Source organism: Nicotiana sylvestris, chromosome 4, assembly GCF_000393655.2.
Source record: "Nicotiana sylvestris chromosome 4, ASM39365v2, whole genome shotgun sequence".
NCBI lineage: Eukaryota > Viridiplantae > Streptophyta > Magnoliopsida > Solanales > Solanaceae > Nicotiana > Nicotiana sylvestris.
The window spans coordinates 150,682,025-150,754,113 of NC_091060.1; the positions used below are offsets into that span (position 1 = coordinate 150,682,025).

Here is a 72,089-nt window from a genome sequence, read left to right on the forward strand (position 1 = left end):
TGGTGGATAAGTCCGACGATTAGAGTTTGAATAAAAAGTTAAAAACTACTTAGTTGGACCAAACTCGTAACTTATATTCTAGCTTTGCCCCTTCATCTAAAACAAACTATTCAATTTGAGCAAAAGGATGAAAGAAAGCCTAATCGCCATATAGGGTGGGACTTCAGCCAAGTGGGCTAAGTATCCAAGAGTTCAACATTGGACAGAAAGTGGTGGTTTGGACAGCTTATTAGCTGTCCGCAGCTCTTTATCTCATGAGTTAATTTTTGATATCGAAGTTAATCATATGACTGAGTGGTACCAAAGCCAGTCTCGTCTTATTTTGTCTTGTCTTGTTTCCAAACCAGTGCCATAGTTGGTCCGCAATCAGTCACCTCGTGACCTAACTTTTGGGTCGAAGTTAGGCGAATCCGTAATAAGAAACTCCAATTTTGAGTGAGAGATATTGGGAGACTTCTTGACCTGGACCTAGTCTTTTATCCAATTACTCCAAGTTCAAATAAGAGCAAGAAGTCAACTTCATTATCACAAGTAAAAAATTGGAAGTATGCTCTATGATAATTGATATACAAAGCTAAAAGAATGGTAGTTTACACCTTTTTCAAACATTACACTGACTTTTAACCAGGAAAGAGTGATGATACAAGTTATGGGCAATGCAGCAAAAAAGATTTGGCTTTGGCAATCCTATGTGGTCCCTTGAAAAGAATAAGGTTAAGATTTGTCACTCACTTGCAAAATTTTCAAACTCTCCTTTGTAAGAGTGAGAGTCGCACTCTCACAAGTCACAACAAGACAATAATTTAACATCTTTTTTCAATCGTGACCCCAAAAAGCCAGCTAAAGACAAACATCCAAGTCCACATCTATGGAGTCAAATCTTCCATACCTTATTATGGAATGGGAAAGTCCCCTTTACTACAGAAATAAGAATATTCATATGTTAACCTTCATATCTAAAACTGGTTTAGCGAAGATCTTTAACTTCTTCAATATACATATTTCGCATAATTTGAATAACTAGGATATTGCAGATTAAGTGTAACCAAATGTTTTCTCGACACTAGGGGACAAGATTAATTGTTAACAATATAAAAAAAGGAAAAAATAAATAAAAAATAGCCAGATTTACAATTGATAATTGAAAAATAGCCACGGTTTCAAAAATAATCGAAATTTAATCACTTTTTCATGTAAAGATAAAATCTGAACAAAAACACCCTTAAAAATTCGGAAAAATTACAGCATAATATGCTGGAGTTCGAATTTTTTACATATGAGATTTCAGCATAATGTGCTGGAGTTCCAATATAATATGCTGGAAGTTTATACTCAGGAGCTCCATAATCCCGCATATTATGCTGGAACTTTCTATTTGCTGAAATTCCAATATAATATACTGGAAGTTTATACGCAGGAACTCCATAATCCAGCATATTTTGCTGGAACTTTTTGTGTTTAAACAAAACAGTGGCTATTGTTCAATAACTTTGCAAACACTGACTATTTTTTAATTACCAGTTCGAAAACTAGCTAGCCCGTACTATTTTGACTATAAAAAACTGCTCAAAAGTTTTAGAAAAAGATAAGTACATATTTAGCCGGAGAGTAGTAGAACAAGAGGGTACAATTCTTTTTAAGTAACAACAAACAATAAACCTCTTAATTCAAAAGGCACTATATATTTTGTAATTACTTCTTCTTAATTTATGTAGAAAAAGAAAAGTAATTTATAATGCATAATTGTACTACCATTTGTGTGTCTAAATCATGAAGGGTATATAGGCATCTGAATAATAAATGTGGAAATAGACCTAACAAGAAGGTGGGACTATAGTTCTCAGAGTGACAGCAAAAATTCACCATTTACGCACAAAACAATCTCGTTATGTCCTTTGGGAAAAACTGAATATGGGCAAAAGATTTTCAGAAAATTGTTTCTACCAATACTATTTCTCAGTTAGTTTCAATCTGACATGTCACAAACATTGCCAAAATGTTCTAAGTTTGTAGTACTACCACTTATTAGCCCCCCCCCCCCCCCTATCTACTGCATATATACAACCTTCTTTTTTCCTATAGTTACTGTTTTGTTTGTAAAAGTGTAAAAATGCTTTATCATTTCTTCTTGTGGTTGAACTTTACCATGTTACTGTTTCAAATTATTGTGCTACAAACAACAGTCACAATTTGACATCAGATTGATGTGTGTCTAATGTTGAGGGACGTTTGGTATCTGTCGAAATTCAGGTCAAGATTAGTCGCCGCGTTTAAATATCCACATTTTGTTATGAACTAGTAATTGATAACTTGAAGATTTTTACCTTTCTATTTTATCAGATTTAATTTTATCGTACTGCTAACAGCTAAATCTCTGATTACGGGACCAAAATCCGTTGTCTTGTCACTTGGTCATGCACATGGCTAAAACTCTAGTGTCGGAATTTTGAATAGCGGGGACCAACAAGCGATAGCGGAAGCAGAATTTTTATTAATGAGATTTAAAAAATAAAAAAGGTAAACACGCGAAAAAGCTAATAGGATTCAACATCTAATATACACGATATAATTTTCAACAAAAGAAGTCCGGTTGAACTTTCTTTCGCCCACCTAGCTTCGCCCCTGCCAACAAAGAATAGTTCAAATCGAAGTATATGTACCTTTATTGACCGTTGGAGTAGCTCTCTTATGACACGCATTTTGTAATACACAAAAGTGTCTCCTAACATTTCACAATATATTTTTTGTCAATTCTTACTTTTCCTCTATTTTCAACTTAACGATGTCATTTTGTTATATTTTAGTTTTGCTATTGAAGTATAGAAAAAGAAAAAAGAATATTCGGAAAGTAGAGTCCAAAAAAAGAAGAAGAGTAAAGTGGACCAGCATCGTACTGGATACTGACTTGGCTTAGTCCACGGACACACGTGTGCTGTTCCAAAGCCATGTGCTTCAGTATCTTGTGTCAATCAAAGGTTTCCTTTTTAGCTCTTTCTGCATATACTAATTTCAATATTAAATCCCAAAATTCTTTGAAGAGATTAATATGACCCGAATTAATAATTGGATACGTACTCTTTCGGCCCTGATATCCGGAATCCAGATTCATTATTTAATTCACTGTCCCCATGAAAAAAAAATTTCTCCATTATTTAATGTTGCAAATAAATTTACCTAAGAGGGGGATTTGATTTGGCTTTGGTTTATTTTACAAAAAATTAGGTTTTGGAAAAGCTCCTCAAGACTATTTTGGGAAAAAGTTTGTGTTACTACTGCAAATTACTCTTTCATAAAATGATTTTGGAGAATAGTTATGGAGTACTAGTTTTTGCAGAAACTACATTTCGATTTTCTTTTGTTTCTGTAAGATATTTTAGTTTGACTTCAAGAAACAAAGCAATATGTTTTTACTCGTGGTTTGATTTTGTTTTCATTTTTTCTTTTATTGAAAACTTGGTTTTGGAAAATAATGTGGTAAAAAACTAAATAAAATCTGCTTTTTAAAACATACATGGTTACTGGTTGTTTTCAGCACTAAATTTAGTTTCAGACATAAATGAACATTAACATCAATTGGTCATTCTCTATAAACTAGAATTCATATATTCAAATATATATATGGAACCTCAATCTTTGAATGAAGCAACAACACATGAAAAAGACTTATTATGATTGATATTAGCTTTAGACAAAGTTTTTGCTATAATAATACAATTAATCATCTTTGATAGACACATTTGGGGAACAGACTGACATATAGTTTGATGATGAAGGAAAGGAACAAAAAAAAGGGATGCATTCAATTGATGAAATTTTTCACAGGGAGAAAGAATACAGTTTATGAAGGAAACAACCAAACAAAACTGTGAAGGCATTTCTTTGACTAATAAGGTGGGAAGAACCTATTAAGTTGGCAAGGTAATTTATAGAGCTCAACACTTCTAACATCTTTAGTATATACCACAAACTTGTCCCACCAATGCGAACCATTATCTTTTCGAGCTTCATCGTTACTAAATGGAAGAGTCCTATCCAAAAATACAGCAACCATATCAGCTACTCTAACGTGTGACATGAAAATGACAGACATTATGTCATTAAGCTGCAGTTCAACAAGAATAACATTAGTACGAGATTGTTTTGTAACAAAAATTCTTAAAAGTAATAGCGTGAAATTAGTGGATGAAGGTTGTGATTACCCATCTTGAATGTGTGTGAAGAGGACCACATCCAGAACAAAGGTGATGGTCTCTCAAGTACTGTGGTAAGGAAAATCCCAATATGAACTTTGTCCTAAAGCTGTTAAGGTTACAGAATTGGAGAAATCCGACGCCAGCAGATGCTGCATTGAACCAATGGGTCAAATGACATTTGTCATTGGAGAAAGTTGCATTAACAAAATGGTAATTCCTAGTAAAAGAAAAAAGAAAAAAAAACAGGTCACTAATTACATTAATACATTAGCATTAGCATATAGAGAAAAAGAGTCTAATTTTGATAGAAATACAACTAGTCACTCCTTTTTCACAACCAATAGGATCTTTGAATCAATACATTAGTACTAGCAGAGCTAAGATGGAGAAGAAAATCATATAACCAGCAGATATTTCGTCGACTCTTCAGCTTCCAACTCTTGTCATTGCCATGAGACCAGCATTTTCCCTTTAAAACTAGCTAAAGCTTAACCTGAGCTGTTTAGTTCTATGTCAACCATATTTAACTGATGGTATGACATGAAAATTCAAGCACGGCCGAGAGTGTTTGCTGCCATCTGTGCCCAAGTCATTAGTAGGAGGAAATTCAGATTGAGAAAACATTATAGTGATCAGTGACAACAAAAGCAGCATTTAGCAAAGTCTCTATCCCCTGCCAAGAATTGAAGTTCACAAAGGTAAACAAAACTCGATACACAGAGGATATATAGAAGAGAACATCTTATTTCACCAGCCAGCCAACACCCTGGCTAATGACAGAAGGTGGCACTGGTGTAGCGCTTCCATATCTTGCTGATGCAAGATATACACCAGTTCACTGCACAAAAAAGGACTCAAATTGAATACAAGACTAGATTTCACTATGAAAATGGAAGACCAGTGTACTGGAAATCGGGGAATCTCTCAAATTCTCTTTGAAGACAAGTGCGGAAATGGTTCTTCTTTACTTCACGCAACTTGCTTACATAATATAGTAATGGTGCCTAGGTATTTATAGGACTTCTCTAGCATGTACCTAGACTAGTACATGTACCTTAACTTAATACTACTGAACTTTTTCCTCTTCCTTAGTTCATGAACAGAACAATAAATGTACCCTTAAAATAATTTCCTAATACACGAACTAAGATAATTCATGTATCACAAAAAACAAGAACAAAAACTTTTCTTCCAACACAAGGTTCAATTTTTCAACAGGGTACCAAAAACAATTAAGAAGTTATTTCTTGCAGCCAACTTTTTTAGCAACATTAACTATGAAGACTGTGCTACATACCAATAGAAAACAGATAAGTAAAGGATCAGAGACAGACCTCCACAGAAGCAACAAAAGAAGCGAACACCTTGGTAAAAGCATCCCCAACTTTGAAGGTAGGAACCCCCCATTAGAATGGATATTATGTTGATCCTGCATAAAGCAATCGGAGTTGCAGCATGAGAAACGATTCCAGAGGCATGATGAAAATTTCCTGAGAGATATAGGCCTTGATGACAGTACAGCCTAACTAGGACCAAACTTGTTCAATTCAGTGTTCAGTTGTTCAATAGACCAAAGTTTCTTCTATCCAAATCCAATAAGGTTTCAAGCAAATAATCAAAGAAATGGGACTTGCACGCACCTTATTAATGTGAAAATAAGTGAAAGAACATGTCTCAGCCAGTTAAATCAATTAGATTTCATTCTACATATTCTACTTCTGAAAAGAAATTTCTTGGAAAATTTTGGTGCTCAAGAGAATTCTCACCAAGGAGATCCGGCAACGAGTCCAAGAGTACCAGTGCAACAATTTGCATTCTTGTATGCGCCACTCCAGGTAAATATTTCTGCATAAAACCATACAATTGCAATAGAGAAGAGATTGCAAACCAATCACATACGGGCCCCTCAATTTGAGATATATGTTGATAGATACTGCAAGAACATTAGTACATTCAAAAAATCAATTATAGAAAGAGAAAAAACTTGTTTTTGTGCAAATACAAAAATAAAATTGCATGGTCATGCTTAATGTCCCAACATGACATATGAAAAAGCTATACTTCAACAACATTTTTTTTCTTAATCCTCCTCTGCACATGATTAAATAAAAAACAAATCACACACAATTGAAACAGTCTATCCTGTGACATGACAACCATGTCTAATACAGTGAATCACAAGGTCACAAATAACAACAAACTTGTGAATCATAAGGTAAACTTTTAACTTAATACTTGGTTATATTTTAAGAATTAGGATATTCAATATGGATTAGATTAGTAGAAAATTATAAACTTGGTGTCACGATCCAACAATTGAACCAAATGAACAATACTCAAAACATAAATCTCCAATCAAGCAAATCCATTGGTAAATTTATCGTCTGCTCCTAACATGATACATTATGGTCTTAGTCAACTACATTTTTCACGTCATCCAGAACCAGACATTATTGTCTTTTATATAATTCATACATTTATACTACAATTTCTATAATTTGATTTTTAAAAAATATAATTTAGATTCGCTCTGAAAACTGAACCAGTTGCCTTGCACAATTGAATAAGCATACCAATTTAGGACCGATGAAGCATTAAATTAATAATAAACAGAATAAAACAAAAGGAAAATAAGGATGGGTATTGACTCATCTCAAAAGCTTCAGACATACAACATGTTCCTAACTAGTTAATTTGGGAACCGATAATAGTACTCCCTTCGCCTTTGATTACTCCCATGTACTGCAACATGTTCCATTCGTTCTGGAATTTTCTTCAGCTGCGGACAGTGAAATATACTCAAACTTTTAATCAGACTCATAGCAGTTGTGGCAAGATGCCAGCTTTCTAGATTTTCAAGATTAGCAAGTTGAAGGGTCTCCAGCTGACCAAAACTGTAGTCCTTGCAAGTAAGTTTCTTTCCGCTGTAAGTCCATGATAACTCGAGATGCTTTAAGTTTGGAAACTTTCCCAGAATTGGCATTGGATCTTCCTTGAGTCCTGCAGACCGTAGGACTCACAGTGTGATGGACTTCGGCAGCTTGTTTAAATCAGCTAGTTCTATTCCCCCTGATAACCACAATCTGTGAAGGTTTTCACAAGAAGAAAGAGGTTTAAGGGCAGGAAATTTTTGATGATATTGGCAAGATAGCCACAAGGTGGTGAGGCTTTTCAGGATGCCAATGGATTTTAGGGAGTAAGATGTCCTAATTTGGTCCATGCCCAATTCTTGAAGGTTGACCAAACCTGCAGCATCAGTATCTTTCCACTGATCACAACGAATATATTTAAGAGTTCGTAGATTCGTGAGTTTGTCAACTTGCAAGGGAACATGATATCGAGCAACTAAATTTCTCAAATTTGTGAGCTGGGCTACCTGAGGAGGTAGTTCGCATGAGCAATTGTCAAGTGACAATGCTTCCAGCGTTTGTAGGCTTTTTAGTTTGCCAATGGAAGGTGGGAGTTTGAAAATATTGGAGTTAGACAAGCCTAAGAACTTGAGGTGTACCAAATTGCCTATAGCATCAGGTAGTTCATTCCCAGCAAAATGGATGTTCTCCAAGTCCAGCACATATAGATGTTGGAACGTTGTGCAGAACGTCATAAATTTTTTATCCTCCAAGTTCTTAAATTCTTTATCAAAGAACAATATTGACCGTACCTTTAATTTCGAAAGATCAAGTGAAAGATACCTTTGAGTTTGTGTATGAATAGCATGTCGGTGACGAAAGGGGGTGACCAAGTTTACTCTTGGATCATAAATGTCAAACAAGTTAACCTTCGTGGCCTTTTGTACAGCAAGATCTCGAAGTAGGTCGTGTATCCTACATGTAAGAATTTTATCGAAGAATGTCTCCTCCACTTGAATCAAGCTTCGACTAATTAGCTCATGTAGGAAGTTTTCAGCAATATCCTCCATATGTTCTTCTCTAATTCTTGGTATGAATCCCTCGGCCAGCCACAAATACATCAACTTTTCAGTGTCGATCACTTCATCTTCTCGGAAAATGCCAAAGTACAGAAAACATTGCTTGAGCTCAAATGACAAATCATTGTAGCTCAATGATAGAATGTGATTGATCTCAATAGAGTCATTCTTCATATGCTGCCAAATGTGTGTCTTCACCTTTTGCCATTCGTCAACCCCCTTTCTGTGGGAAAGCAGCCCACCTAGTACCACAATTGCAAGTGGTAAGCCTCTGCACTTCTCCACCATGTCCTTAGCTAGATTTTCCATTAACGGGGAGAACAAGTAAGTTGAACCCATCTTATTCTCCGGACAGAGTTTCTTGCAAAAGAGGTCCCAACTTTCTTCTTTATTCAGAAAACGAAGTTTATGGGAGAAACCTTTGTCATCGACTCTTTCAGCCACGTCCTCCTTTCGTGTTGTAAGGATAACTCTACTGCCATTGTTGTTATCTGGTAAGGCTCTTTTCAGACTCTCCCAAGCTTCTCGATGCCATACATCATCAACCACCACAAGGTATTTGCGCTCTTTCAATTGATCACGGAGGTGAGTTTCTAGATCTCTCTCTGTCATCTCCTTCAGCAATTTTAATGTTTCTTCATCACAACCTTGTATAGATTTTATGATACTCTGAAGGAGATCTGGGGTACTATACTGTTGAGAGACGCATATCCAGGCACGAGTGTGAAAGCTAGTGAGTAAACTTGGGGAATTATATAGGTTTCTTGCAAGAGTGGTCTTGCCCAGCCCACCCATTCCATAAATTGAAAGGACATTTCGGCGAGATTCCTTTTTGAGAAGTTCATTAAGTAATCTTTGAAAGACCTCTTGAAAGCCAACAAAAAGTTGATCTTCATCTGCATAGGACGCTGCTCTCCTCAATGATCTTATTAACGTGGAAGACGGATCATTTGTCCTATAATTACTTGGTCCTTCTCCAGCATTATTACTGATGTGAGTAATACCATACGTATCTCTTTTTCGAGAGATATCCATGATTCTTTGCTTGAGAGATTGGATGTTCGTCCCAATGTTGTGAAACTTGGCCTCATTCTGACAGATGCAAGCACAAGCCTTAAGACGATCAACAAATCCAGCATTGCCATCATTAATTCCCTCATCCAAACTGTATGTTTCTAAGATGGCCACTGCTTCATTAGCAACAGAGGTGATTTCAAATATCCATTGTTGCACCAGGTGATCTTCTGCTTGCTTCTTTTCGGCATCTTTGAGGAATGCCTGCATGAAAGACAGTTCATTTCTCAGCCAAAGCACGTTCTCTCTCAAACTTTGGCGCAGGGAAACTTCCTCTATGAGGAAATCTCCCAGTTTTTGAACTGCATAGGACACAACTGCATCGACCATCTTGATCTTGACGCTAGTTTTTTCCCTGTAAAGATAAATGATAGGCTAACAGTAGTAGTATTATAGAAATGTCTCTTGCAGTGTAGTGATTGCTCAATATATGGCTTCACCTTTCGTTTATATACAAAATTAAACCTTGAAGAAGACTGGGAAATTTCCAGCTGGCTATGAAAGTCATAGCTATCACCTCTCAAGTTGTTCTCTTCATAATCATTCTTCGCGTGTAAGAATCTAGACTAAGTCACTGTTTCACATTTTGCCCGAATTAATTAGTGCTGAAAATAAAAAAAGTCAGCAGTATTAGAAAGATGTCTGAAGACTTCCTACGCATTTCGTTGTTTTCTCAAATTCTTTAGAGACAACTTGGGATATTATTATGGAAGTTTTAATTAGTTTATGCCCATAACCTATTATTATTAATTTGAGCCAAGTAGAAAAAGGGAAAGTAGGAGATTTTAAACATTGAAGGAAAACAAGTTGCTGGCCACAATCTGCCATAAACACAACTCGTATATCTTGCTAATTATTGGTGTCTATAAGTTAGTTAAACGTCCCAAATTCCCAATATAATAATAATAAAACAAAATTCAAAATTTATTGAAAAATGTTCATATAAAACAAAAAACAGCCTTTCGCCATTTTCTTCACTTAAAAAAAAAGCGAAATTATTCACGCTAGCTCTGTAAAAATCAAAAGACTCGCCTTTTTCAGACTCCGCCATATTGGAGGAGTTGGCCCGGGCTAGAAGAGCTGATCTTCACATGATGCACAAATTCAACAAAATATGGCTAACAAATTTGAGCATTTTGACTCCCAGAATGGAAAAGAAATTGAAACCCAAAGAACTGGCCATATTAATACTAGCTTTTGCGAAAACCTAATTTTCGATTTTTGTTTGTGTTTCTGTGAATATTTGCAGAGGACATAGTACTGATGAGACGCGAGACTGAAGGTTTGAAAATAGACTCTGGAGCGCTAGTGTTTGGCTATTGATTTTTTTTTTTTGTCGGAAAGATAACATATAGGAGTATTAGTAATTAGTAACCGCGTACTGTGGGTTGGGCCTAACCGGCTCCCTATCACAAATCGTTGTTCTATTATAAAGCAGTAAGTTACCGTTAGTATTTTCAGTTGTCATGGTCATCATATTGGAATTATTATCGTGATAACTAATTACACACGATGTCCCGGCCTGATTGAGTTCCTTCCAAACAAGCCTTGTCCTTTCCAAAAATGTGTGCAACAAAAATGGGAACAGTTTCAAAACTCTTGGTGAATATTCGTTTCCAAAATTGTGGCCTGCTTTTGCTAGTTGATCTGTTACCATGTTTTGCTCTTTGCACGCATATTGAACTACAGGATTACCTAGCTGGCCCAGATAGTACCTGTAATCAGCAATTATATTACAAATGCAATATTTTCAGTATGTAATAGTATGATAATATCCTTTGCATCCACCTCCAGAGGTGTGATGTTATTTTCATATGCTAATTCCAAACCCTGTGTCAATGCATAGAGCTCTGCAAAGGTGGCTAATTCATGTGGTGCAGATCTGGTGAAACCCAAAATCCATTCAGCTTTGGAGTTCCTAATTAGTCCTCATATTCCTGTCGTGTTGTCTGAATATGCTTCATTTGTATTAAGTTTGTAAAATTGTGCATTTGGAGGATTCCATTTAATATTCTTAGTCAGTTTTGTTTTACGATTAGTCCTATGTGTATAAGCAGCCAAGTATGTATATTCAACTGCTTGTTGAGTAGTTGTTTTAAGGAGAATATTATCCCTAGTCCTATTATAAATGTTGTTGTTTCGTGTAATCCAAATATTCCATAAACTAATTGGCAAGTAAGTGTTAGGGTTAATGTTAAAAGGAATGTTGATGTTCTTATAATTAATGAGCTTACGTGCCCAAGTATGTATGCATGAAGAGTTGGTAATATGATTGATAAGGTGCGTGAAGCCTAAGTCTGGCCAATATTTCATAGCATTTACACATTCGAGGAAAATGTGTTTAATTGATTCATCCTCCTTTTGGCAGTAAAAACAAGTATCATCCTGGATGATTTTAGTGTTTTTTAAGTAAAGCCTCATTGTTAACCTATTATGGCATAGAAGCAAAATAAAGCTTTTAATTTTTGGATCGATAGGGAGTTTCCAAATTCATGAAAAATTATTTGAATGAGTCGTAGGTTGTTATGTTTCTAACTCGAGTTTGGTATACATTAAATGAACTGAAAATTTGCCCGTTTGCATTAGACCCAGTAAATTTGATCTACATGATTGTGTAATTGAGATACATATGTAGCATTAATCAAACGATTAATATTATGTCCTAAATTGAAAGGGATTTTTTCCCTGTTCCATCCCGTGTGATTAAGCAGTTGTGAAATTGTTAAATTGCTTTATTCGAAAGTTAAGCGGCCTTGGATTATAGAACACAGCGTTGTGTCTGGCCTTAACCAAGGGTCATCCCAAAATTTAATGTGCTTGCCATCTCCTATTTTCCATTTAATACCCATTTGGCAGTGTTGCCAATCTCTCAGAATGTTATCCCAAGTTTTTGAATTATTTAACACAGTACTTTTATAGAGGTATTTATTAATGAAAATCCTTGATCACATTACTTGTGGTGATTGAAAAATTCTCCAAGCAAGGCCTGCAATTAAAGTCGTTTTTTTTGGCTTAATTTTTGAATACCCAGGCCACCATTATCTTTTGGGGTTGTTACAACATTTCATTTAAGGAGATGCATTTTCTTCTTTATTGAGGCAGTGCCCCAAAGAAAATTCTGTTGGTATTGCTCCATTTTATTAACGATATGCTTGGGAATTTGAATATACTGCATAATATGGTTAGGAAGATTGTTTAGGGTAGATTTAATAAGAGTAGTGCGACCTGTCATAGTTAGAAAGTTTGTTTTCCATCCTGCTAATCTATTCTTGAAACTATCTATAAGGAATTGGAAGTCTTCATTTTTAGTTCGAGCCTGAAACATAGGAAATCCTAAATATTTATCAAACGAAATCCCTTCCTTAATAGAAAAAGACTCAATTACATAAGTCCGATCAGATTGAGAACTATTCTTTGAGAAATAAACCTTAGATTTATCAAAATTAATTTTTTGACCGGAACAAAAAGTAAAGTGATCTAGAACATCAATTATTGCATGACAACTCTTAGTAGTGATCTTTGAAAATAAAATAATGTCATCTCCAAATAAAAGATATGAAATTTGTGGCCCTTTTCTAGATATGAAAATTGGTTGCCATTGAAGGTAATATACTGATAATGAAATGCTACATGAGAGCATTTCCATACATATTATGAATAAGTAAGGAGACAAAAGATCACCATGACGAATTCCTCTTGTCGGAGTAAAATATTGAGTCCTAGTACCACTGATTAAAATAGAGACAAAAGTCGTTGTAACACAGAACATAATTAAAGTAATCAGGGATGTAGGAATATTAAATTATATAAGTGTCCTCCGAATAAAAGACCATTCTAACTTATCAAATGCCTTTTCCAAGTCTAATTTTAAAAGCATGTAGGAGGATTTGCCTTTAATATTCCTAAAATAATTTAAAGCTTCATGTACTATGATTGCATTATCTGAAGCTCGTTTACCTTGTTGGAAACTAGTTTGGGTAGGTCCTATTAATTTAGTAATGATAGGTTTTAATTTATTGACAATTAGCTTAGTAACCAACTTATACAAAGTATTGCATAAGCTTATAGGACAATATTACTGAATAGTAGCAGGGTTTTTTACTTTAGGAATAAGACATATAAAGGTTTGATTTAATTCTTGAGGCATGGTCTTAGTATGAAAGATGTCTTGACAAAATAGAGTGACCTTATTGCCAACATCTGTCCAAAATTTTTGGTAGTAAAAAGGATGAAGCCCGTCCGAAACAGGTGATTTATAGGGTTTAAAACTAAATAGAGCACATTTAACCTCCTTTTATCCAAGAGGCTCCTCCAAAAGCTGATTTTCATATACAGAAAGTCTATAATTATTTAAGTCATTGTGTTTTTTATTAGAAGTTAACTTGTCAGTTGTGAATAGAGTTTGATAAAAAGCTAGAATATGTTGTTTTAGCTCAACTTGATCGAAAATCCAGTTGCCAACCAAATCTCTTAAACCATAAATTCTATTTCGTCTACATCTATGGATAGTAGACATATGGAAGAATTTTTTGTTCGCATCACCTTCATTTAACCAATTGATGCGAGATTTTAATTTCCAAAATTCCTCCTCTAAACGTAATATATTACTGTATTGCATAGAAAAATTTGTTTCCAAATTTTGTAGGAATATACTAGTAGGATAATGAACTGAAGCTTGAATTCCTGCCAGCCTAGCTAATAAAGTTCTTTTTTGTTGGAAAATATTCCCAAACTCTTGTTTATTCCATAGAGTAACTACTGTCTGGAATAGTTTAGTAGTCTGAAGCAAAGATTGATCCCCTGATCAAATGTTGCGAACTAATGCTGGGAACTGTGGGTGAGATGCCCACATAGCTTCAAAAGGGAATTTTTTTTGTTGTATCGCAGGAGTGAGTTCTAGTGTAATTAGGAGGGGACAATGATCCGAATAAGTTCGTGGGAGATGCTTTCAGCTTCTGGCTACAAATTTAGCCAGTCATAATTTGCTAGAATATGATCAAACCTCTCTAAAATTGTATTATTGTATCTATGCTTATTAGTCCATGTGAAACGGCTACCATGAAAGCCTAGGTCTATTAATTTGTAGTAATTTAGACAATTAACAAACTTATCTACTCTATTACTACTTATAGGAAGGCCACCAAATTTCTCCTTAGAGTCCAAAACTTTATTAAAATCACCTCCTAATAATCAAGGCATACCAAAAGTATTTTGTAAATTAATCAAGTTGTCCCAAAGCATATTTCTTAAATTATAGTGGTTACTAGCATACATGGCAGAGAACATCCAAGAGGGTTTATTGGAACATACTTGGACCATGCAGTGTATCTCTTGCTCAAAAATTCTCATCTCTGTCACCTTGATACCCTCCTCATTCCATAATACCACTAATCCATCTATCAGCCCCTTGGCAGCTACTTGCCACATGTTGGTAAAGTTGAAATCATCACGGAGTCTTGTGTGGTCATTCATGTGTGTTTCAAGTAGAATTGCTAACACAGGTCTGTGATTATCTAACAAAGACCTAAAGTGACGCCTAAACTCAGGATTATGTGATCCCCGACAATTCCAAACTAAGAAATTCATGTAGGAATTAGGATTATAGATCTGACCTATTGGAACTGGAGTCATCGGAGTGACAAGAGATGTCATCTGCTCCAGACTCCCTAACTGAGTAGTCTGATGAAGTGTGGGTATAATGACCATGGCATATTTCCCCACTTCTAGGTTTGTTGTTTGACGAAAGTTGAGGCTGCATGCTTCTAGATCGGGTGGACATTTCAGAACAAACTTTTTTTCGTACTGCTCTTTTAGATCGTAAAGTAAAATCCCCTTTAGCCACCAGAACTCTGTTCTTGTTTCCCTCATCTCCGCTAGTATTTCTAACAACTCTTGCCTTGTTGGACTGTCTAGTACATGTAGTGATGGTGGTGGTGTTTGTGGGTGACTCTCATGTAAGTTGAAGCTGTCTAGTGGACTTAGTGGGCTTGCATATGGGGAGAGTGGATTGAAAGAGTGGAGTTACTGAAACTAAGGAGCAAACACCCGGCCCATATCGTGTGGAGGGTAAAAGGGCAGCATGTTGATTACTGGGTTCCCATGCAGATTTGATGGGTTCATAGGATAGGCCCAGTGTTGAGTCGAAGATGAGGCTTGATTCTCTAACACTAGAGGTGTTTGGGTGGTGAATCACTGGTTCTGAGTATAGGCTTCCATTCCTAGACACATTCCCTCTATTACAATCTCTTCTAGGTGTATAGGATTCTGTATTAGGAGAACAACCTCCTGATCGTTCATCTCCATAGTGAAAATTAATGCATAGCCCTGTAAACCCATCTCCAACCCAGACTGAAGTGGCTGGTCCATTGTCATGATTTGAGAAGTGTAAATCATAGGGGTTGAGATGTGTGGCATTTGTGGCCCCTCTATCATTAGCCTGGGTAGATGAAAGAGCTGACTGTTGGTTTGAATGTTCTCCTGCAGAGACATATAGTGGATGGTGTTTGGAAAGAATGGCCTCTGTATCTTTGGAAATATTAAGAGTATTTTGTGGGTGATCCTGTATTTGAGAGGGAGTATGATATTGATCTAAAAAGGATTGAGTAGAAGTAGATTGTGAGGAAGATATCAACGTGTGAGTAGGGTGAGTGGAGTCATGTTGGTCCTCACATGGTTTGTAATGATTATGTTTGCATGGAGGTTGAGTGTGTTCTTGGTCTAAGATATCTGAGGCTACTGTAGCATGCATGATTGTTTGGTTTTGGCTTACTACTAGTAGGGACGTGTCCATTAGGGGTGAAGACAAGGAGGATTTGTCTAATAAGGATTGGTCTTGGGCGGTGACTAGAATACCACGTGGAAGAAGCTGCTGATATGGTTGTGTTGGGTTAAGTAACGTGTTAGTATTATCTAGACATGGTAAAGGGTGGTGTGGTAAATCTAAGTTAGTAATTATTTGTGTAGCAACTTGCTTATTTGAAATAGAAGGTGGTGAGCCTATGGTTGGCATGGATTGGTCATGAGGGTGTTTGCATTGGAGGTGGGGTTAGCTGTGAAATACTGACCATTTTTTGGTCCTTGTTGTTTGGGCTTGCACCAAATCTAGCTGGCCCTTCCCTACTTGGGTCCAAGTCAGTTAGACAAGCAAACTTATTTTGGCCGTCCTTATTGGGCTTACAACAACAACAACAACAACCTAGGAAAATCTCACAAGTGGGGTCTGGGGAGGGTAGTATGTACGCAGACCTTACCCCTACCCCAAAGGGGTAGAGAAGCTATTTCCGAAAGACTCTCGGCTCAAGATAATAAGAAAAACAAGAAAAACAAAAGGGGAGAATATTAGTTTCACCCTAGAGATCATAGGAAAAATAGGAACCTAAAATGCATAAGAAAAATACAAGGCAGAAATGATGGCTAGTAAATAGATCTAGCACCGAAATGAAAAAATATTAATACACGACAATGCCCCTAGTAATTTTCGATTAAAACCTTACCAAACTAGGCTCACAATGGAACAAAGTAACCCAAAACTCAACTAGCTCCTAGCCTACAACTGTAGTACTCGACCTCCATAAATTTCTATCATTGGCTTAGTAGGTAAGAATTTATCAATAGTCATCCAGCCCAAATGTGGCCTAGTAGGGTTAGGGTACGTACCTAGGCCAAGCTGCTGACGTGGTGGTGCTGCTACTGCAACCGCCTTGTCAATGGAGGCTGTGGAGTTCCTGGTAGTGTAGTTGTATTTTCTTGCAAAGTCGACGATTTTCCACTCACTTTCCTGTGTCCCATCTTTATGGAGTTTAGGAGATGATGGTGTTGCCTCCATAGATGAAGAAGCAACAAACATATGTTTTGCATGTCCAAAACGTCCGCAAATCATACAGAGTAGGTTTAGGCCCTCATATTGAATTGTTTGCCTATGGTGACCTATATTCACATGAGTTTTCAAAGGCTTTTCCAGAGGTACCTCAATATATATTCATGCATATCTTTCCCTAGTAGTAGACGAAGTGCATGAATCTATCTTTAGTAATTTTCCCAATTTGGAGAATTTCCAAATCATAAAATTCAGTCGAAAGTTCAGGAAGTCTCACCCATAAAGCCGAGTACGTAAGTTGAGTAGATGATGCTATGAATTTTGGTTCCCATCGACGAACAAACAGAAAATGGCTCAGTATGAACCGTGGACCACCATGAAGAGCCTTTATCATATTCTCTTCCTTTTGATATTTTATAAGAAAGAAATCTCATCCTAAATCAATAATAGGAAGTTCCTCAGTTGGCTTCCAAAGATCTAGGAGCATGGTTCTCAGAATATGATGGGCAATCTTTCTTCCAAACAACTTTATTATAACAGAATATTTCCAAGGTTCATATAAACGTGATTTGTCATTCGCACTAATTGGAATAAAATGTTCCTCATTGTCAGCATATAGGATGAGTTCATCAGTTAAGTCAGTTGTAGGGATTGTGTTACTATGATTTTCTAGACTTGGTGAAAGGTGTTTATCAAGTAAAAAGGTTTGAAGGAAGGTTTTTGTTTGAGTAGATGTATTGGTATATCTATTTGCATAGATCCTATGTCAGGTGGTTCAGTGCTTTGTTGTTGATTTTGCAGTTGGGATTGAATTTGATTCATGTTGTGTTTAAGTATTTGATGCGCAGAAGGATGGTATCTAGGTATGGCAAGACAGTGAAACAAACGAAAACGAGAGTGTTTTTACATTACGAGAATTGTCTTTTTAATCTTCACATCTCGAATACCTTTGGCTATTGATTTGATGAAGTTGTGTTTGAAAAATAATTTTTAAAAGCTTGAAGTTGTTTTTGGACATATATTTTATCTGAAGAAAGTTAGAAATTTTGTTAGTGGGATAAAAATTTCCACCGAAAAATTGTCCTAAACCAGTTTTTGGGAACTTGAAAATTTTTGAAAATTTTCTCCCAAAATAGAATCATATTTCATAAACAAACATTGTTTTTAATTTTTTCTTTTGAAAAAAATGAAACCAAAATCTATGGCCAAATGGGAGCTAAATGTTTCAAGTTGAGCAAGATTAAAATAAAATACTTGAATTGCAAGTTTAGTGACATAATTCTAGAGGCTCACATGATAATGATACTGGATTTAAAAATTATCTCCAAGAGAGGAAGTTTTAGGTACCTTGAGTCAGTAATTCAAGGCAATGGGGAGATTGTGGGTGAATAAAATAGATGCTAGCATCTGGTGTCTTGTGTGATAAGAACGTGCCACCAAGACCTAAAAATAAGTTCTATAGAGTAGTGATTAGACTGACTATATTGTATAAGTAGAGTGTTGTCCAGTCAAGAACTCTCATCTTGGAGATGAAGATGCTGAGATGGATATGTAGGCATACTAGGAGAGATATGGTCAAGAATAGAGGTATTCGGGATAAGGTAGGCGTGGCCTCCGTGGTGGATAAGATACGCGAAGAAAAATTGAGATGGTTCATGCATGTGAAGCCCCAATGAGGAGGTATGAGAGATTGACCATGATGGATCTGAGGAGAGGTAAAGGTAGGCCGAAGAAGTACTAGAGAGAGTGATTATGCAAGACATGGTACATCTTCATATTACCAGGAAGATGACCCTTGATAGAAGGGTGTGGAGTAGGAATGTTCAAAACAGAACCATAACCGATAACCGAACCGCAAAATTGGCTTATTAGCTTGTTGGTATCGTATTATTGAATCAACGGTTGGTGAATGGATTGAAATTTTATAATTAATGACTTATGGGCGAATTATTCAATTTTCTTATCGAATAAACTGTTAACCCATCAAGAATTATTATATTTACACCATTGAGTTTGCATCTTGATGCTGAATCCAAGACTTTGAAGTCATTTATTGAGGCAACTTCTAACATTGTTTTGAATTTTTTATATTGTTATATTTTTCTCCAACTACGAGGTTGAAGAGGTAGTCTCCTCCAATTGCTTTTAATAAATCAAATAGGCAGTCTTCAATTGCTTTTTATGAATCATATCATCCTGTTTCAAGTCTCCATCGAGATGGAGTACTAACCTTTGTCAATTGTCATTGTTTACATCTTATCTATATTTAATCTTTTTGATATTATCAATTATAAAATGTTTACATCTTGTCGCAAAAGGACTTGGCAGTTGGCACAAGCAGTTGTGCTAGTTATTAGTCTGCTGGTTGCTTTTTGACTTTTTCTATACAACATACAAAAGTTTTGTTGTTTCATCTTTGCAAAAGCAGTTGCGCAAAGAAGTGGAAGTTGCCTTGATTTTAATTCCACCGGTGGAAGTTGGACTACAAGTTGTGATTTTAATTTTTATTTCTCTTGCTTGATAATTGTTAATTTGATACCGAACCGACCGATTTCTTATAGATTGGCACACATTAGTATTTAATCAAAAAATAGGAATTTCGGTCAAAGTCTATTTTTAGAAGTACTTGGGTTACTGATAATCAAGAAAAGGAATATTTTTGCAATAAGAAAGGAAAATTAAAATATGAAATAGCAAAGTAATCGATATAAAGCAAAAGTAAATAATTGTATTTCAGTAATAAACAGAACGTGTCCATACAAATGACATTTCTATTCCTTATATAGTCATCTCTAAGTACAACGTCTTTCCCCTTTATGATTAATTCATTATGAGCATTTAATGATATTTGTTTGCAACAAATTTATGCAGAGAAAAATAAAACTGCAATGACAAACAAATATAAAGAAAAAAGGATTTTATTGATAAATATTGCAGGTTACAACTCTGTTTATCCCTTGATTCTTCTCTCCTGATTATCTCCGTGATTCGAGGGCTTAACCAGCATATTTCTCGAACGTAGGATGATGCGAACTTCCTTAGAATGTATTTAATCTCCATGAAAAGGAAGAACATCCATTGATCACTTTGGTGGCTTTGAGAAAGACAATATTTGATATCTTTGATCTCTTTGTGAATATTTCATGATTTTTAATGGAATTTCGAGATGCCTCTTCAAGGGAATATGTATCCCTTTATATAGGTGTACGTTAGGGTTTAGGGTAGAGTAACCTCCAAGAAACCCTGATAGACTCCTAGGATATCAAGAGTCTTGTAGTATCTTGATTTTAGGATTTAACTTAATCCTTTAAAATTTTGATGTCTACAAATGCCCCCTACTTCAACGCTTGTCGGCATGGACTTGCCGAAATGAGAGACAAGACTTGAAGTACCAGGGTGGTAAACTTCTTTTCATTGCGTCACTTCTTGTTCACGTAGACTTTTGTTGTCTTTGTGTTCAATGAAGAAGTTGTCTTTCTCCAAAATTGTATTTCAGTAATAACTCCATGATACAAATAATTTCCTTCCACGTAACACTAAATTGTAGGAACTTAATTCCTTGTTGTACATGGACTTTGCAAAATTCCTTATTGTACATGGACATTGCTACTTCCATCCATTTTGTTCCATGCAATAGAACTGCTCAATTTTATAATTTGGAAAATTAATGTGGCCAAGCACACATTAGAGCCCAATGATAATTGCACTGGAATTTTGACTCCAACAAAGTGAGGTTTCTAACCACCAATTTTACGTGGTAATTCTCACAAGACAGTACTTGACTTGCTTGGAACATCATTGCTCTTTCGGAAGGCGATCGTAGCAGTTGATTTTGAAACATATAGTTTTCGATTTGTAGGAGAAAGAGATGAAAGGTAGAAGTGGTCCCACTGGGCGTGCCAATTTGTTTGCAATAAATTTATGCATAGAAAAATAAAACTGCAATCACAAACAACTATAAAGAAAAAAAGGATTTTATTGATAAACATTGCAAGTGACAACTCTGTTTATCCCTTGATTCTTCTCTCCTGATTATCTCCGTGATTCGAGGGCTTAATCAGCGTATTTCTCGAACGTAGGATGATGCGAACTTCCTTAGGATGTATTTCATCTCCATGAAAAGGAAGAATATCCGTTGATCACTTCGGTGGCTTTGAGAAAGACTGTATTTGATGTCTTTGATCTCTTTGTGAATATTCCATGATTCTTTTATGGAATTTCGAGATGCCTCTTCAAGGGAATATGTATCCCTTTATATAGGTGTACGTTAGGGTTTAGGATAGAGTAACCTCCAAGAAACCCTGATAGACTCCTAGGATTTCAAGAGTCTTGTAGTATCTTGATTTTAGGATTTAGCTTAATCCTTTAAAATTATGTCTACAACATTAATAAAACATTATAATTGGCAATCATAACTATTTCGTGAAGATTCTGTAACGTTTGTAATCATTCATGCTCATTAATTGAAGACCAATGAATCTATCCTTTTTACTGTCTTGGTTCATGCCACCAGTGTCTCTTCAAATTATTAAAGAGACTCGAGCAACTGTTTCTTCTCGTCTCTTAGACGTTTTGCTTGTACCTATTAAGACTCACGTCTTTTTAAGTACTCTTCTCCAGTTGTCACTTTTCTAATGATCCACGTGTCTTGCTTTGTCAGCCACATAATTAGTTCCATGTGTAATATTTATTTTTTCCAATACAGATAGTCCCCTCACTTGCCAATTATTCAACAATTGAATATTTGGGAAGTGGAACTCACTTAAAATGGGAATTTTTACCGTCGTTTCTCACATACCATTATACCTTCGTCAGACCCTAATCCTCGAAAAGTTCTTATTGTAGACGAATTCCCCCTTGCTCCTACTAGAAGTAGGAGAGGTGGTAGGTTGCGTAGTTTAGGGTCAGTTTCTATACGGGGTTCTTCTTCTCAACGTAATTCTACTCCTTCATCGTCTTTTAGAACTAGGGCTTCTTTTTCACATAGATCTTCTACTAGAAATAAAGATTCTAGTGAACCAATTCGTGAACCTTCGGTTGATGAGATCATCCCTGCTGAACTTTCCTTCTATTATGATAGAGAATCGATTAGGAATCAAGTCACTTCTATGACTTCTCATGATCGTGCTAATGTTTACCCTTCCCAAATTATTTAGGATTTGATTTCTATTATACATAGAGATTGTCATTGGAAATTTGATTTCCCAATTCTGGTCCCCAATGAAAACCAAAGGAGCACTTCCTTTAAAGCTGGTTTTTCTTTTGTGTATACATATCCCTTCACATTAGGTTTTAGTCCTCCTATTTACCCAGTCATCATTGAATTTTGCCGTTTCTTTGATGTGTGTTTAGGATAGATTGGCCCTATTGTATGGAGGGCTGTGGCATGCCTTAGGTATTTCGAAAATCTGGCTCAGTTACCCTTCACCTTTTACCATCTAATCCATATCTACTCTCCCAAGTTATTCCATCATGGGATTTTTACTCTCGTGGCGAGAAGTAAGAGAGTTTTGATTAACCCTAAGGATGATAAAGATCGTGGCTGGTATGTCCGATTCATTGCCGCTACCACAAGTGGGTTAGTAGGTGAAGAGAACATGCCCTTCCCTGAGAAGTGGAACTTTGCACGTAAGTTTTTTTTTCAATCTTTATTTATCCTCCTTTTTGTGAAGAGCTTATACTTCTCGTAACTGTTTTACTTTTCTCTTTCAACAACCATGGGAACTGTTGAGGAGATTCCTGATTTCCGTGGTTGGGTAGAAAAATTATTAACAATTGCTCTTATGGAAGTAAGGTCTTGGAAATACCTTTCAAATTGATTTGGATGGAAAGTTAAGACTCACGGTAACTTTCTCTTTCACTTTCTTCTTTATTTTCGTTCTTATCTTAGTACTTGTTAACCCTTTTCTTTATTAGGGTTTCCCATTCAGGGTGTGAGTGTTGAATCAATTACTGCTTCAAGGCTCTCTCTAGCAAAATATTAGGAAATAATTTTGAGTTCTTCATCAAAAAGAAAAGTTGATAGGCTACAAGATTCCGAAGATGAAGAGGAGGGAGATGAAGGCTCATTGGTTCGTAATCCATGGGCCAGAAGACCGGTCATTTCAGATGATGAAGCTACTTCTCCTCCCCGTCCTGTTTCTATGTTCGAGCCTGAAAGTGCTACTTTAGTGAGTTTTGATGAAGAGACACCTACATCACTTTGTGACTCTATTGAATGCCTCTTTTCTTATGGATTTGATGATGAAACTTTGGCTTAATTTCTGAGGAGGCGCCTCTTGCCTCTTTTCCTATGTTTGCTCCAATAGAACCTCAGTTGCTTGTTCCTACTGTTGCCGCTACTACTCCGCCCGTGGCTATTTTGTCTTCTTCGACTGTTCCTACTGTCACAACTTCTCGTGCTGAAATTGGTTCTTCTAATGGAGGTAGGGCAATGAAACAAGTTACCAATGAGATTCCTGCAGATGGTAACCTTTTGAAGAAATCAAGCTAGGCTGATGTGTGGTTGAAACCACTGATAGGCCTAGTTGAGAAGTCTAAACTGGAAAGCCATAACTCTCCAACTTGGATGAACGATATTGTGTATTCATCCTTGAAGGTATAAACCATGCCTTTTTATCTTATGTGATTTTTCTTTTATTAGGATCACATTCCTTTTTCTCACTATGTAGATCAATCTCATCGGTACGGAGATGATGAAAAGGATTGTCCATACAGAGCAGCTAATGCATGACTATCATACTGAGATAGATAATTGGAAAGAGTGGTACGAGAGTCTTCAACTTGAAATGGAGGTTTTAGAGGAAAACAAGTGTACCTTGGAGCAGCAAGTAAAGGTTATGGTAGCAAAACTAGCGGTTGAGAGGGCCTCTTCTAACCATGTGGGCAAAGACAAGAACCTTCTTGAGTCTTCATTTGCTGAACAACTTTCTAAAGACACTGAAGAGATCAGAGGTTTGAAGGACCTATTGAATCAGAAAGAAGTTTATGCTAGTGAGCTTGTTCAAATGCTCACCCAAGCTCAAGAAGATTTCCGAGTGTCTTCCGATAGAGTTCAATTTTTGGAGAACTCACTTGCCCCCTTACAGGCTTCTTATGATGTTGCCTTAACCGAGAAGGAAGAACTTAGGAATGAGGTTGAGCATTAGGAAAGAGATTACGAAGCTCTTGAAGATAAGACTTTCATTGAAGTAAGTTGGGCTTTCCTGAACACACGCCATGATACTTTAATGGAATCAAGCTGGGAAAGCTTTGACTTAGTTGCTGAGATTGCAAAGATCAAAGAAACCATTGAGAAAACCCAACAAAGTCAAACCTTTTCTTCACCCCGTGATTGATATTCCCGAGGGTGATAAAATTACTCCTGGTGAGGCTGCTATTCAATCTCCTTCATCTCATGTTACTCTTCCTGCTTCTGATGATGTCGTTATTCACTTTACTGGTTCAGATTCTGCCTCTTAGTAAAAGTTTAAGAAAATTTGAAGTGTTGTTTTGTTTTTTTTATTGGTGGAACATTTGGAGGTTTATCCCAGGTTCCATTTGGGATGATGTTTTGGAAGATCTTGCCCCTAGCCCGTTTCGAGGTTTTTTGTAAAGACAATTAGGTTGAAACTAAGTTCATACTTAGTTTTAACCAAGTTACTATGATATTATAAAGTTTTTGTCCAACTTTTATGACAACTTTATTTCGAGTTTCTGTTTTATTCTCTTAGTAACCCTTGCCTTTTTCTTTATAAGTTTGGGGCTTTATTTTTCACTTAACTTTAATGTTTGGGTTTTTATTTTACCCTTTTTTACTTTAACTTTTGCATTTAAAAATGCTTTGTTAACTTCGTGATTTTTTGAACAAGCACGAATTATAAAAGAGGGCCATTTTATATACGGCACTTAATGAAGAAGACGTCTCAACTTCATAATGGAGTAAAAATACGAAAGAAAAAATAGGAACACACATGTTTCTTTGAACAACTTTGAGGAAAGTTTGATCTCATTTGAACTTTCAATAATATTTTACATATATTTAAGTATCATCTATAACTTTTTCGTTACTGTTTTCTTTACAAAAGATTTGTAAAAAATTCGAGGGTATATCTTGGCAACCCATGACTAAATATTGCCTTTAACCTATACATTCGTAAAATTTTGGAATTTGCATCCACGAGTGGATTCTTCATAGGTTTTTTGAATCAGGTTTGCATTTTTGGCTCATGACTTTGCTCTAAACTTTCGATTTGTTGGGTAGACTTTTAGGCTTGACTTGAATTCTGATTGTTCTAGTCTTCTTTGCCTTCCTTATATATATATAGTCCCCCAAGTGTTTGAGCTTTGAAGTATAAAATCTTGAGCACTTGATTATTCCTTCCATGCGGTCCTTTTTCTGAAAAGGAAAAACATACGGGACTTGGAGGTATAATTTAGATGATGACTGCTTAACCCTTTATATTCCCATCAGAAAGGTTATAACCCTAGACTGGGAATTATGTTACTTCCGCATGTCTTTCAGGTCTAATATCATCATTTGGTGTGGGCTAGCTTTTTGTTTATCATCTAAAATTGTTAGTATAATTTTAACTGTTCAAAAATAAAAATCATAATTAAGGGATACCTAACCGTGGGTATTTCCTTTCCTTAGAAATAATACTTTTTCAGATGAGCAACATTCCAACTCGAGGGTAGAACCTTGCCATCCATGGTTTCCAATTCATATGCACCTTTTCCAGCGATACCTCGAACCTTGTAAGGTCCTTCCCAATTTGGACTCAACTTTCCTGCATTGGCTGCTCTTGTGGATTGAAAAACTTTCTTGAGTACGTAGTCCCCAATCTTGAAGTAAATAAGATGAGATTTCTAATTGTAATATTGCTCAATAATTTGTTTCTGCACAGTCATCCTTATTAAAGTTGTTTCTATCATTTTTTCAAGCAATTCGAGATTTACTCGCATCTCCTCCTCATTTGACTCTTTGATTGCTTGGGTGTATCTCGTACTTAGCTCTCCTATTTCAACCGGAATTAAGGCTTCAGCACCGTACACAAGTGAAATGGTGTCTCTCCCGTACTTATTTTTGCTGTTGTTCGGTAAGCCCACAAGACTCTAGGTAGCACTTCCGTCCACTTACCTTTTGACTCCTCTAGTCTTTTCTTCAAGTTATTAATAATAAATTTATTTGTTGATTTAGGTTGTCCATCAGCCACAGGATGATAAGGTGTTGAAGTAATCCTTTTAATTTGCCAACTCTGAAAGAATTCTGTGATTTGCACACCTACGAACTATGGGCCATTATCACACACGATTTCTTTTGGAACCCCAAACTGACATATGATGTTTCACCAAATGAAGTCTCTGACCTCTTTTTCTCGTACCTATTTGAAGGCACTTGCTTCTACCCACTTAGTAAAATGATCAGTGAGTACCAATAAAAATTGTACATTTCCTTTGGCTTGTGGTAGTAGACCCACGATATCCATCTCCCACTTTATTAAAGGCCACGGTGCAACAACCGGAAGTAATAACTCTGCTGATCGATGCATGTTATTACCATATCTTTGGCACTTGTCACATTTGGCCACAAAAAATGTTCTGCCTCTTCTTCCACTTTTGGCCAATAATACCCTGCTATAATTAGAGTTTTTACCAGGGATCTTCCTCCGCCATGATTTCCACAATGTCCTTCATGTGCTTCTCTTATCACATACTCCATTGGAGAAGGTCCGAGACACCTTGATAAAGTACCACCGAATATTTTTTGATATAAATTACCTAAATCCAAACAATAACGAGCAGCCTTTCGACGAAGTGCCTAAGCCTTTTTCTTATATTCAGGTAGTATTTCGTACTGCAAAAAATTGACGATCTCGTTTCTCCAATCCTAGGTTAAATTATTGAAATTTACCTCGTTTTTATCTTGGTCGAGTACCAAATGAAACAAATGTATTACAGAATCATTCTCTTTATTTGTCACTTCTACAGCGGATGCAAGATTAGCCAACGTGTCTGCTTCGACATTCTCGTCTCTCGGTATCTGCACGATTTTCCATATTTGGAATTATCTAATCAAATCTCGTGCCTTTTCTAAATACTGCTGCATCCTCGCCTCTCTAGCTATATAAGTCCCCTGCATTTGATTAACTATGAGCTGCGAGTCGCTTTTGATTATGACTTGATCTATTTCGAGCTCTCGTGCCAATTCTAAACTTGCAATCACAACTTCATATTCTGCTTCATTATTAGTAATAGGATGACATTTTATGGCATGCCATATAGTCTCTCCCGCAGGTGGGATTAGGACAATGCCTAAACCCGCTCCTTTTACATTTGAAGAGCCATCGGTTAAACAGGGTCCAAGTACCTGGATTAGACATGTTAAATACCTGCAGTTCTTTTTCTACTTCTGTTACCATACCTGGGCTAAAGTCTGCCACGAAATCTGCTAAAACCTGTGATTTTATTGCAGTTCTAGGTTGATATGTGATGTTCTATTCAGTTAGTTCTATAGCCCATTTGGCTAACCTACATGATAACTCTTGCTTATGTAATATATTACGTAAGGGGTAGGCAGTCACTACAGAGATAGGGTGACATTGAAGTAAGGCCTTAATTTTCTAGATGCCATAATTAACACTAAAGCAAATTTTTCTAAATGAGGATATCGAGTTTCAGCATCCAATAAAGACTTGCTAACATAATAAATCAGAGATTGTTTACCTTTGTCCTCCTGAACTAATACGACGCTCACCGACACTTCTGAAACAGCAAGGTAGATGAGTAGCTTTTCTCTGTCCTTTGGTTTAGCCATCAACGGTGGGTTTGACAAGTATGCTTTTAAAATTTTGGGCGCTTGTTGACATTCTTCAGTCCATTCAAATTGACTTTGCTTTTTCAAAACTGAAAAGAACTTAAAGCTTTTCTCCGAGAATTTAGAAATAAATCTTCCTAATACTGCTATCCTACATGTTAACCCATGCACTTCTTTTTTGCTCATAAGTATATCCGGTATTTCTTCAATAGCTTTAATCTGCACAGGATTTATTTCAATTCCACGGTTAGAAACAAGAAAACCTAAGAACTTACCTAATGACACGCCAAATGCACATTTCTCGGGATTTAACTTCATATTGAATTTGTGGAGAATCCGAAACATATCTGACAGATGTTGAATATGATCCCCCGCCTGTTGTGATTTGACTAGCATATCATCGATAGAAACCTCCATGATTTTTCCTAGATGTTCTTGAAACATCTTAGTTACTAACCTCTGGTACGTGGCTCCATCATTCTTTAGGCCGAAAGGCATAACTTTATAACAATAATTCCCCGTGTCTATAATAAAGAAAGTTTTTTCTTCATCTGAAGGATCCATTTTTATTTGATTATATCCTAAATAGGCATTTAAAAAACTTAATAGTTGGTGTCCTGCAGTAGCATCAATTAGTTGATCTATGTGTGGTAATGGAGAAGAATCTTTAGGGCAAGCTTTCTTCAAATCGGTATAGTCTACACAAACTCACCACTTACCATTCTTTTTTGGCACCACTATAGAATTAGCTAGCCAATTAGGATACTTTACCTTGTGGATAGACCTCATTCTTAAGAGCTTTTGTACCTCATCCTGAATCACCTGGTTATTAAAAGATCCCTGCTTCCTTTTCTTCTGTTTGACAGGCGGATGCGTTGGATCTTCATTCAGCTTATGGGTCATCACCTCCAGTGCTATACCTATCATATCTGAATGCGACCAAGCAAAGCAATCTGCGTTAGCTTTTAAAAATTCAATTAACTTACATTCATCTCTGGGCTGAGGTTGGTTCCGATGTAGACTTTTTTGTCCGGCCAATGTACAAACAACACCACCGCTTCCAGTTCCTCAATTGTTGTTTTGATATTTTCATTCTCTTCTGGTTCTTGAATAGTATCAGGCCTTGAGTCTACATCTGTTTGTCCATCTACAGTTGAGGTTTGTGTTGCTAAATCCTCAACTAAATTTTGTAATTGCTATTTTTCATCTGCAGCATCATTTTTCACGCTTGAATCTACCACTGAGTTAATGCTTCGGGAAGCCTATTAATCACCACAGATTTGTCTTATTTCCCATTATGCAGGGAACTTGATAGCCTGATGTAAGGTAGATAGAACAACATCCATCTCGTGAATCCACGGTCTGCCAAGAATCATATTGTACGCCATGTCTATATCTATCACTTGAAATTTGGTATCTTTGACTACTCCTTCTGTGAATGTGGTGAGTATTATCTCCCCTTTTGTAACAACGCTCGAGTTTTCAAAACCAGATAAGGTACGTGCTTTGGGTACCAATTTATCATCGGCTTGCATCTCGTTTACCACTCTTAGAAGAATGATATTTACAAAGCTACCTGAATCGATTAAAACTCATTTTACATTAGTATCATGTACAAGTAAAGATATTACCAGGGCGTCATTGTGTGGGATCAATACGCCATCTGCGTCTGCATCATCAAATATTATACTGCCTTCTTCCAAAACTTGGCGAACTCGCTTCCCGTGGGTAACTGTGATTTTTGACACCTTCTTTGTTGTTGTATATGTTACGCCGTTGACCTCCTTCCCTCTGCTTATGACATTAACTGTTCTTTTTGGTGATGGAGGTTTTGGTGGCTCCTACCTATTCTTCATATATGCTTGCTTACCCTTCTCACTAAACAATTCGGTTAAGTAACCTTGTTTTAATAAGTGCTTTACTTCACCTTGTAGCAGTCTGCAATCTGCTATTTTGTGACCGTGATCGTTGTGAAACTCGCACCATAAATCAAGGTTTCTCCTATTTGGGTTCGTCTCATTTCTTTTAGCCACCGCACTTTATCTCCCATGCTTCTTAAAACATCTACCAACTCATACGTGCTAACATTGAAACTATAACCACCAATCTTTACTTTTGAACTTTTGTCGTTGTCTGGCGTTTCTCGCGTGTCTCACTCCTTTCCAAACCTGGACAACGAACCTGAATCTCTGTCCCTTGATCTAGAATCATACCTCAGGTTTTCTTGTTTTGAACGTGAATCCCTTCTTGTTGGTCCCATATAAGGTTCGTACCTGTTCTTGCCGGACCTTTTTTCAGTTTCTGGCCGCCTTGAACTTACCCTTTCATCTCTCCAGGACTGAGTGATAATGTCTTCTTCTATCCACAACTTTGTACTATACCTGTTGTAAACATCATTCCAAGTTGTTGCAAGGAATTCTCATAAGATTTTTTTGAGTCTCCTTGTGGCTTCTGAGCTTTTTTTTATTTAAATTACTGGCAAATGCCATAGACGCCCAATTGTCGGGTACATGTGGCAACATCATTCGTTCATGTTGGAATCTGTTTGCAAATTCCCTGAGTAGCTCCGTATCTCCCTGTTTTATTTTGAAAATGTATTCCATCCTTTTTCAACTTTTTGAGCTCCCGAGTATGCTTTTATAAATGAATCTGCAAGTTCAGCAAAAGAATCAATGGAGTTTTCAGGTAAAAGAAAATAACATGTTAGTGCTCCCTTCGTGAGTGTTTCACCGAACTTTTTGACTAGCACTGATTCAATCTCTTGCTTGGTCAAGTCGTTGCCCTTTACGCCAGTTGTAAATGCAGTTACATGATCTCATGGATCGTTTGTCCCATTGTACTTTGGGATATCGGGCATCTTAAACCTTTTTGGAATAGGCAAAGGAGCGACACTTGGCTTCCAAGGTTGTTAAGAGTATTTGTCTATAACCACTCCTTTGATTATAGGTGGAATACCAGGTATCTTTTCTATGCGATCGTTCTGCTCCTTGAGTTGTTTCTGCAAAGTTAGTACTAAACTTTGTAAATCAGAATTAACTAGGATACCTGACCCTGCATCACGAGATTCGCTGGGAGTTCCTCCGCTGCCTGAATTAGCGAGTCCTGAGCGTGGATTCTCTATAGTTGCGGTGTTGTTTAGAGGCGGAGTTGGTGGTACAGTTGGAAACCCACTAACAAAAGCTTGAAGAGCATCGTTGACCTATTCTGCGATTAATTGCTTCAATGCTGCATCAATAGCTCGATCGTCCTCATGTTGGTCATTCATATGCGATTCAAATCTGTCAGGTGTCCCTTCTCGAGATTGTCGAGGAGAGTTTCGTGGTGAGGGAATTGAAGTTAACTGATGTTGCTGATTTTGTTGGTTGTTGTCATTGACGTACGACATGATTTTTTGGCAGAAGAATGGATTTGGAATGTGAAAAGATTATCAGATTCCTGGCAACAGAACCAATTTATTTAACCAAAAAATAGGAATCTCGGTCAAAGCCTATTTTTAGAAGTACTCGGGTTGCTGATAATAAAGAAAAAGAATATTTTTGCAATAAGAAAGAAAAATTAAAATATGAAATAGCAAAGTAATCAATATAAAGCAAAAGTAAATAATTGTATTCCAGTAATAAACAGAACATTTCCATACAAATGACATTTCTATTATTTATATAGTCATCTCTAAGTACAACGTCTTCCCTTTATGATTAAGTCATTATGAGCATTTAATGACATTAATGAAACGTTATAATTGGCAATCGTAATTGTTTCGTGAAGATTCTGTAACGTTTGTAATCATTCATGCTCATTAATTGAAGACCAATGAATCTATTCTTTTTACGGTCTTGGTTCATTCCACCGGTGTCTCTTCAAATTATTAAAGAGACTCAAGCAACCGTTTCTTCTCGTCTCTTAGACGTTTTGCTCGTACCTATTAAGACTCACGTCTTTTTAAGTACTCTTCTCCAGCTGTCATTTTTCTAATGACACGTGTCTTGCCATGTCAGCCATATAATTAATTTCACGCGTAATATTTATTTTTTCCAGTACAATTAATATATTTAAAGTCGATAACCGATAAACCGAATAGTTAAGAGTAATTATCCGCGTGTTCCGCATGATAAGCAGCCCTAGTGTGGAGGTCGAAAATTAGGGTAGTAGGTAGCCAAACCTCTTTTCTTTCATTCCAGTAGTGGTAGTGTTTCTCTTGTATTTCCATATTTTTGGATTTCTGTTACGACCTGACGTTGCTTTTGTTTCAGTTTTACTCTTATCTTATTGTTGTTACTGTTTCTCTCCTTTCTCCGGTACTGCATTTCTTGCTCTATACTATTGTGGTTATGCATGGTTGCTTTGAGCCGAGGGTCTATCGGAAATAGCCTCTTTACCTACACAAGGTAGGGCTAAGGCTATATACTCTCTACCCTCTTCAGACCCCACTCTTTGAACTATTTTGAATATATTGTTGTTGTTGTTGTTTGTATTTTTGTGATATATTTTAGTTTGATTTGTAAGAAACAAAACTATGTTCTATAAATAATTTAGGTAGCATGATTTCACTTTGGTTTTACTTTTGTACTAGGTATTGAAAAATAAATTTGGAAAAAATCGTGGGTTTAGAGTACCTTTTTCAGAAAATGAAAGGACTTTTGTGTTAGTGTTTATAACAATCTACCTGTGGATTATTCTTAGTTTTATAAAATAAAATCTGCTTCTACAAACAGACAATGCTGTTTTCAATTTTCGAAAACTTTTCTAAACTATCCCTTCTTAGTGTTTCTCGTTGATGGCCAAAAATTTCTCCTTTTAAACATAGGCCTGAGTTCAATTATCACTGAGAGAATTCTATACAAATGTTTTTTTCAGTTTCTGCAATATATTTTCTAATTTGTCCTGGAAAGAGCTTGAGTGCATTACTATTAGTTTCAGATACGAATAAAAATCATCATCAATTGGTCATTCTCTATGACAACAAAAAACCCAGTGAAAATTTTAGAAGTGGGGTCTTGGAGGGTAGAGTGTACACAGATCTTACCTCTATCTTTGTGAAGAAAGAGAGGTTGTTTCAGATAGACCACCGGCACAAGAAAATATGAGAAAGAAGCAATAGCAGCAAGCCGTACCAACAACGATACTAGATAAACTAAAGCGAAAGAGACTATGAACTAGAAATTCATATATGTAAGTATAAGGAGCCTCTTTTGAATGAAGTAACAAGACATGGAAAAGACTAATATTAGTGACTGATCTTAGCTTAAAAGGATAATTTGAGGCTCTAGCACAAATACTGCTGATATTCATAATAGGAAGATTGCTGTAACGTCAACAGAATGATGTATAATTTCATTATGATGAATAAAAAGAACAAAACAAAAAGAAAAATTTAGGTTATCAGATTTTACACATGAGAGAAGGCCTATTGCTTATGAAGGAAACAACCAAACAAAACAGTCAAGGCATTTTTTTTTGACTAATAAGGTGGGAAGAACCTATTAAGTTTGCATGGTAATTTATAGAACTCATCACTTCTAACATCTTTAGCATATAACACAAACTTGTCCCACCAATGCGAACCATTATCTTTTCGAGCTTCATCGTTACTAAATGGGAGGGTTCTGTCCAAAAATACAGCAACTACAGCAGCTACCGTGGCGTGTGACATGACGATGACAGACATTATGTCATTAAACTGCAGTTCAACAAGAAGATCATTAGTACGAGGTTGTTTTGTAACGATAAGTCTTAATAGTAATCGTATTTAATTAATGGATATGATTACCCATCTTGAATGTGTATGAAGAGGACCAGATCCAGAACAAAGGTGATGCTCTCTGAAGTACTGAGGTAAGGAAAATCCAAGGAAAAGAGAGAATCCCAGTATGAACTTTGTTCTAAAGCTGTTAAGGTTACAGAATTGGAGAAATCCAATACCAGCAGATGCTGCATTTGTACAAATGATATTTGTCATTGGAGAAAGTTGCATTAGCAAAATAGTAAAAAATTTAGAGATACATACAGACATATCCAAAGAAAATACAATATATGGCAGCCATGATTGATGCAGGTATTGAAGCAAAAATTGCTCCAAATTTTCCTGTAAACAAAAAGGTAGGTCAGTCATTGAATCAATACACCAGTATTAGTATATAGAGAAAAGAGTTTACTTTTGGTAGAGTAAAAGAGTTCACTAGCTAGTGCTTGAATCAATACATTAGCATTAGCATACCTAAAATGGAGAAGAAAATCATAAAAGCAGCAGATATTTGTGCGACTCTTCGGCTTCCAACTCTTGTCATTGCCAAGAGACCAGCATTTTCCCTGTAAATACAGCCTAAGCTCAATTGAAGCAGCTTAGTTCTATGTGAATCATAGCTAATGGATTGCATGACACATAAAATGTTAAGCACGGACGAGACTGTTTGTAGCCATCCGTGCCTAAGTCATAAGTAGAAGGAAATTTAGATTGAAAAAACAGTAAAGAGATAAGAGATTGTTACGCTGTAGCAGTGCAACCAGTGACACAACCAAAAGCAGCATTTAGCAAAGTCCCTATCCCCTGCCAAGAATTTGAAGTTCACAATGTAAATAAAATTCGATACAGAGAGGATATATAGAAGAGAACATTTGATCTCACCAGCCAACCAACACCCCGACTAATGACAGAAGGTGGCACTGGTGTAGCGCTTCCATATCTTGCTGATGCAAGGAATACACCAGTTGACTACACAACAACAGGATTCAAATTTGAATCAAGACTAGATTTTACTATGAAAATAAAAGCTCAGTGCACCAAAATCAATTTAGAACATCATTTCTTGCATCCTATTTTTTCAACAACGTTAACTGTGAAGACTGTGTTACATATCAATAGCAAAGAGATAAGTAGAGGATCAGAGAGCAGACCTCAACTGAAGCAACAAAAGAAGCGAACATCATGGTTAAAGCATCTCCAAAGTTGAAGGTAGGAACCCCCCATTGAAACGGATATGGTATATCTATCCTGCATAAAGTGATGCGAGTTGCATGATAAAAGTCTCCAGAATCCAAATTCAATAAACGAATTTTGAACAAATTTCCTGAACCCCCAATAGTTCAATGAACAAAATTTTCTTCAAACCAAACTCAGTAAGGTTACATCTAAACAAAGAAAATATAGGAATTTCCAACTTCATAACGTGAATATAAGTGAAAGAAATCTCACCAAGGAGATCCAGAAATGAGTCCAGAGCTATCAGTGCGACAAGTTGCTTCCTTTGCATTCTTGTATGCACCACTCCAGGTCAAGATTGCTGCATAAAACCATATAATTGCTATAGAGAAGAGCATTGCAAACCGGTCACATATGGGCCTCTTTAATTTGAGATATGTTGGTAGATACTGCAAGAACATTATTACGTTCAGGGAATCAATTCGAGTAGGAAGAGGATAAACGATATGAAGAATGCTATAAGTTAGAAGAAACTTATTTTTTAAACCTTGGACTCAATGCACAAAAATGAATTCATTAAAAGTGTTAGTTTTTCCAACAATTATGGTGATGTAGGGGAGAGGTAAGCAATGATGCAACTCTCCTTAGTGAGATAAGCAATGATGCAATGAGTGGTAGGTGAGATGAGAATATTGCAAATTGATCCTTCTTGGTAGGTGAGATTTGCACTTTTGGTCCCTATCTCAAAACTATAAATACCCCCTTCCATTTCATTGTATAACACACCAAAAAATATATCAAAACTCAAGAAGAAAGAGTTTGAGAGGGAGAGAGATATAGTTCCTTTAGGAATGTTTCCTAACAGGGGAGTGACAAAATAGTGAGTAGAAATACTAGTCGGGTATTTTTCGGGAAACACTTTTGTGTGCGCCACTATTTTGGGTAGAGCTCAGGAATTGTTGTACCTCCAAATTATTGGGGAAGTCTCTCTTTGTATGCCTGCTAAATGTTTTAGTGGAAGTTGGTGTCGGATTTGTGGACGTAGCCTAAACGTTTTAGGTGAACCACGTTAAATATTGTGTCATTTATTTTTGGTTTCGTTGATCATTTATTTTATTCCGCTGTGCAGTAGTGTTTAGTGCCACCGGATCCTAACAAGTGGCATCAGAGCTTTGGTTAGAGTACTATTCATACGTACGAGTACTATTCATCCATACGGGCACTATTCATATCCACGGTTACTATTCACCGTCGGATTTTTTTTAGATTGCAAAAGTCTGTCAAATTCTGATCTAAATGGAGGCGAGGACAAGCAAGATGGTCAACCTGAATGGCACAAATTATCACTTATGGAGAAACAAGATGAAGGATCTCCTGTTCGTGACAAAGATGCACCTGCCGGTGTTCAGTTCTCAGAAACCTGAAGATAAGTCAGACGAGGACTGGGAATTTGAGCACAACCAAGTGTGCGGCTACATACGGCAATTTGTTGAAGACAATGTGTACAACCACATTTCTGGTGTGACACATGCAAGGTCGTTATGGGACAAGCTCGAAGAGTTGTATGCCTCTAAAACAGGTAACAACAAATTATTTTACTTGACAAAATTAATGCAAGTAAAATATGTAGAAGGGACAACTGTGGCAGATCACCTTAATGAAATACAAGGGATTGTCGACCAGTTGTCGGGAATGGGCATAAAGTTCGATGACGAGGTACTTGCTCTTATGGTGCTGGCAACACTCCCAGAGTCATGGGAAACCTTGAAGGTTTCAATCACCAATTCTGCACCCAACGGTGTGGTAAACATGGAGACAGTCAAGAGTGGCATTCTGAATGAAGAAATGAGACGCCGATCACAAGGAACATCTTCTTCACAGTCAGAGGTGTTGGCTGTTACGACCAGGGGGAGAAGTCAAAATAAGAGCCAGAGTAACAGAGATAAGAGCAGAGGTAAATCCAACAAATTTGCAAATGTTGAGTGCCATTACTGCAAAAAGAAGGGGCATATCAAAAGATTTTGCCGACAGTTCCAGAATGACCAGAAGAAGAACAAAGGCAAAAAGGTGAAGCCCGAAGAAAGCAGTGATGATGAAACGAACTCCTTTGGTGAGTTCAACGTTGTCTACGATGACGACATTATCAATCTGACAACCCAAGAGATGACCTGGGTGATTGATAGTGGGGCTACCATTCATGCGACGCCACGGAGAGAACTCTTCTCATCTTACACACCTGGAGACTTTGGTCGTGTAAAGATGGGAAATGCCAATTTCTCAACAGTTGTAGGCAAAGGTGATGTTTGCCTAGAGACCATGAATGGGATGAAGCTACTTTTAAGAGATGTCAGGCATGTTCCAGATATGCGCCTGAATCTGATCTCCGTAGACAAGCTCGATGAGGAAGGTTACTGCAATACCTTCCATAATGGCCAATGGAAGCTCACGAAGGGCTCATTGGTGGTGGCGCGGGGCACGAAGCAGTCAAAGTTGTACGTGACCCAGGCGAGCATCTCCCAACAAGTTATAAATGTTGCGGAGAATGATAGCAATATCAAGTTGTGGCATAGACGTCTTGGCCACATGAGTGAGAAGTCAATGGCGCGTTTGGTAAAGAAGAACGCCTTACCAGGTCTAAACCAGATCCAGTTGAAGAAGTGTGCTGACTGTTTAGCTGGGAAACAAAACAGAGTTTCGTTCAAAAGATTCCCTCCTTCCAGAAGGCAAAATGTGTTGGATCTGGTACACTCAGATGTATGTGGACCTTTCAAGAAGTCCCTCGGTGGTGCCCGATATTTCGTGACCTTTATTGATGATCATTCACGAAAGACATGGGTATACACGCTGAAGACCAAGGATCAAGTGTTTCAAGTTTTCAAACAGTTTCTGACCTTGGTGGAAAGAGAGACTGGTAAGAAGTTGAAGTGCATCCGGACAGACAATGGCGGTGAATACCAGGGTCAATTTGATGCTTACTGTAAAGAGCATGGTATTCGACATCAGTTCACACCTCCTAAAACTCCCCAGTTGAATGGCTTGGCTGAGAGGATGAACAGAACTTTGATCGAGAGAACCAGATGTTTACTCTCTCATTCAAAGTTACCAAAGGCTTTCTGGGGTGAAGCTCTAGTTACAGCAGCCTATGTGCTGAACCATTCACCCTGTGTCCCTCTTCAGTACGAGGCTCCAGAAAAGATTTGGTCAGGAAGAGATATCTCTTATGATCAATTACGGGTATTTGGCTGCAAAGCCTATGTCCATGTTCCGAAAGATGAAAGGAGCAAACTTGATGTCAAGACAAGGGAGTGTGTATTCATCGGCTATGGTCAAGACATGCTTGGCTATAAGTTCTATGATCCGGTGCAGAAGAAGCTCGTCAGGAGTCGAGATGTCGTGTTCGTTGAGGACCAAACAATTGAAGACATTGACAAAGTAGAGAAGTCCACTGATGATTCTGCTGAGTTTGAGTTGCCTCCAACAGTGGTGCCGAGACAAGTTGGAGATGATGTTCAGGATAATCAACCTGAAGCCCCTGATCTTCCTAATGAAGATGAACCAGCAGATACTGAAGGTAACGAGGACAATGGTGATGATGATGCAGACGAGGAGGATCAACCTCAACCACCAATCCTCAATAACCCTCCTTATCACACAAGATCTGGAAGAGTTGTGCAACAGTCTACCAGATATTCTCCACATGAGTATGTGTTACTCACTGACGGGGGAGAACCCGACAGCTTTGAAGAAGCTATTGATGATGAACATAAGGAGAAGTGGATAGAAGCCATGCAAGACGAGATGAAATCCTTGCATGAGAACAAGACGTTTGAGCTGGTGAAGTTGCCGAAAGGCAAGAGAGCTTTGAAGAATAAGTGGGTGTTCAAGATGAAGCATGATGAACACAATTCCCTTCCGAGATTCAAAGCAAGATTGGTCGTCAAAGGTTTCAATCAAAGGAAAGGCATTGACTTTGATGAAATATTCTCACCAGTTGTGAAAATGACCTCAATACGCACGGTGCTGGGATTAGCAGCAAGCCTCAACCTGGAGGTTGAGCAGATGGATGTAAAAACCGCCTTCCTACATGGTGATTTGGAAGAGGAGATATACATGGAGCAACCAGACGGTTTCCAGCAAAAGGGGAAAGAGGACTGCGTTTGTAGATTGAGGAAAAGCCTCTATGGCTTAAAACAGGCACCAAGGCAGTGGTACAAGAAGTTCGAGTCGGTGATGGGGCAACACGGCTACAAGAAGACAACTTCAGACCATTGTGTGTTCGCTCAGAAGTTTTCTGACGATGATTTCATCATCCTATTGCTCTATGTGGATGATATGTTGATTGTTGGCCGGAATGTTTCCAGAATTAATAGCTTAAAAGAACAGCTAAGCAAGTTCTTCGCCATGAAAGACTTGGGGCCAGCAAAACAGATCCTTGGGATGAGGATTATGCGAGACCGAGAAGCCAAGAAGTTATGGTTGTCTCAGGAGAAGTACATCGAGAAGGTACTTCAACGGTTCAACATGGAGAAAACTAAAGCAGTTAGCTGTCCTCTTGCTAACCACTTTAGATTGAGCACCAAGCAAAGCCCGTCAACAGATGATGAGAGAAGAAAGATGGAGCGGATTCCATATGCTTCAGCAGTAGGAAGTTTGATGTATGCCATGGTTTGTACACGGCCAGATATCGCTCACGCTGTAGGAGTGGTAAGTAGATTTCTTTCTAATCCAGGAAAGGAACATTGGGATGTTGTTAAGTGGATTCTCAGGTATCTTCGAGGAACCTCCAAACTATGCTTATGTTTTGGAGAAGACAACCCTGTGTTGGTTGGCTATACTGATGCAGATATGGCCGGAGATGTTGATTCTAGAAAATCAACTTCAGGATACTTGATTAACTTTTCAGGGGGAGCTGTGTCATGGCAATCAAAGTTGCAAAAATGTGTTGCATTATCAACTACTGAAGCTGAATTCATCGCAGCAACGGAGGCTTGCAAAGAATTGATATGGATGAAGAAGTTCTTAACTGAACTTGGATTTTCGCAAGACGGTTATCAGTTATTTTGTGATAGTCAAAGTGCTATCCACCTTGCGAAGAATGCCTCATTCCATTCCAGATCCAAACATATTGATGTGAGATATAATTGGATCAGGGATGTGTTGGAGAAGAGGATGTTGCGGCTTGAAAAGATCCATACAGACGAAAATGGATCGGACATGTTGACCAAGACTTTACCGAAAGGGAAGTTTGAGTTCTGTAGAGAAGTTGCAGGGATAGTGGATCCACCATATAGTTGGAAGGGGGAGAATTGTTAGTTTTTCCAACAATTATGGTGATGTAGGGGAGAGGTAAGCAATGATGCAACTCTCCTTAGTGAGATAAGCAATGATGCAATGAGTGGTAGGTGAGATGGGAATATTGCAAATTGATCCTTCTTGGTAGGTGAGATTTGCACTTTTGGTCCCTATCTCAAAACTATAAATACCCCCTTCCATTTCATTGTATAACACACCAAAAAATATATCAAAACTCAAGAAGAAAGAGTTTGAGAGGGAGAGAGATATAGTTCCTTTAGGAATGTTTCCTAACAGGGGAGTGACAAAATAGTGAGTAGAAATACTAGTCGGGTATTTTTCGGGAAACACTTTTGTGTGCGCCACTATTTTGGGTAGAGCTCAGGAATTGTTGTACCTCCAAATTATTGGGGAAGTCTCTCTTTGTATGCCTGCTAAATGTTTTAGTGGAAGTTGGTGTCGGATTTGTGGACGTAGCCTAAACGTTTTAGGTGAACCACGTTAAATATTGTGTCATTTATTTTTGGTTTCATTGATCATTTATTTTATTCCGCTGTGCAGTAGTGTTTAGTGCCACCGGGTCCTAACAAAAAGGACATAAATCCTCTTCGACAACTCCATGAAAGAGAACAAGGTACTCATAAAAAAGGACATAAATCCAAACTTAGATTCATTTAAAAGTGAATGGCATTACTTGCCTGTGTGATGACAACCATGAAAATCAACTGTGGTATCCCAACTTCGATACATTCTGCAATCTACAAAATAAAGTTTACAAAAAAGTAATTAGTGAACGTGTTTTCAGCAATCTGATGTTCTCATCTTTCCAGAGAGCATATTTTAATCCAAAGCATATATTATACGAGAAATCTAGGAAATTCTCACCAATGGGAAACCGAGATGGTAGAGCCCTAGTCCAGTCAAAGTAACAAGTGGTGTCACAGATAGAGGGCTAAGTAGCCTAAATTACAGAAGAAAAAGTAAGAAATGCAGAAGTTATGCAGCAAATAAAGTTGATGACCTAAAGTTGAATATTCCACATGCTCAAGCCTGATCAGATTACACACACCTTACAAGATTTCTCCACAGGCCAAGGAAGCCCATTATAATTTGGAAACCAGAAGTAACAATAAGAGCTCCCTGTATGCCTCTCATTGTATGCATAAAACTCTGTGAAAATCAGTCACAAAAACAAATTCAAGAAACATCAGCTGAATTGACAACCTTCCCACCAACCTCCCCCCCAAAAAACCAAAACAATTCAAAATTCCATGCAGAGGCGGATGCAGCTTATAAGTAATAAGTATAATAAGTTCAACTGAACCAATATTTTTGACACGGAGCGTTTCAGCGTGTCAACAAATATCCAATTCAGATCCTCATAATGTGTTCAGTGCGAATAACCTTAAAGATTGAACCCAGCTAGTATAAATCTTGGATCCGCCTCTGGTCCCACACCCCTCCTACCCGAAAAGAGAGGAAGAGATGAAAATATTATACTACCAGCTCAGGATCCTGAAGAACTGAGGACCTATTAGCCTGGATAATTGAGGTAATTGGTATCAAGTATGCATATGAACCACCTATTACCAATGGCAATCTGGTCCCAAATAAGGATTGTAGTAATGTATTCACTCCTGAAATGAACAGCATTGTCTGTACTACTTTTGCCTTCTCATCCTACAATATAAAATCACTGACTTAAAATCAATTGAATCAATAAAAGGATAATACACAAGATCAATTAGCTAGCGTCAGCAATCCAAAAAAAAAATAAAAAAATAGTCATAATGTTAAGGAATTGAAGAAATTCTTACATTGCCACCTCCCATTTGAGGAACTAGGATGCTTGGAATTAAGACAATATTACCAAGACTCAATATGTAATGTTGAAACCCCAAGAATAATCCTTCTGCTGCATTTTTCCATAAAATAATCATAGTCAGTAAAATATCTTTTTTCGACGAAATTAACAATAATTGACAAAATGGTCTTGACTTAATTTTCACGTACACAAAGGTGGTGGGCTGTTAACACAGTATTGTACATTCTTAAGTTGCTCCATAACTGGATGAGCATGTAATTCCTCTGCTTTTTTAGCTCCACTCTCACCACCTCCACTAGACATTGTTGAAATTTAGAGATTGTTTGGTTTTAGAGAAAGTTCAAATTGGCGCTAAAGATTTTTTTCCTTTGTAGCAAAAAGGTGAACGTTACAAATTATTTGTTATAATTAGATATTGATATGGAACTAATGAGTACATTGCCGTTACTAATATTATGCCTTAGTTTTAAATAGTGAAATATATGTATTTAATATCTGATACCAAAATAACTCATCCTCATGGATGAAAAAATCCCTGTGCTTCAGTATCTTGTGCTGTGCCTCCTACAAAATAGTGGAGTAATAGTAATTTCAATGTTAAGTCCTCAAAATTCTCTGAAAAGGTTAAATGAGATCATTAATTGGATACGTATTCTTTCAGCCCTGATATCTGGAATCCAGATTCATTATTCAATACATTATCCCCATGAGATAACAACTTTATACTAATAGCAATTATATTAATGTGAAAAATCAAAGTAAGGCTCATACAACAACATACCCAGTATAATTCTACATAGTGGGGTGGAGGGTAGTGTACGCAGACATTACCCCTATCTTGTGGAAGTAAAAAGGTTGTTTCCAATAGACCCTTGGCTCAGGAAAGTATAAGCACCACAAATAAAGAGATAAACAAGAAGGGACAACACCGAAAAGCTATATAAAAGCAGCATAAACAACAACACGATAGCAAGATGATCGAAATGCAAGAAACGACAGGTAGTCATGAAAACTCAATACCAACAGAATACGAGAGTACGTACTAATACTACCGATATGATAATCCAGATGTCACGACCCAAACCGATGGGTCATGACGAGTGCCCGAGTCCTACATGTCGAACACCCCTAATCATGCGTCTAAGATATAAACATGGATAACATCTGCTGGATTACGAGAATAACATACGTGAGGAAACCTGTCCAAAAAATATATATACATACACGTGCGAAATACGTAGGGCGAGCCGACAAGGCTGCTATATAGACAACTACATATCCAAAACTGAAAGCCGTCAAGGCCACATACTACCCAACTATACATGACTGTCTACAGACCTCTAACAGAATATACAACTGTACAAGCACTGGACTGGGTCCCGTCATACCCATATATGTAAACAAACATATCATACCAAAATCCAAAGCAGCCCCAGATCAAATGGAGCATACTAACTCTCACTGATCAAGGATCCTAAGAAGGGGGACCATCTGCCTGTCTACCTGTACTTGCGGGCATGAAACGCAGGCCCCGGGAAATAGGGTGTCAGTACAAATAATGTTCTGAGTATGTAAGACATGAAAATTAGTACATAAAAGACATATATGAAATATGGAATAAAGAATTCCGCTTGCAAGTCTAAATAACTTTGTAAATGATGAAATAGAAGACCAATTTTGGAGAATTTTCCTTTTCTATATATTCATTTGATCTTTTACTGTACAAGGACTGTGTATAAATACAAAAGGAAAAGAATTTGTGCATAACTAACTATCCTATGTGTCCTTATTGTATTGGCTAGTCTATAACAAACAAAGAATAAAATTTATAGCTATTGCTTTCTTCTATTCCCTTCTATTCTCTTCTATTGGGCTTGATATTGGGCAGACGGATAAAGAGGCCCAAAAGACTGAAGTGAGCTGAGTTGAGGAGGCCCAATGTTGAGCAGCCCATATCTGGAACTGAGGCGAACAAAACAAGGCAAACTTGTTGTCTTTTACAGATAACCTAAATTATATCAAACCCTATACTCAACTCAAACCCTTTTCTTTATCAAACACTATAGACGAATCTAAGATTCCTTCATCTCCAACAACCCTCCTCAAGTTGGAAGGGGACGCAAGAACACCCAACTTGCCCAAAAGTCTATGGTGAAGTGGCCCTGTGAGAGACTTTGTGAATATATCTGCCAATTGAGAAGAGGATCGAACAAAGGACAGAGAAATTAGACTGGCGAGAAATTGTTGAAGAACAAAGTGGCAATCGATTTCCACATGTTTCGTTCTCTCATGAAACACGGGGTTCTTTGCGATGTGGATTGCTGCTTGACTATCAGAGTGCAAAGGAACAGGAAGAGAAATTGGAACAACGAGGTCCTCAAAAAGATGCACAAGCCATATGAGCTCGACAACTACTCGCCTTATCAAGCTATACTCAGCTTCAGTAGAGCTTAGGGCGATGAAAGTCTGTTTCTTGGACTTCCAGGATACGGGAGACCCTCCAAGGGAAATGTAAAAGCCACTAATAGATTTATGAGATTTAGGACAAGTACCCCAGTCGGAATCACAAAAGGCGAGCAATTGAAAAGAGGGTGATAAAGACATAAACAATCCAAAACCAGGGTCCTTGAGCAAATATCAAAGAACACGAAGAGCCGCAAACATGTGAGGTTGCCGGGGATTCTGCATATATTGACTGAGGTGATGCACCGTAAAAGAAAGATCCGGCCTTGTATGGGATAAGTAGTTTAACTTACCTAACAAATGACGATAAAAGGTCGGATCTGGAAGAGGATCACCTTTGTTGGCCAAGAGTTTGATAGTTGGATCAAGTGGGGAGGAAACAAGAGCTTTGTGCAAGACATCAAACTCAGTGAGAAGATCCAGGGCAAATTTACGCTGGGACAGGATCAGACCTGAAGATTCTCGTAGTACTTCCATGCCCAAAAAATAATGTAAGGTCCCTAAGTCTTTGATTTTGGACTCTTGATTTAAGAATATCTTTAAAGCACGTAGTTCTTCAGCATTATTTCCTATGAATAGAACGTCATCCACGTAGACTGCAACTATGGATATTAAGGAATCCGGCTTCTTAAAAAATAGAGAGTAGTCATTCAATGAGTGTGAATACCCTTTAAAATTTATAGTTGCCATTAACTTAGCATACCACTGATGAGAAGCTTGACGTAAACCATTAAGTGATTTCTTCAAATGACAAACTTGAGTAGAAGAAGGTGGTGAAAAACCAATAGGAAACTTCATATAAACCTCTTCATTAAGATCACCATGTAAAAAGGCGTTGTTAACATCTAATTGGTAGATTCCCCAACCCTTCTTCATAGCTATAGCAAGAATGCATCTAATTGTAGTCATTTTCACTACAGGTGAAAATGTTTCAGTAAAATCCACTCCTTCCCTTTGAATATCACCTCTTACTACTAGCCGAGCCTTTAGCCTTTCCACACTACCATCTGAATGTTGTTTCACCTTATACACCCATTTGCAAGGTAGTGCTTTCCTACTAGGGATAGTTCCACTACTTTCCAGGTTTGATTCTGTTCAAGAGCTTCAATTTCCTTAGCCATGGATTCCTGCCAACCTGGGTGATGTGCTGCTTGACTGTAACTGGTAGGTTCTTGAATATTAGACAGGAAATTTAGTAAATGCCGATTTAAGGTAGAAAGCTCAGAGAAAGGAAAACTAGGAGGTGTAACAGGTGAGAGAAAACAGGAAGTGCTAACATTTGTAAGTTGAATAACATTGCAAATGTAATCTTTGAGATAGACTGGAGGGTTATGGGATCTAGATGACTTTCTGATCAAGTTGTCTATCATATGTTCAGATGTAGAAGGTGAGGTAGTGGGAATAGGAGAAAGGGAGGCAGTAGGGACAGGAGAATATTGAATTTGGGAAGGTGTGAGTGGGGGAGCAGGAATAGGAGAGAAAGGTATGGTAGAAGGAGATATAGGGTGAGAGATGAATGCAGGAGAGATGGGAGCTGTATTCTCATTAGCTGGTGATGGGGGTTGTACTGCTAGGATTGAGTAGTTTAGAAGTAGAGTGTTGAAGTAGTTTAGAAGAGAAAGGATAAACTTCCTCATGAAAAACAACATCTCTGGAAATAAAAGGCTTTAAAGTTTTGAGGTTTAGAACTTTATAACCTCTTTTACCATGTGGATATCCAGAAATACACATGGTATTGCCCTAGGTTGAAACTTTGTTCTATGGATGGAAAGGGTAGAGACAAAACACAGACATCCAAAACATTTTAACTTTGTGTAATCTGGTTTAGAATGAAAAAGAACCTCATAAGGTGTTTTAAAATGAAGAACCTTTTAGGGAAACCTATTAATGAGGTAAGTTATTGTTAAAATACAATCACCCCAAAAAGAAATAGGTAAACTAGATTGAAAGAATAGAGCTCTAGAAGTCTCCAACAAATATTTATGTTTTCTCTCCACAACTCTATTTTGTTGTGGAGAAGCAGTACTGGTAGTCTGATGTATAATTCCTTGGGAAAGAAAAAAATCTAACTGGGCAGTCCCACTCCTAACTCAAAGACATTATCTGATCTAATGGCCTTAACCTTTGCATGAAACTATCTTTCTTCCATAGCCAAGAATGATTTTAAGACTGAAAAAGCATTTGATTTGTTGCTCAATAAGTAGGTCCATGTACCTCTACTATAGTCTCCACAATAGTTAGAAAATACTTAAAGCCATCATAAATAGGTTTATTATAAGGGCCCCATGTATCAATATGAATTAATTCAAAGATGTGCTTTGAGGTAATGCTGCTTATGGGAAATGGGAATCTAGATTGTCTTGCCATAGGATAAACAACACAAGGAGTATAAGACTTTGATGAAATAGAAGTAAGAATAGTAGAAATGTTTTCATATTACTGAAAGGCATATGGACTAACCTATAGTGCCATAGCTTATCTTTTACATTGGAAATAGAACTAAAACAGGAATATAAAGTACGTACATATTGTCTTAGATTAAGCTTCCTGCTAGAAAGAAAACTATTGCTAGACTTGGATGAAATACTGGGAATGGCTACTATTTGCCTTGATTTAAGGATGTAGAGTCCTGCCTTCTCCTTACCAATCTCCAGAGGGCTCTTCAATGAAAGGCCCTACAGACAATATGAAGAAGAAGTAGAAAAGAGTGGATGTTTTAACTGCTTACACAACTTGTGAACAGATAAAAGATTATATTTGAAATAAGGGATATAGAGAACATTTAGAAGTATTAGATTAGAAAACAGAATGACTGAGCCATAGTGAGTTACCAGAACCTTTTGAGAATTTGGCAAGTTAACAATTCTAGGCTTGATTAAAGGTTTAAGGACACAGAAAAGTTTCCTATTGTAGGTCATATGTTCTGAGGCTCCACTGTCTAATATTCAAGACTGACTACTAATTTCAATGAAATAGGTAGGAGAATTAAAGAAGGAAGGTATACCAGCATAATTAGCATTTTCAAAAGCATCGGAGGAAGTTCCTGCCACTTGTTGTCCAAGCTTAACTTGCTAAAGGAGCTGGAGTAGTTGAACTACATTCTCTTGGGTGCGTGATTTTGTCTCTGAAACACTGATTGCCTGTTCATTTTCATCAACTGCATTAAGAGCATTGTTGGCTTGTATTGGACCTTGGAACTTATTCTGTCTTGTAAACTTAAAGTGTGTTGGAAAACCATGGATCCTATAACACTTGCCAATAGTATGTCCTGGCCTTTTACAGTAGCCACAAATGGTTGAAACCCTTTTATAATGATTCATACCCTTTTGATCTCTCTGCTCATTGTGTCTCTTCCCCCATCCTGGCTGATTAGCAACAATAAAAGAAGCAAAGTCTCCTAGATAAGCAGGAGTTGCATGAATCTCCCTCTGCTTTTTATCTTGGATCACTAAGGAGTATGCTTCTCCAATAGTGGGCAGAGAAGAAGATAACATAATGTTACTTATTACTCCTATGAAGCACTTATTTAAACCCATTAGAAATTGTAACAACCTTTCATCTTGATGAGCTTTATGGTTCTTTATTTTAGCTCCACAATCACAATCACACACACAAGCTGAAAAAGTGTTAAGAGCATCAAGCTCATCCCATAAGCTCTTCATCTTAGTAAAATAAGTTGTAACACTAGAATTTTCTTGCACCACATCACTTAGCTCCTTTTGCAGTTGAAAGAGTTTAGCTCCATTTATCTGACCAAATCTATCTTCTAGGTCAGCCCAAAGGTCTTTAGCACTTTGTGAATACAACACACTTTCTGCTATTTCTTTGGAGAGTGAGTTGAGAAGCCAAGAAAGAACCATATCATTGCAACGCGCCCACACTCTTTGAAGACCTGAATCAGCAGCAGGAACAACTAGGGTTCCATCAATGAACCCTAGATTGTTCTTAGTAGACTGAGCTATCACTACTGCTCTTCTCCATCCTCCATAACCTCTGCCATCAAACATAGAAGAAACAAAGCTCATACCAGGATAATCTGAAGGATGGAGGTAATAAGGATGTGCTGAATCAACAACACTAGAAACAACAGATCCTGCAACAATAGAAACTCCAGTAGCACGAGTAGATGAACTCAACAAATCGCTGGGCTGACTTTCAGTCGCCATTATAGTAAGGAAGAAAGAAAAGGAAAATGATGTAGTGTGAATCTAAAGCAGATCAAACCTGCTCTGATACCATGATGAAATAGAAGAACAATTTTGGAAAATTTTCCTTTTCTGTATATTCATCTGATCTTTTACAGTACAAGGACTGTGTATAAATACAAAAGGAAAAGAATTTGTGCATAACTAACTATCCTATGTGTCCTTATTATATTGGCTAGTCTATAACAAACAAAGAATAAAATTTACAGCTGTTATCTTTCTTCTATTCCCTTCTATTCTCTTCTATTGGGCTCGATATTGGGCAGACGGATAAAGAGGCCCAAAAGACTGAAGTGAGCTGAGTTGAGGAGGCCCAATGTTGAGCTACCCATATCTGGAACTGAGGCGAACAAAACAAGGCAAACTTGTTGTCTTTTACAGACAACCTACATTATATCAAACCCTATACTCAACTCAAACCCTTTTCTTTATCAAACATTATAGACGAATCTAAGATTCCTTCATCTGCAACAGTAAATCCTGAAACATTTATAATGTCATGCACATGCGTGTAAATATCGTGTCATGCATAGGTAGTAGGTGTACATAACATCATCAAGCCTTTGAGGCCCATCATATCATCTCGGTCACTGTGAGCAAAATCATCAACATATACTAGCTGATCAGGTAGTGGTGCATATATAATGCCATAACCTGTTCCCATATTCCATATACATATAATATACGCGTATATAATGTCATCTGATCATGGGTCAATGTACATGTATAAATGAATGAAATGCATAAAAAATATGTTAATAAGATCAATATACCTTTCAGATAAACTTTATCGACTACGTATTATTTTGAGACTCATGAATAGAAGATATAATAATATGTCACATGGGGAATCAAGAACATAGACACCCCTAGTACTTCTATGAATAGAGTTACTTACGAAAGCTGTGCGTTTGCTCGTTTCGTTTGCATCATTTGGATCATGCCAAAAAGAAAGAAGGGATAGCCTTAACATACCTGAGCTGGTTCTCTGGACAATCCTTCTAACACACGATAATTGTAACAAAACTCGTGACAGCAAGATCGGAGTAGGGAAAAATCCGTATGATATTCTTGAGAAAGATTATACCAGGCTTCTTTAGAATTGCAAAAATGTCACGTTGCTAAAATGCTTAAGGAATTTTTGCTTGAATTCTTGTTGAAGCAGAAATGTCACATTACTAAGTTGCCTACCATTTTGATATAAGCACCTCTCTTTCAAGTAGATAGGTCTTATGCTTTAAATGGTGTGGGCAGCACACGCTAGGTGACTAAGCCCCATAATCTACTTAAATGAGCCAACTTTCAATCATAATTTAAGAGTCATAATTAAGAATTATTTCAACTTACTTAAAATACTACTCACTTTTAACATACCTTATACACCTTACTATCATGATCATGTTGTACCTTGTATAACACTAGTCCATAAATACCGGTTACTATAGCTCGAATCGTATTTTATTCCAAATTGACAATCTTCAATGAAACTCATTTTTTATTCATTTACCCTTTATCCTTCATGGCACTTTACTTATCGCCTATTATAAATAGCATAAATGCTCATAACATTTTTTGAAAAGGGGAGTGAAGAAGAAAACAACAAAAAAAAAAGATGCTGAAGAAGACCATGAATAGTGATTTGGTCACTATTCATCGGCCATAACTCTTTCATCCGGAGAGGGAACACTACAAAATTGGTCTTAAAAGAACACCATTATCATCACAAACAACCTCCCTTTGTTTTTTCACTAATTTCTATATCAAGAAGTTACAGATCTTAAGTCTAGTTTTATTACTGTAGCAACACATCTCTCTTGTTGAATTATCTAGCAGATATTCGATCTAGATTTTGGCTACTATTAATGTAGCATCACGTTTCTTCAGTGTTTTACAACTTTCACGCAAAGTATCCAGATTTTGAAGAACTCCTTGTAGTATTAGAATCGTCCTTAGTGTTTTGGTAGAGTGCTGCCATGGCCAGTGGCCAGCCACCCTCTCACGTTGGGCCACCTCCACAACCACCCCCAACATCACCCAGCCTTCTAATGGCACAAAACCTATGGACTATGCAAATGCTGTAAAACCTACGAATAGCACTTCGACAATGCAAGAATGTGCAGATGTAGTTGAGCCAATTCCTCCAAGACAAGCCCATATATTTCAAGGACAACCAACTGTACGATTTTCTGAAGTAGAAGTTGAACGCATGAATTTAATGGAAGGTTTGCAACAGGCCGTTGTTTGCAAATTTTCATACCGATGGCCAGATATCAATGAAATACGTCGCATTGTTCCTTTACAGTGTGGTATCAAAGCTAAATGCAACATTGGATATCTACGTGATAGGCACATTTTGATTCGTTTTTCATTATGGCAAGATTATGTAGACTTCTCGTCAAAAGGTGTGTATTATGTAAAGGATAAGCTTGGAAATGAATATCAATTAAGAACCTTGATTTATGATGCTAAATTTAAAGTTGACGAAGAGACTCCTAAGGTAATAGCGTGGATCTCATTCCCTAATCTGCTGCCTACTTATTTTGTAAGAGAAAGCTTGTTCTCCCTAGCTTCTACAGTCGGTAAACCCCTCCATTTGGACTTGGCTATTGTCAAGAAAACTAGACCTAGTTGTGCTTGCGTGAAAGTATTGGTGGACCTGCTAACAGACCTGCCTAAGAAGGTTCGATTAGACATTGTTAATGAGCCTACTGGAGATATTAGAACTGAGTGGGTGATTATAAAATATGACTATCTACCAAAGTATTGTAAGGAATGTAAGCTTTAGGGCCATGATGTGTTCGAATGCTGGAAAATTCATCCTGAACTAATGGCCAGCAGAAATGATGAAAAGAAGGCTTCAACTGATGCTGTAGTGCAGCCTAACAAGGACAACAAAACAAACAATGCTCCAATAATGGTTCTTACAAGTGGGAAAGTTGTTGGCAATCAAGTTGCTCAATCGAAGGAGGTCAAAGATAGGAGAGTGCAAGCAAAAGAGAAGCAGGCAGCAGATTTAGCAAATACTGGACAAGAAATCGTGGCTGTAAACAATCAAAAAGGAATTACACAGCAAGTTCAGACAACAAATAGTTTTGCATGTTTAGAAGTGGAAAACAGTGAAGAACTTTGTACAAATCAGCTCATTGACAGTGTTGTCCGAAATGCCTCCAAGTCCATAATTCTTGTGACTGAAAATAATGCAGACCCCATTAATATTCATACAGTTGCGGAGAATGAGTCAGAAGAGATGCAATTTGATTTTTCGACTTGACAAATGGTACAAAAGGTAACTTCACCTAGTTCATCTAGGAGACCATTAGCTATGTTAGAACCAAAGAAACTGAACCATGCAACACCTACTTTCAATCCTACAACAATAAGAAATCATGCAACAAATAGGGAATCAACAGCAGATTGTGTACAACAAGATTTGGGGAATGAGCAACATTTTAACAATTACTCAACTGCCCAATGGGTGCAAGAAGCATTCAAAAATAATATAGTTCAGGCCAATACCTCATGTCAAGACATTCCTTCACAGGACACCAAAGTTGAACAACATTTAACAAACAATAAAGAGAATGACTTAATTGAAGATACAAATTTTGAGAAATTCAGGACCAATGAAAAAGATAAATGGGCAGGAGGGAGATTATGGATCAACCAAATAGAGGAAGTCTTAGCAGATGGGCAGATTCCAAATACAATGCATAGTGAAAAAGAATTTGGAGGAAATGAAGTGGAAGATGAGAATCAAAGTGTTAATTTTAATGCCAATGCAATCAATATTCAAACCATAAGTGAATGCACAAATGCAGCAGAAGAAAAGACAAAAGAGGGGAACATCAATATTATAGATCCAGAAGGGATTTTACATAATGATTTTAGTAATGTCTTGAAAGAAGCTAAAAATGCAGACAAGAACCAACAGAAAAATTCAGACAAGAACCAAGAGAAGACAATGCAAGTCTATGCAAAAAGTGTTGTACCATTGAGCACAGGGAAGGATGTAGCAGGAAGTGTTGTTCCATCGAACAATACACAGCTGTTGACAAATGAACTTGAAGAAAAATATGCTGAACTTACCAATCAGGAAAAAGATGCTAAACTTACCAATCAGGCATATGATGTTGTGACATCAAAAGAAGCAATAGAAGCACATGACCAAGTTGGCCACGCAGAACTTAAAGGTAGAGACATGGATGAGGAATCCACTACACAAAATTTCCTTAATGTTGCCAAGCAGGGTGATCTGTCGCCAAGGCTTATTGATAGAGTAAAATCTGTAACAAAAGGAAAAAAGAAATAGTCAAAACAGACATCTACTGTCCCAGCCAGTGGAGTACAAACAAGGAGAACACTGTCCAAACCCCAAAACATTTAATGGATGCAATTATATGGAATGTAAGGTCAGTAAATACAATGCAAGCATTTGAAAGGCTGATTACAATGCACAAAAAATATCACTTTGAGTTCATAGGAATCCTTGAGCCTATGCAATAGTCTCACAAAATGGAGAGGTATAAAGAAAGAATTGGTTTGGCACAGGCTGTGGTGAATGTATCAAACAAGATTTGGGCTTTTATTGATGAAATATTTGAGGTTACTATTCTGTATAACATGACTCAACAACTGACTTTGAGATTAACGCACACTGAAACACATGTTGAGCTCATCCTTACACTAGTTTATGCCAAATGTGATCGCATTGAAAGAATTGAACTATGGGATTCTTTGTATGCAATGACATCAGATATGACACTACCATGGCTAGTTGGAGGCGACTTTAGTGTGATATGGGATGAGGAAGAGAAATTTGGAGGCTTACCAGTTTCTCTCATTGAAGTAGATGACTTTAGGCATTGCATCAATACCTGCAACTTGACAAATTTGGGATTTAAAGGAAGCATATTTACATGGTGGAATGGAAGATCAGAGGAAGTCTGCATTTTTAAAAGATTGGACAGATGTTTTGGCAATCATGAATTGCAACAGACCTTTCCTGGATTGGAGGTAACTCACCTGTCCAAAATTGGGTCTGATCATTGCCCAATGCTGCTGAAATGTGATATAGAAACTCCTCCAATTAAGAAGTCATTCAGATTTCTTAACTTCTGGACTAAGCATGAAACCTTCATAGATTTAGTAAAGGAGAATTGGAATGCTGATTTTAGTGCTAACCCTTTCTGCATTTTTAACTACAAGTTAAAGAAGCTTAAGAAAGCACTATCTACCTGGAGCAGAGCTACATATGGGGATATATTCCAGAAGATTGCAAGCCTTGAGGAGGTGGTCTTGGTTCATGAAAGACAATTTGAAGTCAATCCTACACAGATGATTAGACAAAGATTACAACAGGTCCAAGCTGAAATGATTAAATATCTTGCATTAGAAGAAGAATTCTGGAGACAAAAAGCTGGCATGTTATGGTTCAAAGATGGTGATAGAAACACTAAATTCTTCCATGCTCAAGTTAATGGGAGAAGGAAGAGACTGAAATTATCAAGGATCCAGAATAGCCTTGGTAACTGGATTGAAGAAGATCACTTAATAGCAGAAGAAGCACTAAAGTTCTACAAGGATCAATTTACTGAGAGCGCAGTCCCAAATGATTTCGATATTCTAAATCATGTACCTTCAATGGTAGATAGTGATCATCATGAAAGATTGATGGCCTTGCCTTCCAATGAAGAAGTGAAGAGAGCAGTTATGGGGTTGAATGGAGACTCAGCTGGTGGACCGGATGGTTTCATTGGAGCCTTTTACCAAACATGCTGGGAAATTATTGAAGAAGATGTTGTCCAAATGGTCAAGGCTTTCTTTTGCAGTTAGCGGCTGCTAAAGAGTGTTGTGCACACAAACCTGGTTTTATTACCAAAGAAAAAAGAAGTTATGACCTTTGCAGATATGAGACCAATCAGTCTTAGTAACTTTGTTAACAAGATTTTCTCTAGGGTTATTCATGAGAGGTTGGTTGAATTATTACCAAACATAATCTTAGAGGAACATGCAGGTTTTGTGAAGGGCAGGAGCATAGTTGAGAATGTACTGTTAACTCAAGAAGTCATTACGGATATCAGGTTGAGAACAAAAGCAGGTCCAAACGTTGTGATTAAGCTTGATATGAAAAAAACTTACGACAGGCTATCATGGCTATTCCTGACCAAAATACTAAGGAAAATGGGATTTTCTGAAGCTTTTATTGGCTTGATCTTTAATTTGATTGGGAACAATTGGTACTTTGTGCTTATAATTGGCCAGCCTAATGGTTTCTTCAAATCATCGAGGGGAGTTAAACAGGGTGACCCTTTGTCACCAACTCTATTTATTCTAGCAGCAGAAGCACTTTCTCGGGGATTGAATTCACTACACACTAACCTGTATTTCTGTGGATTTGGAATGCCAAAATGGAGCCCAAAAATAAATCATCTATCATACGCTGATGATACAATCATTTTCTGCTCATCTGATGAAACTTCATTGAGACTTGTCATGGAGTTTCTGCAAGCCTATGAATCATCATCTGGTCAACTGGTGAACAAAACCAAATCAGCCACATACCTGCATCATTTAACGGATAATGAGGTGATTAACAAGGTGGAAATAATTATAGGTATATGAAGACAATATTTCCCTATGACCTATCTTGGTTGTCCTATTTTTTATGCAAGAAGAAGGGGAGACTATTACCAGGGATTAATCACCAAGGTTATGGACAAACTTCAGTCATGGAAGGGCAAACTCCTATCTGTATGAGGCAGAGCTGTTTTAATCGCAAATGTCCTGCAGAGTATCCCAATTCATATGCTGTCAGCAGCCAATCCTCCAAATTATGTGATCAACAAATTACATAGCATTTTTGCCAAGTTTTTCTCGAGCAGCAATGTCGGAGACAACACTAGACATTGGGCGTCTTGAACTAACCTTTGTATGACTTTTGACGAGGGAGGCATAGGCTTCAGGTCCCTGCATGACGTATCGAAGGCACTGTTCTGCAAATTGTGGTGGAATTTCAGGACTAAGCTCACTTTGTGGAGTGCATTTATTAGTCAAAAGTACTGCAAGAAACTAAATGCAGTAATTGTACCTTGGAAACGTGGATCCCGTGTGTGGAGAAAAGTGCTAGAATGTAGGGATTTGATTGAGCATCAAATCTACTGGAAACTGAGAATGGGATCAGCTCAATTCTGGTTCGATAATTAGACTGAGATGGGAGCCTTATATTTTCAGGTGCCTGCAGAGTTTGGTATCGATGAGGATATTCATAATGTCAACAATATGGTTGAAAATGGTATGTGGAATGTGGATAAAATGTTTGAGGGCCTACCTGAAGATTTGGCAAACCACATTGTGCAGAATATTAGACCACCAACTGAAAGTTCACAGCTAGATACTCCTTTCTGGATGCTTGAAACAAGGGGACATTTTACAGTAAAATCTGCATGGGATTACCTGCGAAGAAGAGCCAACCCAAAATTAGCTTACAAGATGATATGGGTAAAAGGTTTACCTTTCAAGATATCCTTCTTCCTGTGGAAGGTGTGGAAAGCCAAACTGCCACTTGATAATTTCTTGCGTAAAATATGATACTCCATGCCATCTAAATATTGGTGCTGTGCTGATCCTAAGGAGGAGTCTTTAGTACATTTGTTCTTCACATCAAATGCAGCTAGAAGTATTTGGAGTTACTTCCTGAGGAGAGCAGGAATTGCATTAGATGGGTTGTCATTACATCAAGCAATTACAAAGTGTTGGACAGCACCAATAGTACCTAGATTGAAGCCAGTGTTACAAGCTTTACCTGCATTCATTGTATGGGAACTTTGGAAGAGAAGAAACAGTTTGAAATATGGAGAAGCAATGTCAGTGAGCAAAGTTATTTACCAGGTGTCATCTACTTTGCAATCACTGGTCCAACTGAAAAAGCCAGGACTACAGGTGCCTCACAAGTGGCTGGACTTACTGACAATAATGGAGCAATACACACCTCGACTGAAATATGATAAAATGTTATGGGAATTTCCTTCAAGAGGATGGATCAAAGTGAATATGGATGGAGCATGTAGAGGGAATCCAGGGAGGAGTTCAATTGGTTTCTGCATAAGGGATGAGGCAGGTGATTTGATATATGCAGAAGGAAGGGAGATTTCTGAAGGAACCAACAATGAATCAGAAGCGGTAGCTATTGTGGAGGTATTGAAGATGTGCAAAAATCTTAATTATTGCCGGATATGGCTGCAGACAGATTCTATGCTATTAAAGAACATTATAGAGGAATCATGGAAGTCTCCATGGTATATTACTGAACATGTAGGGGAGATTTTAATATTGAAGGAACAAAGTACCATCAAGGTCACACACATTTTCAGAGAAGGGAATACATTAGCAGACCATCTTGCCAATTACGCTCTCGATGAAGGAAATACTGAATGCCATGGTTTCTGGGATCTGGACTCAAAAGGAAGGAGGATTATTAACGAAGATAAGATACAATGTCCTTACATAAGAGTGAAAGTTGCAAGGAATTAGAAGGAAAAGAGGATTCATTTTGTTATCACACTCGAATCATTCTGGAGGAGAGTTTGGATAGCAATTTTTTGGCTAACTTTGTTCACTTTTTTGCAGGTATTTCATCGAAGCTAAAGCCTAATCTTATAGTAGAATCTGAAATGGTGGTATTAATGCATTGCATTCAATCCACTGGGAGGACATTAAAGATGGGCTTTCGCACTTTTACAATATATTATACATGGAAACGACTCACGTCAAAGGGAAGTAATGCAATAGCATGGGAAATAAGCTGAGCACGTATTTTTTAAGAAGTTATGCACATTATCAGAAGCCAAATGGTTTAGAGTGTGCACCAACATGTAACGGATCTGAGCAAAGGACTGAAAGAAATCAATTCAGCATGCGAGTTGGAAACACAAGATACATATGCTTTCAGACAAGAACTGGAAGCTCACTTTTTCGATAATGCAAATGAACGAGTATTTTTTAATACAACTAACTGTGCATTGTGGCATTTACTGATTCATAAAAATCTTTTCATGTGCACACATGGGTTACTATGGAAGGCATGGCAGACAACACATGCTGTCGAGCAAAGGAATCACATGGAAAGGTGTAATACACATGGAAAGTTATCTAGGATACATAAAAGTATGCAATACTTTCGGATAATGGTACTATGGGATATAATTCTTTATGCTTCAGCTGTATGTGGAGCTCACGTGCTTCTGGATTCTACAGCACAAAGCTGTCTCTATTGGTTAGCTCAATCGAGGAATCAAAAGGATCGCAGCAATAGGGACAAAAGAGCCTCTAGATCGACATTGCATGTTTTCTGCAGATCACGCATGGCAGCAGATGCACGCATCATGCACGCTTTTTATGCTGTCCAATGTTATGCGATCAACATGTGGGAGAGACTATTGAGGAATATTGATACACGAACGGATGCTGGCAGCTTTATCCAAATCAGCTGGGGCGTGATTTTTTGGGAAGACATTGTAAATTCGAACAGGGATGCTCGGTAGTTTTCAAATGGAATTGCACGCCAAGAGTTACTCCTGAAAGTAACTTGAGTGTTATGGAGAGCATGTGAGTCTACTGAAAAGGGGAGCATGGGCCAAATCTCTTGGAATTAATACCAGCATGCTAGGGATTTTAGAGGAGCTCAGGTTTATATTTGTTTAATGATGGAGGATGAAGGGAACTCGATAAGATCTAGTCAAATGAGTGGAAACAAATTACAGCATGCGTGTTGGAAACAAAAGAGAAAACAGGTGTCGACAAAAGCTGGAATTGCTACAAATAACCGGGAATTTTTAATAGAAGGCACGTTGCATTGTGTGCTGTAAAAGCCTTTCACATGCACATTTTACATATGAAAGCCTGGAAGACAACAAATGCTGTCGAACAAAAATGGAATGTTATCTTGGATGCAGACTTGTATTTTACAAAGTTTAATAGAATTAATGTGATATCAATGTTGAGTGCAACACTCAATTTTGATAATAGGCTATTTGTTAAACTCAAATTTTATTCCTTTCATTTCGTAGGATATCATGACATTGTATTTTGTCTTTTATTTTGTTATAAATAAAACTAGCCCTAGGCGTTTGCCTAGCGGATTGACTAAAAAAATAAATAAATGCTCATAACCTGAAAAATAATCTCATCCCTGAGTCTACGTCGATTAACTTACGACGAAATTTTTACGTACGAAATGCGGGATATAACATCCTTCCCCCTTAGAAATATTTGTCCTCGAATGTTTAACTCCTCGGGATATATATAAATCTTGGCAGAGTTGCCTTTGTAACAGTACTGCTATCAACCGTTTCTGTAGATACTCAATAATTCAATGCCACATAGGACCATAATCATCAATCACGACAACGGCCTCACATGAATAGTGATAATAACTAACACAAGCATCCATACTCGTAACTTATGGCTATGATGTCTCAGCCGGATCTTGCTCTAGAAGAGGAAATAAGTGAGAATATCTAGACTTCATGTCTTCTTCGTCTTCCCAAGTCATTTCTTCCACATTGTTGTTTCTCCAAAGTACTTTCACCGAAGCTACGTCTTTAGTCCTCAATCTCCGAAATTGTCTATCTAGTATAGCAATGGGAGTTTCCTTATATGATAGCTGTTCTGTGACCTGAACATCATTAACTGACACAACTCTGGAAGGATTTCCGATACATTTACGGATCATAGACACATGAAAGACTGGATGTATAGATCCAAGTTAGAAGGCAAGTCTAACTCATATGCTACCTGGCCTACCTTACCTATGATCTTATATGGTCCAATGTACCGAGGGATAAATTTTCCTTTCTTTTCGAACCCCATAATGCCTTTCATCGGTGATATCTTTAGGAATACCCAGTCGCCAACCTAAAACTCCAAGTCTCATCGTCGATTATACGTATAAGACTTCTGATGGCTTTGAGCTGCTAATAGCCTTTCCTGTATAAGCTTAATTTTCTCGATTGACTGTTGTACAAATTCTGGTCCTACTAACTTAGTTTTCCCAACATTGAACCATTCTATAGGCGACCTAAACTTTCATCCGTAAAGAGCTTCATATGGAGCCATCTGAATACTAGAATGATAGCTATTATTATACGCGAACTTAATAAGCGGCAGATGATCATCCCAATTACCCTTGAAGTCTATCACACAAGCCCGTAACATATCCTCAAGTGTCTAAATAATATGCTCAGCATGTCCATCTGTTTGGGGATGAAATCTTGTACTGAGATTTACCTGAGTCCCCAATTCTTTTTGGAAGGACCTCCAGAAATTAGTTGTAAACTGAGCTCCCATATCCGACATAATAGATATAGGGACACCATGAAGTCGTACTATCTCCTTTATGTAAAGCCTTGCATAATCCACTATGGAATATATAGTTCTAGCAGGCAAAAAATGGGCTGATTTTGTGAGTCTATCAACAGTCATCCATATAGAATCGAACTTATGTTGGGTACAAGGTAAGCCTATGATGAAATTCATATTGATTACTTCCACTTCCAAGTCGGAATCTCTATAGCCTGCAATAATCCACCGGGTTTTTGATGTTCAATCTTAACATGCTGATAGTTAGGGCACTGAGCAACAAACTCTGCTATATCCTTTTTCATTCCGTCCCACCAATATATTTCCCTAATATCATGATACATATTTGTTGCTCCTGGATGGATAGAATAACGAGAATAGTGAGTTGCTCCCATAACCTGCCAGTGTAGCCCTGCAACATTAAGGACACATAATCGTCCTCGATATTTGAGGACCCCATCTTCTGTAATCTCAAATGATGTCTTCTCCTTTTGAGGGGTTGTTATCCCTTTAATGAACTAACACAGGATCCTCGTACTGGCGTTTCTTCACTTCAGTTACTAAAGAAGATGTTGTTGTGTTCTAAATAGTAATTTTGGTATCACCTAAATCCAATAATCGAACTCCAAGACTAGCTAGCTGATAAATCTCATGGGCTATTCCCCTCTTCTCTGGCTATGCATATGACAAGCTATCTATAGATCTACGGCTGAGGGCATCGGCTACTACATTCACTTTCCCCAGATGGTATAAAATATAAGTGTCATGGTCTTTCAGTAGCTCCAACCATCTCCTTTGACGTGAATTCAATTCCTTTTGCTTAAAGATATACTGAAGGCTCTTATGATCTATATAGATATTAACATGAATGCCATACAAGTAGTGCCTCCATATCTTTAGTGCATGAATCATTGCAGCTAACTCTAAATCATGGGTCAGGTAATTCTTCTCATGCCTTCTTAGTTGTCTAGAAGCATAAGCTACAACCTTACCATGCTGCATCAATACACAACCCAATCCAACACCCGAAGTGTCACAATAGATAACATAACCATTGGTCCCTTTTGTGAGCGTTAGAACCAGTGCTGAAGTTAATCTGTCTTTCAATGCCTAAAAACTTTATTCGCAAGCATTAGTCTATTGAAACTTAGCTCCATTCTAAGTCAACTTACATAGGTATTCTAGTCTTTTACAATTCATGAAAACCCCTCTTTCGAAGGCCCAAACATTATCCTTTATCTATCACAATTACGCCATTATTCCATTACCATGGCAACATTCCACCTCTTCTAAATGCTACTCGTCTTAGACTCATTTGAATTCATTCAGTCTATACTGAGATTTCTATAACTTAGAGAAACCATCAGCTCTCTTATTTTCATGGGCTTAATCCCGAGGACTTATCCATTCTCGTCACTTTTTCACTCACCTTGTCTTATCCTTACTCCTGTCTTCCTAAAACCTTGTCGCTCTACCATACTTTAGCTTGCGACCTACACCTATCTATTTATACTTATTCGCAACCTTCCTTCAACTTGCTTGTACCATAGATTTCCTTATTTTATTTTGGAACATTAAGCAAGACATCTCGTCGTCACACCACTTTTGTCAAAGATGCTGAAAGAGAAAAAAATCCCTCTACAAATTTCCTGTAATAACCTGCCAAATAGAGAAAACTACGAACCTCCATCGGTGTCGTGGGTCTAGGTCAAGTCTTTACTGCCTCAATCTTTTGTGTATTACCCGGGATACCTTCACTTGAAATAATATTCCCAAGGAAAGCTACAGAATTCAACTACAATTCACATTTAGAGAATTTTGCATACAATTTTCTTTTTTGTAGAACTTTAAGCACAATATGTAAATGATCTATGTGCTCAGTCCCTTAACAAGAGTACACCAATATATCATCAAATAATACAATCACGAATAGATCAAAAAGGTTCTGAACACTCGGTTTATCAAGTCCATGAATACTTCTCGGGCATTAGTCAAACCGAATGACATGACACTAAACTCAAGGGGGCCATATATGGTCCTGAATGCTGTCTTCGGGATATATTTCTCCTTAACCCTTACCTGATGGTACTCGGGACTCACGTCTATCTTCGAAAAACACTTAGCACCTTGCAACTGATCAAATAAATCATCAATCCTCGGGAATGGGTACTTATTCTTGATCGTCACCTTATTCAACTATCTATAATCGATACACATCCGCAAGGAACCAACTTTCTTCTTCACAAATAACATAGGTGCTCCCCACGCTGATGTACTAGGCCTAATAAAGCTTTTTTCAAGCAAGTCCCTTAGTTGTTCCTTCAACCCTCTCAGTGCTGCAAGTGCCATTCTATAGGGAGGAATAGACATTAACTGAATCTGGTAATAGGTCAATAGCAAACTCAACCTCTCTAGAGGGAGACCCAGAAGCTTATCGGAAAAAAATATTGGGAAACTCATTAACCACATGGATAGATTGAACGGTTGGTGATTCTACCTTCACATCCTTTACCCGAACTAAGTGATAAATATAATCCTTTCTGATCATTTCCTTGCTTTGAGATAGGAAATAAGTCTACCTCTCGGCGATGCCATATTACCTTTCCACTCCGAAAAATGGCTCTCCTGGGAATTGAAATCGAACCATCTTTGATCTACACTCGATGTTAGCATAACAAAAAGCCAACTAATCCATACCTATTATAACATCAAGTTCTACCCAACCGAACACCACATACCTTATCCTTGTTTATTATCAAATCTATCATAGGCCACATTCATATATAAGTAATATTAAGGCTTAACTCGTATAACTAATTTAGAAAAAGGTTTATATACATAGGGGTCGACAAGGCCATAGACATGTCATACCCAAAACTATACACGTGATAATATCTACAAAACCTCTAAGAAAACATAACCATAATATATATAAGATGGGATAGGGCTCCTTATGTGCTCATAAAATAACCTAACATATTCAGAACCCTGACTTGGTAATACTCCAAGAAGGAGTGGATCTCACCAACCAAAAGCTGACATTCGTAAGAAGTCTACAGTAGAGTGTCCTTACCTCATCCTATATGAGAGCCTCGATCAAACACACATTGAAGCAGAATCTTCATATTCTTAGTAGTTACTTTCCTCCTATTGGCCCGACCACTATCCTCTTCCTCTTCATGTCCCATGACATACACATACGAACCTTGGTTGACAGACTCCCAAGACTGTGAACTATCTGGAACCTCAGAAGAAGGTGTCTATAAATACCCTGACATAGTTTTGAGCCTAAGGGGAACATGGTTGTGTCAATCCGTGCACCACTCCCCATATACCCTGATCAACGGGACCTAATAATGAAACTAAGGGCCTTGGTGAGGTTCAAACTCTTCTCACCCCATTTGCTGCTAGCGAGATCGAAACTGCTCGAATAGATGACTCATATGGATCCTCGGAAAGATCCTCCTCAATAGAACCCATGATCTTCGATGGGTCTGACTCCATATTGTAACTTATATCTTTTTCTAACACTTTCATAGCCTTCTGAGCTGTGAAAGTGGCTTGAGCATGTCGTCTAGTAGTAATAGGCATCACTAAAAACATAAATAAGGCAAAGATTAGGAGTGGATACTTATGACTCAGTTCTATCGCACAATCTGGATTAGAAGGAAAAGTAACCATCCTAAATATCCTGTAGCCTCTTGTTTATAAGTGTGGTGCACAACACACCCATAAACAAAACTATACTAGACACGATCTGTAGACAACCCTAGGACAGAACTGCTCTGATACCACTTTTGTCACGACCCAAATCGATGGGCCATGATGAGTGCCCGAGTCCTACCTCTCGAACACCCCTAAGCATGTGTATAAGATATAAATATGGATAACATCTGCTGGATTACAAGATTAGAATATGTGAGGAAACCTATCCAAAAGACATATATACATACACATGCAAAATACGTAGGGTGAGCCGACAAGCCTGCTATAGACAACTACATATTCGAAACTGAAAGCCGACAAGACCACTTACTACCCAACTATGCATGACTATCTACAGACCTTTAACAGAATATACAACTGTACAAGGACAGGACTAGGCCCCGTCATACCCATATATGTAAACAAATATATCATACCAAAATCCAAAGCAGCTCCGGATCAAATGGAGCACACCAACTCTCGCTGATCAAGGATCCTAAGAAGGGGGACCATATGCTTGTCTACCTGCACATGCGGGCATGAAACACAGGCCCCGGGAAATAGGGCATCAGTAAGAATAATATACTGAGTATGTAAGGCATGAAAATCAGTACATAAAAGACATATATGAAACATGGAATAAAGAATTCCGCTTGTAAGTCTAAATAATTTTGTAAATCCTGAAAGATTTATAATGTCATGTACGTGCATATAAATGTCGTGTCATGCATAGGTATAAGTGTACATAACATCATCAAGAATCTGAGGGCATCTCATCATATCGTCTCGGCCACTGTAGGCAAAATCATCAACATATACCAGTTGATCAGGTAGTGGTGCATATATAATGCCATAACCTGTTCCCATATTCCATATACATATAATATACGCGTATATAATGACATCTATTCATGGTTCAATGTACATGTATAAATGAATTAAATGCATAAAAAATATGTTAATAAGATCAATATACCTTTCGGATAAACTTTATCGACTACGTATTATTTTGAGACCCATGAACAGAAGATATAATAATATGTCACATAGGGAATCAAGAACATAGACACCCCTACTACTTCTATGAATAGAGTTACTTACGAAAGCTGTGCGTTTGCTCGTTTCGCTTGCATCATTTGGATCATGCCAAAAAGAAAGAAGGGATAGCCTTAACATACCTGAGCCATTTCTCTGGAAAATCCTTCTAACACACGACAATTGCGACAAAACTCGTGATGGCAAGATCGTAGTAGGGAAAATCCATATAATTTTCTAAGAAAGATTATATCGGGCTTGATTGCAAAAATGTCACGTTGCTAAGATGCTTAAGGAATTTTTGCTAAAGAATTCCTCTTGTAAGTCTAAATCACTTTGTAAATCCTGAAATATTTTATAATGGCATGCACATGCGTGTAAATGTCATGTCATTCATAGGTATAAGTGTACATAACATCATCAAGCCTCTGAGGGCATCCCATCATATCATCTCGGCCACTGTGGGTAAAATCATCAACATGTACTAGCTGATCAGGTGGTGGTGTGTCTATAACGCACTAACCTTTTCCCATATCCCATATGCATATAATATACGCGTATATAACGCCATCTGGTCATGGGTCAATGTACATGTATAAATGAATGAAATGCATAAAAAAATATGTTAATAAGATCAATATATCTTTCAGATAAACTTTATCGACTACGTATATTTTGAGACCCATGAACAGAAGATATAATAATATGTCACATGGGGAATCAAGAACATAGACACCCCCTAGTACTTCTATGAATAGAGTTACTTACGAAAGTTGTGCGTTTGCTTGTTTCGCTTACATCATTTGGATCATGCCAAAAAAAAAAGAAGGGATAGCCTTAATATACCTGAGCCGGTTCTCTGGAAAATCCTTCTAACACACGACAATTGCGACAAAACTCGTGACAGCAAGATCGGAGTAAGAAAAAATCCGTATGATTTTCTGAGAAAGATTATATCGGGCTTCTTTAGAATTGCAAAAATGTCACGTTGCTAAGATGCTTAAGGAATTTTTGCTTGAATTCTTGAATTCTTGTTGAAGTAGAAATGTCACGTTACTAAGTTGCCTACCATTTTGATATAAGCACCTCTCTTTGAATTACAGAGGTCTTATGCTTTAAATGGTGTGACCCCACATGCTAGGTGACTAAGCCCCATAATCTACTTAAATGAGCCACCTTTCAATCATATTTTTTCAGGTTTTAAAAAACGAAAATATTTCAATAAAAACATTTTTTCTATTTTTACAATTTTTTTAGTTTTTACAAAAAAAAATGCTTTAAAAAACTGAAAAACAGAATTTTTTTTTGTAAAAACTAAAAATAAAATAAAATAAGAAGACTTTACTAAATTAGTGGACTATTGGTGCATTAGTTTAAGAAAACGAAAATATTTTGCAAAATAAGTTTTTTTAAGTTTTACAAAAAGAATAATAATTATTTTTAACTTAGCATTAATCTAACGGTCTAAGGGCATAAGTGAACCAAAAAAGTGGTTGAAGGGATATATTTAGCCCAATATGTGGATGCAGAGGCGGATCCAGAATTTAAATCCTATGGATTCAATATTCAAGGTTTTTAGCATTGAACTTATTATATTTTTAAAGTTATGGGTTCATATCTACTGTTTTTGCAATTTTAATGAATTTTTACATACAAATTTTTACTCCGCATCAAAAGTTATGGGTTCAATTGAACCCGTTGGTTCAACGCTACATCCACTCCTGGGTGGATGAAGGGTATTTTTAAAACTTTTTCAATAGTTTAGGGGCATTTTGAACCCTTTTTTCGATTAAAATAAGCTAGAGTGATGGCTTCCTTTCACGTTTGATATGACAACCTGAATTCAATCTGAAAATACGACTACAACCAATCAGAAACAGTTTCTATTTGCTACTCCTTCCTTTGTGGATGACATTGCCTCTTTTTTTTTTCCAGCAATGTCTTAATAAACGAGGTTTAGAGAAACTTTCATAAACCACTATGTTTTAGTGGTTAGCTTGTTGTAGTTACCATTTACTATATTACTTCTTATAGCTATGTTTTCAGGGGTTTTTACAGTGTATTCGATGTATTTAAGCTACTGTATTTATGAATACAGTAGCATTTCTCGGCGTGAAATAGAGGATTACAGCTAGATAGATTATTGTATTCGACTGTATTCACGGCGTGAAACAGGGGATTACAGCTAGACAGATTATTGTATTCGACTATATTCACGATATGTATTTGTGAATATAGTAACGTACATAGCGCAATTCATGGTCTATTCAGCTGTTTTTAAATGGAAAGTGAATCAATTAACACAATAGACTCCTAATATAACTCAACAAACATAATTATAAATCTGAAAACATAAAATACATAAATTATATTAATTAAAAAAACATATGAATACATTGATGGAATATAGCGAGACAATGAATACAATAAAATACATGGAATACAACAAGATACATTGAAATACATTGAAAATATATTAACAAAATCTTCAAGTTACTATTAACAAAATCTTTAAGTTGCTCAGCCCCAAACTCCGTCATCTTTGTTCAAGAACAACCCTAACGTCGTATCGTCGAGAGGGCCGCAATAAAATTTCTCTAAATAACTGTACCGATTCAACTTCCACCCGAAATCCTCACTTCGGAAGTTTTCTGCTTCAGAGTCTCAACAATGGCGGCTTTGTTACAATTCACTAAAACACCTCTCAACCAACTCCAATTTCATTCAAAAACGTTGCCCAAACACGCCGCTAAATTGGGTACTATTCGCTGTTTTGCGGCCTCACCCACCAAAAGCTACAACATTACTCTTCTCCCCGACGATGGGATTGGACCTGAAGTTATTTCGTGGTTGTATTCATGGAGAAAGACTGGCATTGAGAGAGAGGGTGGAGAAAAATCTTAAAGAATGAGAGAGAAAAATAATACAAAGCGTATTTTATGGCTTAAGGGTAGGAGGTGACCATAAATAGATATTTGGCTATAAAAATCAAAAGGTAGCTATGGAATATAATTTTTTAAAAGGATATTTATTTAAAATAAACAAGGTATTAACCTTTGCTATAGGAGGTAAAAATTCCTTAAAAAACAGTAAAGAATTCAATCCGATCCAAATGTTTATCTATAACCATCTGCTATCTTAAATTACTTGATCCAATTAATTCATTCTCATTACGTATGACCTATTAAAAAAATTATTTAAATTATTAGGAGTATTTTTATATCTGTAAGATACGAATTCAACACCCACAGTTAAGAATGGAAGAATCATATCTATAATATCATGTATTTCTTTTATTGATTGAAATGTGTCCTGTACTTTTATTTTTTTGGGTGTGTTTGGTAGGAAGGAAAATATTTTCTGAAAAATGGTTTTCTATTTTCCCGTGTTTGGTTGGCTTAAATGTTTTGGAAAATATTTTCTTCGTTAACTCATTTTCCTCCAATTGGAGGAAAATGTTTTCCCTATCAAGAGAAGGAAAAACATTTTCGAAAACTCTTCTTCAACCTTCCCCACCCTATTCCTCATCCCTACCAACCCCCCACCCCTACCCCACCTACCCCACCCACCCCCACCACACCCACACAACCCTCCCCCAACCCTGCCCTACCCCCACCCTAAATAAAAATATTATTAAGAATACTTTCTTTTTATATTGAAGATAGAGTGCTGTCTTTTTTCATTTCAACAAAATGAGTATTTGTTTTCATGATATAAAAAAGTATATTGTTTCATTTCAACAAAAAAAGTACTTTCTTGTTGGACTTCGCTAAGGCTTTTGGATTGGTGATTGCGAACTCTAGCTTTCCAAAGAGGGAGAAGCATTTGGTTACTTTTCAAAATGCGATAGCGAAGACTCAGATTGATTATCTCCTCCTCAGAAGGTATGACAGAGGGTTGTGTAAGGGTTGCAAGGTGATTCTAGGTGAGATACTCGCGAGCATCATAGGCTCTTGGTAATGGACGTGGGTATTATGTTAAAGAGGAGGAAAAGGTCTGCTCGAGGAAGACCAAGAATTAGATGGGGAGACTTAACTAAGGATAAAGCCCAAGAGATGGAGGGACAGTTGTCAGCTATGGGAGCTTAGATGAGCAGTGGTGACGCGAGCACTAGGTGGTCAGTGACAACAGACTGTATAAAGGAGGCTGCGAGAGAGGTGTTAGGGGTCTCGACGGGCATCTCTAGTGGGCACAAAGGAGATTGGTGGTGGAATGAAATGGTCCAAGGTAAAGTGGAAGCTAAGAAGGCGGCGTACCTGAAGTTAGTGGGGAGCATAGGTGAGGAGGAGAGGCGAGCATGAATGGAGAGGTATAAGGTAGCACGGAAGGAAGCTAAGCTGGCAGTCATGGAGGCTAAGACCGCAGCGCATGGTCGTATGTACGAGGAACTAGGGGAAAAAGGCGGGGAGAAGAAGTTACTCCGGCTAGCCAAGTTGAAAGAAAGGAAGGCTCGGGATTTGGACCAAGTGAGATGCATCAAGGACGAAGATGGTAGAGTATTGATGGAAGATGCCAAGATTAAGAGGAAATGGCAAACTTACTTTCAGAAACTCCTGAACGAAGAAGGGGAACGGGATATTGCGCTAGGAGAATTGGAGCATTCCGAGAGTCACTATGACTCTAGGTACTTGATAGATCTTAAATACTCTTGCCTTATGTTTTGATGATCTAACAAACTTACTGTTAAGAACCAGAAAGAGAACCTGACCTACTTGGATTGCTGCAAACATTAACTGATTCCATCTAAAGATGAACTGCTACAGCTGATAACTAGGGATTTTGATACATTTTATACATCTTCTTGCTTATGTTTTGATTAGAAATTTGTACAAAATAGTCCCAAAAGGCTCACAAGTTGTGCTTGATTGCAGGTTGATCAACAAAGTGACAAGATATCAAAGATCAACTCAAAAAGGAGTGAAACTTGCACAAATACCAAGATAAGACAAAGCTCAAGCAAAACAGGCCCAATGCGGCCACACACCATTCTGTGCGGTCCGCACAAGTGAGGTTCAGAGAGGTTGATTTCCAGGCCAACAGGCAATGCGGCCGTATAAGATTTAATGCGGTTTGCATTGGAGTCACTGAGACCACACTCGATTTAGTGCGGTCCGCAGAACCAAGGATTAGAGAAGTGCCACTTTGGAGATTAAAGCCAAAGCGGTCCGCGCTCCATTTCATGCGGACCGCACTAGAAGCCACTGCAGCCGCACTCAATTCTATGCGGTCCGCATTGCCCGACTTAAGAGAGTTGGATTTTCAAGTTCAGAGCCCTAGTGCGGCCGCACGTGATTTTGTGCGGTCCGCACTAGCCCCACATGGGTATTTTTGTCTAGATTTTTCAGCTTAGTATAAATAGCTTCTTTTTCCATTTTTAGGTCATCAAATAGATTTTGTACTGAGCTGCGCTCGTGACTTTGATAGTTTTGGCTATTTTGAGCAATTTTAGCTTCATTTCAATATTGAATCTTCTAGTTTATTTTAGCAATTAATTAATATGAGTTTTTCTTCATCTATTTCTTTGTTTTCTTCTCTAATTATGAGTAGCTAGACCCATAAGCTAGGGTTGTAGCTCAACCCTAGTGTGAGTAATTGATGGGTCTTGTGTTTTGATGCTTGATTATCTATGGGTGTTTGATATTTGGACTAATTTCATGTTTAATTGTTGAATTAGCGGTTGCAAACACTAGTTTGTGTTTAGTTGACTTTGGCTCTTCTTGAGAAAGAGAACCTAAGTATCTGAAATTGGTCCAACAAGGAATTGGATCATACTCAAGAGATTGATAGCCCCAATTAAAGGGTTAAACCTAGAGATAGTAATACCCGACTTGAACCTTGATTGCTTGTGTAAATTTGCATACCTAATTGGTCTTGAGAAAGTCAATTGGGGCAAAAATCACTCGAACCACCGAGAGGTATAGAGTGGGTAAAATCGTACAACGGTTATATCATACTCCCCAAATATGTCAATCATGCCTTAGACTCAAGTACCCATCAATTGACCACCTAGGCGAAAGTCACTACACTAGTGCCTTTTAACCATTTGAACAACTCACAATAGTTTACTCTTAGCTTCTTCTAGTTTAATTTAGTATTGTAGTTTGATAAAATTAGAAGTAAAACAAAAACCCAAAATATATTTAGAAGTGTAATTTGGAACACATACACAACTCTCAATTAGATAGAAACTCAACTACAATTTCTAGCTCCTTGTGAAAATCGATCCCGACCTTAATTTGGTAAACGCTACTTCGACCCTCTCTCGTACTCAATAGTAGTACAGGGTTGGCCTCGATCAACTTTTTGGTGTCGTTGCCGGGGAGGTAACGATTTTGGCTATCTATCTAACTAGTTTTGTGTATTATTCTTCTTTCCTTCTTTGTTACTAATTTGTGTGTGTCACAACTTCAGGTACCAAATGGCAGCAAACAATGCCAATGACCCTCCTGGAAATGTGATTGCGGGGGAGGAGGTAGATGACGTCGGAGATTATGAGGTGCCTCTGGTACCTCAAGGACAACGTAGAAGCCGCCGGGCCAATGCTAATGCAAATGACAATATTCCAGACCCTCCTCTGCCACCTTCAAGAGTGGCTCCTTGGCTAACCAAGGCTATGCAAGTGCTATTGTCCCACCCTGAATTCGGGCGGGCAATTTTCAAATAACCAATGTTATGTTGACCTTACTAGAGCAGTATGGATATTTCACGAGCGCTGCGAATCAAAATGCTTACAAACATCTCAATGGGTTCGTGGATACTTGTTGGGGGAGTAAGCAAACTAACGTGTCCGAGGATGCTCTTCGGTTGAGAATCTTCCCATTTTCACTTAGAGGGAAAGCACTTGATTGGTTTGAGCCACTTCCTAACCATTCCATCACTACTTGGGATGAGTTGGCGGATAAGTTCATTGCAAAATTTTTCACACCGGGGCATATGGCTACATTGAGAGATGAGATCTTGGCGTTCAAGCAAGAGCCCACGGAACCTTTGCATGAGATTTGGGAGCATTATAGAACAATGGTGAAGGAATACCCCAACAATGATATGACCGAGGCGATGATCCAACAGACTTTCTACTGGGGTATTAACACCACAAACCAATGTATAGTGAACTAACTTGCTGGGGGCAACGTCATGAAGCTGTCTTATGATGAGGATTGTGACATTCTTGATAAGATGGCTGACACTTCTTTCGCTTGGCAAAGTAGAGCCACTGTGCCCCAGAGTGACCCCACAGTTATTCATTTGCACAAGGAATTACATGATTATGGGCAGGGTATAGCTGAGTTGACAACTACAATGAACCAACTAGCAAAGACTCAGTTGCAACAAGTTTAAAATCCTCGCCAAGTGAATGCCATGAAGGGTGTTAACATGCTTGTCAACAAAAAAAGACAAATAGGTCAACAGAACTAAGGGAATTCGGAGCAATTTGATAGTGATTGTGGTGGATTTCAAAATGATGGTTATTATGAACAAAGTGAAGA

General features: G+C 37.6%; 5 protein-coding genes across 5 annotated transcripts; 1 reads left to right on the top strand and 4 right to left on the bottom strand.

Moving 5' to 3' along the window:
- Positions 1–3,777: 3,777 nt before the first annotated feature.
- On the bottom strand, positions 3,778–10,535 carry LOC104243977 (disease resistance protein RPP13-like). The gene is made up of 5 exons (XM_070172296.1): positions 10,228–10,535; positions 9,636–9,800; positions 5,960–9,550; positions 4,200–5,622; positions 3,778–4,102 (listed from the first exon to the last, which is right to left on the bottom strand). The coding sequence occupies exons 2-3, from the start codon at positions 9,701–9,703 to the stop codon at positions 7,210–7,212; spliced, it is 2,409 nt and encodes an 802-aa protein (XP_070028397.1). The 5' UTR covers positions 9,704–9,800; positions 10,228–10,535; the 3' UTR covers positions 3,778–4,102; positions 4,200–5,622; positions 5,960–7,209.
- Positions 10,536–33,109: 22,574 nt separating this feature from the next.
- LOC104243976 (nucleobase-ascorbate transporter 7-like) lies at positions 33,110–35,266 on the bottom strand. The gene is made up of 8 exons (XM_009799265.2): positions 34,996–35,266; positions 34,698–34,794; positions 34,429–34,515; positions 34,292–34,350; positions 34,021–34,112; positions 33,811–33,888; positions 33,574–33,734; positions 33,110–33,483 (listed from the first exon to the last, which is right to left on the bottom strand). The coding sequence occupies exons 1-8, from the start codon at positions 35,181–35,183 to the stop codon at positions 33,265–33,267; spliced, it is 981 nt and encodes a 326-aa protein (XP_009797567.2). The 5' UTR covers positions 35,184–35,266; the 3' UTR covers positions 33,110–33,264.
- A 5,422-nt stretch (positions 35,267–40,688) lies between these two features.
- Positions 40,689–42,142, bottom strand: LOC138890340 (putative nucleobase-ascorbate transporter 10). Its single transcript, XM_070173719.1, has 6 exons — positions 42,028–42,142; positions 41,832–41,929; positions 41,518–41,694; positions 41,084–41,184; positions 40,900–40,975; positions 40,689–40,772 (listed from the first exon to the last, which is right to left on the bottom strand). Exons 1-6 carry the CDS (start codon positions 42,140–42,142, stop codon positions 40,689–40,691), a joined length of 651 nt encoding a protein of 216 aa, XP_070029820.1.
- A 5,231-nt stretch (positions 42,143–47,373) lies between these two features.
- On the bottom strand, positions 47,374–48,468 carry LOC138890341 (uncharacterized). Its single transcript, XM_070173720.1, has one exon. The coding sequence runs from the start codon at positions 48,466–48,468 to the stop codon at positions 47,374–47,376; it is 1,095 nt and encodes a 364-aa protein (XP_070029821.1).
- A 4,551-nt stretch (positions 48,469–53,019) lies between these two features.
- Positions 53,020–54,339, top strand: LOC138890342 (uncharacterized). The gene has a single exon (XM_070173722.1). It carries the CDS (start codon positions 53,020–53,022, stop codon positions 54,337–54,339), a length of 1,320 nt encoding a protein of 439 aa, XP_070029823.1.
- Positions 54,340–72,089: the final 17,750 nt, after the last annotated feature.

Coding starts and splice junctions, on each gene's coding strand:
- LOC104243977 (XM_070172296.1), bottom strand. CDS start 9,703: ATGACTTTCATAGCCAGCTGGAAATTTCCCAGTCTTCTTCAAGGTTTA. Junction 9,551..9,635: donor ATTTTGTATATAAACGAAAG/GTGAAGCCATAT, acceptor TTATCTTTACAG/GGAAAAAACTAGCGTCAAGA.
- LOC104243976 (XM_009799265.2), bottom strand. CDS start 35,183: ATGTTCTTGCAGTATCTACCAACATATCTCAAATTAAAGAGGCCCATA. Junction 34,795..34,995: donor CTCATTTCTGGATCTCCTTG/GTGAGATTTCTT, acceptor CACTTTATGCAG/GATAGATATACCATATCCGT. Junction 33,735..33,810: donor TATTTTCTTTGGATATGTCT/GTATGTATCTCT, acceptor GTACAAATGCAG/CATCTGCTGGTATTGGATTT.
- LOC138890340 (XM_070173719.1), bottom strand. CDS start 42,142: ATGTCTAGTGGAGGTGGTGAGAGTGGAGCTAAAAAAGCAGAGGAATTA. Junction 41,185..41,517: donor TTCTTCAGGATCCTGAGCTG/GTAGTATAATAT, acceptor TGATTTTCACAG/AGTTTTATGCATACAATGAG. Junction 40,976..41,083: donor CTGTGGAGAAATCTTGTAAG/GTGTGTGTAATC, acceptor TCTGTAATTTAG/GCTACTTAGCCCTCTATCTG.
- LOC138890341 (XM_070173720.1), bottom strand. CDS start 48,468: ATGGCGACTGAAAGTCAGCCCAGCGATTTGTTGAGTTCATCTACTCGT.
- LOC138890342 (XM_070173722.1), top strand. CDS start 53,020: ATGGAGAGGTATAAAGAAAGAATTGGTTTGGCACAGGCTGTGGTGAAT.